The following is a 71,270-nucleotide window of genomic DNA, read 5'->3' on the forward strand; positions in this document are numbered from 1 at the left end:
ATACGATTTTTTAAAAGACTATCAAAACCAGCAGAAGCAGAAGAATGGAAAAGTGCAGGCGCACGGGTTGAAGTTCAAAAAGATACAGCAGGTGAAAAGAGGTTTTGGTCAAAATCTGCAAACTTTACCTATGTTGACCCCCTGACCCAGAAACCCCATTTCTGGGCATGGGAACAGTATGTAAAGTCAGTCATGGTCGTCCTGTTTGAAACACCAAAAGATGAAAAACGATCCACGTTGGACACTGGTGGAATAAGGCGTGGGGCGTCCACGCCGTGGACACCGGGCCGCTGCCGACAGCGCGGACGGCTTGCTAGGCATGAGAATGGGAAGGTCTGCGAGACACGTTAAACAGAGAGAAAGCGTACAGAGGTACATCCCGCGCCCTGAACACTGTGACCTTCACGTACGTTTGCACTTATGTTTACCTGCATAGAGAGACAGGGTATGAGTACCCTGGATCTTAACTAAAACAGCCTCCTAACTCAGTGGACGAGGCTGGACGGTGGAGGGAATGGCCAGGCACAGAGGCAAAGAGAACTTCCCGATATTTACGTTTAAGTAAATCTGTTTGCAAACAATAGGGACATCCCTATTTTAAAATCACAAGGTTTGGGACACCTGGGTGGCTCAGTTGGTTAAGCAGCTGCCTTCGGCTCAGGTCATGATCCCAGCGTCCTGGGATCGAGTCCCACATCGGGCTCCTTGCTCGGCACACATCATCCATCCCCCTATCCTCCTCACACAACCATATACCCCCCACCCATCACCTACCCTATCGTGCATCCATCAGTCACCCATTCATCTACCCGCCCATCCACCAATACTGCCTTCCCTTCGCTGCCTTCCCTTCACTCCACCTGCCCTTTCTTTTTCTTCCTTTCCCTTTCCTCCCCCTTTCTTCTATCTAAGCACCCAAACCACTATCTATTTATATATCTAATTAGCCAACAAGCCTCCCCTGAGCCAGACACTGTGCTGGGTATTACAAATACAGAAACACATCGGATCATGGATCCTAGAGGAGCACCCAGTTCACTGGAAAGACACTGAGATTTAACTGATTGCCAATACACTGCCATCACGTTCCAGGTATAAAGGGAGTCCAAGGGTCAGACATTTGCTAAGAGGATGGAGGACTGAGATTACGAAGATGAAGGGGTAGCTAGTGCACCAGAAAGACTAGGATCGGGCATTCCAGATGGGAGAACAGGAGAGACTCAGGCACAGCGTATCAGGGAGGAAGCCAACCCATGACATTTCCGGAGTTTAAACCCAGGACTGCTTTCAAAACTGTTACAAGTTTTGGCTTTGTTTTATAATGCATGCTTAGGCCTAGGGGTGAGTAAATGTAGACAAGCTGTCAGGGAAGTCAGGCAGTGTGGCTGGTCAAAAGAGCCAGGTGTTTCCTCTTTGAAAGCCTCTGGCCCTGGCGGCACACCCCCCAGGCAGAGGGCAGCCCCAAGGGCCATCTGAGGGCAGAGTCAGACCGCCACCTAGTGTTCACAATGATACATACACGACCGCCCAGGCACGCTGTTCTAATTCAGACTCCCCTGTTAGTGTTTCTGTGCCTCATCATTCTCAAAGATAAAATAAACCATCGAGGTACAAGATCTCTAAGAGCCGTTGTCGGCTCTGAAGCTTGATCCCAGGCCAGGGCACCCAGATGTGTGGAAGAGAGTACACCTCTGCTTAGACCTCCTCCTGGAAACTGTCCTGCAGGCGCCACATGCTTCTGCAACCACACCGCTCACGCGAGGAGCCCGGCTCTCCCGCCTGCGGACTACGTCCGTCCGTCTGAACGTAATGTCGATGGTGGGTTACGGGATGTGAAATCAGGTCAGGCTTTGTTAAAATCACGTGCACACCAATACCTCAGAAGAGATGAAAACGCCAGCAAGGGGCTATTTCGAGGGCGTCCGTGCAATCCCTGCCACTGGGAGCACACGGTCAGTCCCAAAGAAGCCAGGGACTCCTCGCAGCCACTAACATACCAAAATCCTTGACCAAACGCTCCCATTCTTGGGCAATAACACGCCTTCGTTTTCACCCTCTCTTGCCTCTTACTCTGCCTGCGTTTCGTAAGCAAGGACACCGATCTCGTGCCGACTGGTGACGGGAGGAGCAGATGTTGCCAGAAGGAAAGCAGCCAGAGGTAAAGAGTGACATAGGGAGCAAATGTCGCAAAACAAAAACAGCCAGTCAGTGAGTGTGTTACAAACGTGTGTCAGGCCCTGGGTCCGTCACTGCAGGAGACACGGGAGTCAGTGGGTCCAGGCTCCGAGGGCGTCACGGCAGCGCAGCACCGCTCGTGCTGGCAATCTTGGGGAGTCCACGGCCTGGCAGGGGTTCTCTGACCGCGCGCGGCCCCCGGCGTCTCCCACAGTAAATGCATCATGGATGTTCAGGAGACGAGCCAGCTGCAGGGAACCGGTAGGCTCTGAGTCACCTCCCCCGGAGAGTTCTACAAACCACACTCCAGTGCTGGGGGACAAGACGCCAAAATCAAAGATATGTGAGGTGAATGAACGGAACGTCTTTAATTCACTGATGCCGGGCATCTGCCTCCAGCCTCAGTGCCTGCCAAGCACGGGCCACATGCGGCAGAAGGTGGGTGACAGGGGTGAGGGACCCAGAGCTGTGGCCGCTCACATGGCTCTTCCCAGGTCCTCCTGCAGGGACATCATGGCGACAGCCTGAGAGAGCCACCGCGGGAGTGTTTGCACCACGCAGCGCTGCAGACTGGGGCGTCCCCCGCCCGGGAGCCAGCAGTTAAATACCAACCATGGCACTGCTGGGGTGTGCACTTGAGGCGAGGGATTCCGGGAGGTACGAGAACCGGCAGTGAGCCGAGGCTACGCCGATGCCCACCAGGGGACAGCACCCGCCTCTCTCCTGCCCGCCTTTGGTAATAGCTCCTCTTTCCTCTGCTGGTGAATATTTTTTGCTCTGAACTCCTGAGGCTCCTCTCTGTTCTCTGAAAGAACGGGTTCTGGTGCGAGGGCAGGCAGACACCAGTCGTGACAAAGGGGTGAAAACTGCCCAGACACGGATTTGAGATGCAGAAAACAGGTGCTTGGAAGCTCGGGGGGCTTCCCTGGGGAGGCTGCAGCTCCAGGCGGCGTGAGCCAGGCGCAGATGTGCTGAGGGGGCCGGAAGAGAGAGTCTCAGACAGTTTGGCTGAGCAGAGGGAACACAGGTAACCGGACGTGTGCAGGCAGGACACTGGGGCGGAGTCCGGCAGAGCCAGACCAGGGAGCGCAGGATCACCGCTCGGAAGCTGTTTGTCATGTTGAGAGACTAGGGAGCAGGTGAGTTCCAGGGGCTTTATGGGGGATGGCCCACAGGAAGGAAGACGGAGCCAGGAGACCCTTCCGGGACTCCCAGCAGGCCAGGCAGGTGGAAGGGAGGAGGATGATGGGGAGGAGAGGCTCGGACCAGAAGACAGTTCAGAAAGCAAAATCAGCAAGACGCAAAGGGATCCAAGAATGCTGCACTCAGTTTTGGCCAGAGGGGACAGATGTGCGACCTCGGTAATAAGAGAAGAACGGTGAGTTCCACTCAGATGTTCTGAGCGTGAGCTACCAGCAGGTCCCCATGTGAAGATATCTATGAGACAGTCAGTGTGTACTTGGGTCTCGAGCTCTGGGGAGGAGCCAGCAGATTTCAGGACCATCAGCACACAGATGTTCAAGCGAGGGACTGCCTCCCAGAGAGGGAGCACAGATTGTGGAAAACAACCGAATTAAGCCATCCCACCATCTGTGTGCAGAAGAGAAGGCCATCTAGAAAGCTGTCATCAGCTCAGGCCACCAGAACCAAGCACCGCAGACGTCTCTCTTTTCATCATCCTTGGGGGCGCGGGGTCTGAGGCCGAGCTGCACCCATCTGCACGTGGCTGGCCCTTTGCACCTGTCTGTGCCCTCATCTCCTCAGAAGGGCAACAGTCATGCTGGATCAGGGCCCACCCAACAGCCCCACGGTCACGTCATCACCTTTCTGAGGGACCCACTTCCAGATACAGTTACATTCGGAGGCACTGGAGCTTTGGGCTACAAGATGTGAATTCCGGGGGGGGGGGGAGCTAATTCAGCCCCTAACAAAGGAGGACCCCTGGGAGGAGTATCTGTGTATGTGTATATGTATGTGTATGTGTGCTGCCAAAGTGAGCACAGGATTATAGGAGAGTCAGGAAAAGCTGAGCATCCGGGAAGCCCCCAGGTGGGGTGGGATCGGGGGCTGATGCAGGTCTCACAGGGACGGACACAGGGACTGATGGCACCCCTCTCCAGGAGACTTGGGTCCCATGCGCTGGTTTTTGGGGCCCCCAATGGGCTGCCTGCACCCTCTAGACGGGACTCTCCTCAACTCCCTCTACTCCTATCCAGGCTCCCGAGGGCTCTGGGGCACCCACATTCCAACTCTGCACCACGAGTGCTCTGGGAACCCAGACAGCGCGGTACCTGCAAGATGGGCCATGAGGGCCACAGGGCAGACGGCCGGCCTTGGCCGTGCAAACCAATGCATTTCCAAGAGGGTTGGACAGTGGTGCTGCCTGAGGGGAAGCGGGAAAGGGAGCAAGGCCGGGAGTGGGGTTTAGGGCACACAAAGGAGACACACTGGCTGCAGGGGAGTGAGCCCGGGAGGAACTGGGGGGTCCGGGTCACCCAGGCCTCTTGTCTGAGTGACACGGAGGCTGGAGAGGCACGTCACAAAATGGGGGGCACATGGAGGAGGAGGGGATCTCAAGGGAAAATCCAAGTTCCACTCATACATGTTCTGTCGCCCACATGGGGAAAGCTAGTGGCAGCTGGGAGCCGAGGGGGCTGTGCGGTCACAGGAGGGACCGGGAGTGCACAAGGAGGGCTCCCCTGTCACCGGGGTCACAAGGGCTGGTCCCACCTCCCTATAAACAGAATAAGAAGTCATCGGTGACCCCTCCGTGATAGTCCACTCCGGTATCCTCGTTTCACCAGCACAAAGTCTATGGCCAGAAAGCAACGCAGCTGTCTCGAGATCTGCTGAAGACCGAAGGCATGGGGCACCCTGGGTTAGGACAGGAGCTCTGTGAGACATACCCTCGGGCCGGCTCCCCGCACGGGCCGTCCAGGATGGGCTGCCTGGGGCACGCTCCCGCCCTTCAGCCCGGCCCCGCAGGCGCTCGTGGGCACAGCTCCAGGCACGGGTGTGCGTACAGAGCCCAGTTATCCGCTGGCTCTCTTAAATGCCATCCTTTGGCTAAAAGGGAGCTCCCCCTTCATTGCGTGGGGGGTGGCCCTAGGGTTGGTTCCCTGCTCAGGAGCAAAGGAAGAGCCAGTGTGGAGCAGACCCTCGCCGGCGGGGTGACGGCGTCCTCAGGAGATGGATCTAGGGCGGAGGTCACGGACCTCCACCCCTGACGCCGGACGCCAACGCTGGACCCCGGGCCAGCACCAGAGACAGCGACCGTGTCTAAGTGAGGGTGTCTAAGGGACGGGCGAGGGGCAGAGGAAGCGCAGACACGTAAGCATCTCCTGCTCCCATCGAGCACTCTGCGCGGGGTGGGGGGGCGGGCAAGCTGGACGTCTCTCACACCCTGCAGCCAGAGCCTTCCAGACCTCCCTGCCTCCTGTTCGCAAGACCACTGTGTCCACACGAGACCCTGTGACACCGAATAAACGAAGTGACGTCACTCGGACAGAATGGAATTGTGCGAAACTTTTACGTGACAGACCCTTCTGCTCACGGCAGGACGCCTTGTGAGAAAACTCACGGCGGGGTTCTAGAATGTATTTGGCACGTGATATTTTTAGTCCCACAAAAATATGGGGAGCAGCCTACAAGGAACACAAGGACTCATGCTAAAATTCTCCAAAAAAATCTAAAACAATGTTATCTAACTTCGCATCTAAAATTGGGAAAGCGAAGACACAGGGACTTTGTAACGTCAACAAACGACACACAGTGATCGAACACCACCCCTAGAAATGGGGAGTCACTGCGGCGCAGTCTCCGGAGGAGGACCCGACAGCCCTGCCAGACGCCTCAGCAGCTCCGCCACGCGGGCCTTAGAGACGGTGAGTCAGGGCACTTCCGGGGCCTCTGCCCCAAGACTGGCTCTTCCAACCCCTCCCTGGGCAGCGCCACCTGCCTCAACCAGCCACACAGGGGTGGTGAGCCTGAGGGCAGATGGGGGCCAGCCTCTCATACCATCTCTGACTGCTCTGCTCCACCCCTGCTCTGTCCCCTCAGACCATCACCCCATGGTTCTACCCCCAACCCTCCCTGTTCCCTCTGCCTGTGTCCCCCCATCTGTCCCCCCTCTGCCTGTCTCCCCCCCGCCTGACTGACTGTCCCTCCTCTGCCTGACTGTCCCTCCTCTGCCTGACTGTCCCTCTTCTGCCTGTCTCCCCCTGTCTGGCTGTCCCCCCTCTGCCTGACTGTCCCTTCTCTGCCTGACTCCCCCCTCTGCCCCGTCCCCCACTCCCACAGCCAACTCCTCCTCATCACTGTGAAAATTATCCAAAGGAAACCTCATTTAAAATGGCATCGGGGGGTCAGTAGGTAGACCTCAGCTGTCCTCAGGGTCAGACCCAACAGGAACCCACATGGGGATACTACTTTAGCTACTCCTTTGCTTCCTCAGCAGGAGGAAGGACGGTTTCCTCCTCCCCACTTCCCCCAGGAGCAGCCCAACCACGGAGAGATGCTCACAACTCAGCCAGGGAGAAGCCACGACATTTGGGGCTCGCAGTTTATTCCAAAGGACTTCTGATGTTTGTAACAGCCTTCCCTACGGCTGCCTTTCTTCTATCAAAGGGACTTGCTCTCCTTTGTTCTCCAGACCTGCCTATGGTTTGGCTGTAGCTTGCTTGTCCCAAGTGGCATTCCTATGCTATTCCCCAATACACCCGTTTTTGTCAGTAGAGCCGCTGGGAATTTTACTTTTAGGGCTAGTGTCACTCAGCACTCCGCCATGGGCACCACCTCCAACGGCCCTTCCCGGCCAGGCCCTCCTAACCCATCTCCTCTCCCGCTGACTCCTGGCACCTGTTATCCCTGTCCCTGCACGGAACGCGGGTCCCGCAAGACAGGGACACATCAATCTTATCCCCTGGAGTATTTCCAGCCCCAGAAGAGGGCCCGGCATGCGGCGGGAGATGAATGCATGTTCCAAGTATGGATGAACATGAATGCATGGGCCCTGCGGAAACCCCACCGGCCGCCTAGACACTCCCAGGGAGGGACTTTTTCCATTCTCTCTGTTCCCCTTTCCTGGGACTACCTGGCTTACCCCAAGGCCACTAGAGAAAGATCTGCATTAAGGGCCATGCAAGGATTAAGCCACCCAGAGGCTCACCATCAAAGCCGTGGGTCAGGCGTGGGGAAGCCAGTCTGACCTTAAGGAGCTCTCACGTGCTAATCACGATGCATACGTACTGCCACTTCGGGCCAGGGCTACCCTGAGGGTACCCTGCAACCTAACCCTTCGGTACCCTTAGGGCTACGGTAAGCATGATCTTACACCAAGAAAGTCAGGTGGGACCCATGCTGACCAGCTCTGCTTTTCCATACAGCGTGTCTCCAAGCCCCTGGCGCACCGGGTCTCTCTCCCAGAGATCAAAGTTCCAGGTGAGTCACCTCCTACCTGTGTCCGATGCCAGATGACAGACGCCCTGGAATGGCCCAGCTTATTCCGGCAGGGTCCTTTATCGTAATGGATCAGAAGGAAATCATCCTGCGAAGACAAGAGAGAGAGAGAGAGCAGGGCTGATGGCAGGTTCCTCTTGGAACAGTGAGCGAGTCCTGCCGGGGCCGAGTTTCTTTCTTTAGTTCCAAAGCAAGTGCGAGTCTGAGAGGGAGTGGGTGGCCGAAGAACACGCACCCGTGGTGCTGGGCGGCCCGGTAGGATCTCGGTGCTCCATGGTCCCGGGAGCATCCCTGGAGGGACGCGGCTGTGGGCACTAGAGGGAGCCCTGCCCCAGATTTCGGCCTCCTGCCTTTGCAGACACATAATCTCTGGGATGTGGGGCTTATGAACAAGTAGGTCACAGGCTCCTGCTACCCCAGGAGCGGCTCGGGGGCCCTGGCTGTGTTTGATTCCACTGGAGCACGTCGGCCTTCACATCTTCCTGCCGCCTGCCCGCCCGCCCGCCCGCAGGATTACCCCTGGATTAGAGGATTCCCTTGATCTCTGGCTCGTCCTCCTCCATTACCGTGGGGCTTGTCACCTGCGAAGTGCCTCTTCCTTTCAGCTCAGACCACGAAAGCGGACTCATTACTTAGCAACAACTGGGTCGGCAACCATCTGCCACCTACGGGCCCTCCGATGGTCTGAAGTGAGTTCTGACTCACCGAGACATCCTGTTCCTGCTGCTCCCCACGCCCCCGGGGCTCTCTCCTCCCATCCAACCTCCAGTCGTCCTCAGGCTCTAGGAGTTGGGCCCCCCCAACTGAGGACAAGCTTGAACTATGTGCCCGCCTCCGTGCGTGGCACCCCAACCCTGAGCAAGACCCGCTGAGCCTGCGGGAACGGGTTTTCTACCCAAACCCTCTGCTCCCCGCCCTCCGAACAGGAAGTACCATTTTCTCTCCCTTTAAACAAAGACACAGCTCCATAAACGGTACCCAGGAGGGGCTGACGGCTGTTTACTCACTCAACCAACGGTGTAAACAGACAGCCTCATCCTGAGAAAGGAATAAATAAGCGAACAGGCCCAGTGTTACTGAGGGCGGGGAAGTCACTCTTCCGAGAGTCCTGGGCTGCCGCGCATACAGCCTGGGGTCTGGCCCTTAAAATCAGCCTGGCTTGAACCAGACTGAGGGACCACGTTCAGCGAACCTGGCTCCCCTCTGGAGAACGGCGCCGGCCTGGAGTCTGTGGACCATCCAGGGCCTCCTCCTGGTGCCAGGCTGCACCGTGTGCATCACAGAGCACTAGTCTCTCTGGGGTCGCAGCGGAAGCCTTTGTAGGATGCTGGAAGGCCCAGCCTGCCACCACCTGCCTCCCTGCCCTTCCCTGAGTCCTTTCGACGGTGGGAGGAAGCCCGGGGATAAAGGAAGAGGAAGCCTCTTCCAGCCCGAGCTTCATTGTCTCTAAAACAATTTTTGACATCTGTCCACTGTGAACCTCGCTTCCTTGAATTTCTAATTAAGATTTTATTTATTTATTTATCTATCTATCTAGAGAGCATGTAAGTCAGGGGGAGGGGCAGACGGAGGGGGAGGCTCTCCCAACAGATGCCCCGCTAAGCGCAGAGCCCGACAGTTGAGCTCTACCCTGAGATCATGGCCTTGAGCAGAAGCCAAGAGTCAGTCGCTTAACTGAGCCTAACTGAGCCGCCCAGGTGCCCCTCCTTGAATTCTCAGTTCTGTTTTCCCTTCTGCTGACATCATCATACACGGAGATTAGTTCATTCTCCGTGCCTGGGTCTTGTGTTCCCAGACTGCCTATCACAAAGTTTCGCACTGTAGGCGAACAGATAGCTTCTGAGTTCATTTTCTGAAACAAACCCGAAATGTGTCCGGGCAACCCCAGCTCCTCCTGATCAGGGGCGCTGCTGCTCCGAGTCCCAGGGGCTGAACGGAAGCACGTTCAAATGGTACCTTCCACTCTAAGATGCTTTTTACAAAATATACATGATTTTCTTGTGACTTGAAGTTTATTGGCAAAGGCCTTGGGCAGAACAGCCCCCGGGCCCTGCCAGGAATCCGGCTGTATTTCTGCACGGGACTCTTTGTCTTGACTACTGTTCAGGGAGGTCCCATTAAGCCCCTGGCTGGAAACGGGAACAATGGAACACAGCAGAAAGCTGCCATCACAGAGATATTCAAAGATAAAAATAAATCCCCTCGGGCCTTTTGTGTCAAACTCTGGCCGCTGCTGCTCTAACCCCAAACTGTGGTATTTTTCAGAGACTGAAAGATGAAAGAGTGGATGCGGGTTCGTTCCTCACTCCTCCGGTGCCTTTGGGAAAGGCTGTTAAATCTTCCTGGGTTCCCCTGGGGAAAGGAAATACCTCCCACTCTCACAGAAAGAACGCACGGATCAAATACAATGGGTGTGTAGAGCCAATCGCACAGGGTGGGCACTGAACAATTACCCTAACAAAGATGATCTATGTACTCTCCGAAAAAACAAGAAAGAAAGAAAGTGCGAGTGTCCCTTGCTGGGAGGGCATCCCAGAGGGGATGCGGGGGAGCACTACGGGCGAACCCTTGAGGACCCGGCACAGGCTGGGGAACGAGGCACATGCTGGAAGGAAGCAGCCGCACAGGATCTAGACCCCCCGCGGAGTGGACACGAGCAAGCGAAAGACAAGTGACACGCGTTCCTGTGTTAGAAGCCTGGCCGGCCTCCAGCCAGGCGATCGCACTTGTCTTAAATCACGGTGATGGCCCTCGGTGAACCGCTCCACAGCAGACTCCCTTCCCCTGATAATCTGCGTTCTAAGGCCCCAGGGTCATTTCTCAGCAGCTCTTTGTTTACAAACAGGAAGTGCTTGGCCTTGAGGATGGATGACTTTCACAGTGGAAAAGGGCAAGGCGGCGCCTGAGTCTTTAGTTCAGGCAGAGTCGGGACGGCAGGGCTTCAGAACTCAGACAGACAGACAGACAGGGTGCTTCTCCAGGGACCAGAGCAGGGTCGACAGCCTTGTGTTCCGTGAAGACTGCTCCCGTTCCTGTAGCTTCATCAAAGCAGGGCAGTGATCACGCCCGGAGGTACACCTTCTGCTTCTGCCAGCCTGGGTCCAAGACTTCCCCCCAAAAACTCTTCAAGGAGACTGGGTAACACAGAGTAAAATGGACACTTCCCTTCCACTCCCCTTTAGGAAAAGTCATAAGGAGTGGCACACCGCAGACCAGACACTAGATGATACATCCTAATTTAAAAATCAGTTTTCCCCCTAAAATTGGAACATGGGACAATACAAAACTATATATAGAGAGAAAGACCATACACACACACACACACACACACACACACACACACACACACACATATATTATCTCATATATATACTGTATACATATGTAGTACACAGATCCGAAAACTTCGAGGCCCTAAGGACTTTGGAGTGCTTGAGACAGGCTTCTAGACGTCTCTTCCCACCACACAAGGTCACAGAACACACTTGCTTGGATCTAAGATAAAGAAGATTAATCTTGCCAAACTGATTTCTTAAACTTGACCTTGGATAAGATAATGAAGCCTCCAGGATAGCAAAAGGGTATTATCTTCCCAAGATTTGTTGAGCTACACACAGTTCTACTGTCCCTTTAGTAATTTATAGTTAATAAAGGAAAAACAGACTTCTCAAAACAAACAAACTCAAAAGAAGCGATCTAGCTAACACCTTTAAAGGTGGCCTTTATGTTACAGACCTGTTACCTTCTTTAAGATTCCATCTCAAACAGGCATTTACTTTCTTCCTGATAATCTGTAGACACATCCTGAAGACAACAGGCTAAGTTTCAAAGTTACTCCACTCCACCCACCATTAGGGACCCTTCTTCCTTCACCTTGGGAGCCCTGAGATAGTGGCCCCTTCTTGTCCCTCAGGAGCTAAGCTGACTGCTCTGATGTGGGCCCCAGGAGGGACACTTCCCCTGAAAAATGCTTTGATGTCACAGAGGGACGGAAGCAGGGGCAGGCTGTGGACAAATTCCTAAAAAGGTGAAGCAGGCATCTGTGGCAACCCTCCTTTATTTCAGTTATATCTTAATGGCTTAATACTATTTTTGGAAGAGCTGGACAGAGTTGTCCTGCTGTATAGGACAGACATATATAAATACATAGGACACATGACTTGATGTGCTTTGACAGTCACTAAGCACAGTCATTTTAACAGATGACTATATCTGCTACTTAACTGTGGTTTTAAAAACCTATGTACAGGGGCACCTGGGTGGTGCAGTGGTTAAGCGTCTGACTCTAGGTTTTGCCTCAGGTCATGATCTCAGGGTTGTGAGATGGAGCCTGGTGCCAGGTTCACATGGAGCATGGAGCCTGCTTAAGATTCTTTCTCCCTCTCCCCCTGCCCCTCCCCACTGCATGCATTCTCTCTTTTTACACTAAATAAGTAAGTCTTAAAAACAAAAACAAAAACCTAGGTACAAATAAACTCTTGTAAAACTAAAGTCAGAATGTCATCACTTTGGCAAAATGCCCATTTTCCTAATAGGGGTGAGGAAGGAGAATATGGAACTGAAAAGAAGTGTTCTTTGCATCTGGCCTTGAAACTCCAGAAAAAACAAAACAAAACAAAACAAAACAGGTGCTTCAAGAGGGGAGAGCCAGGCACTCCCAGCAGGAAGTGCAGAGATACTGGGGTACAGAGTGTTTTGGAAGCACTCAGCACAGGGCATACTTGCAAGGAGGTGGCCATATGAGGCTGGGAACTTCCATTCTGCCAGATGGCTCAGAGTGTGTGTTTTTCTGTTGTGAAGGTGACAGAAGGTCAGCAAAGTAACTGTGCCCCCACCACCCCATTTCCCTGTCCCCTGCCTCTGTTTATCCTTCCTAGTGCACTGACAGTCCCTGCTGTGCTCCCTGCTGTGCACTACACATTTGCATCCCCCCAAACTCCTAAGTTGAAGCCAAGTCCCCCCTGTCCCATGTGATGCTATCTAAAGTGGGATCTTTGGGAGGTGATTAGGCTCAAATGAGGTAATGAGATGGGCAGACGCCCCATGATGTGATTAGTGCCCCTGTACAATGAGGGCGAGACACCCACCTCTCTCTCTGCCACATGAGGACATAGTGAGAAAGTGTCCATCTGTAAACCAAGAGAAAGCTTCTCTTGTCTCTCTTGGCACTGGGTCAGATGCCAAGAACCGAATCTGCTCGGATCCTAATCTTGGGCTACCCAACTCTGGAGCATGAGCAATAAATGTCTTGTTTCAGCTCCCAGTCTCTGGCGTTCTGTGACAGCAGGTGGAGCCAAGACTGTCCCCACAGACCAAACCTGAGGCCTGAAGACCCCATCCACCTGGGCTGAATCCCAAGCCCGAGCTGACCTTCTGTTTCCCAGAACTCCTCCTACCACTGCACTGATGAATCCATATTTTCATAAGCACAGAGAAACATCCGATGATGTTACTTCTGTTTCCCAGACGCATTCCCGAAGCTCTTTAGGAAATGGCTGGTGGTTCTCCCCTCCCAGGCAGAAGCTCAAAGTCAAGCTCACGGCTGTACTCACGTCCAGAGACTCGAGGCAGTACCAGCAGAAGGCGTGTTTGCAGTTCTTACACATCATCTGGGCGCACCCCTCGTCCCGCTCGATGTAGACCTTGCACTTGGGACAGCGTTTGATGGGTGCGTCGTCCTCCTCCAGTTTGAAAGCAGAGCTGCGGGGGGAGAGTCCATCAGTGGGAGGCTCAGCAGGGCTGGGTGGGGTGAGAGGGTACGGTCAGGATCGGCGAGGCTGCAACCATTAGTGCAGCTATAGGGGGCCAAGGCCGCTTGTTATTAAATGTTATAAAATGAAACTAAGACTCCGTAAAACATTCACCAAAAAACCATGTGGATCAGCTAGTTGGATTTAAAAGCAATATCAGTATGTACTTAGGTTTAGATATGTGTAGACAAAAGAAATTATGGCAGAGGTTTCTAAAGAAGGTGTCCGTGTCATGGGATGATGGTCAAATTTTGTCTTTATTCATATATTTGTCTAATTTCCAAAGGATCGATGAGAATTTTTATGTACTTTGCTGTTATCAGGAAAAAAATAATAAATGTTAAAAATCCGTGCTCATTGATGAGTTAGATCTACTGGGCCTGTCTTTACAGAGTCACTTTCCTGAGAAGTCTGGTGAGGTCCACAGTGGTTGGCGTGACAGGCTATAAGCCCGGGGTCACGGCTGGCGTGACACAGACTGGCTGTAACAGCCGCACCGGGCCTCGGGCCTCTCAGTGTGGGCACGCTGGAACAACACATGTGACAGGAACACACTGTCACATCGAGCATGGGTGAACTTGGCCATAAACGACATCCAACCTTCTATGTTGCTAATAAAGAGAGGACAGAGACATTTTGGTGTGACCCCAGAAGAATGTTCATCCCATGCCATTAAATTTAAAGAGAAAGCTAAAAAAATGTGCATGGAAACGTCGGGAAGAAAAAGTGGTCAGCCGCTACAAATGGTTACCACCGACTATGAGAACGCATTTGTTGTATTATTTGAACTCACTGCATCAGTCCAACATCCGCAGGAGAAAAACAATCTCCCACTGGAGTGAGCAGCCTTCTAGACCCTGATGCATTCTGGAGCATACGCTCACGGAGAGGAGCAGATTCTGGCATTTGGAGTACATTCTGGAGGAAGGACCTTCCACAAGCCTCATAGTAAACATAACGATTAAAATCGTTTGCCTATAGTATGAGCTATCGGATAATTAGGAGGGGCTCCTCCTCAGTGAGGCGTGGGATCCCGCTGAATGTGGTTCTGTGCTGGTCACTAGCAGGTGGTGACCAGTGGGGACATCCCCGAAGGCGGCAGCGTGTCCTCACTGTGAGGAGCACGGTGTCTAGAGACAGGTCCTGACCATGTGGCTCGGGTACCAGCAGCGTGAGTGTGCCCGTCCCCTGCTCCAAGCGAGGCTATCGGCATCCACCTCGGGGTGCAGCGAGGCCGGAAAGGGTTTCTGTGCACGTGGTACACACACCCAGAGCCCGGCGGGCCGGCAGTAAGCACTCAGTAAGCAGCAGCTGTTATTCTAGTCCCCCTGAAAGGTAACAGTCTCTCCTGCTCTGATTCTTGTCCAGTGTGAAGACAAAACACACAGCAACCAGGCTGCACAGGACGGGACTCGAACTGAGCCAGGGCGGTCACACTCAAGGGCCTCCCGCGGGCCCAGGGAACACAGTCAGCTCTGCGCAAACACGAGCTGTGCCCTCTGGATTGCTGTACTGTGCCCAACAGTCACGGCCACCAAACCCAGGGACTGAGGCTGCCCATCGGGTTAGATAGCACTGCTTCGGTCTGAAAGCCAGTTGAGACCTTAAAGTAATGGAACTAATTTCCTCATGTGATTCATAAGCTCATTTGGAAGGAAATTCCATGAACGGGGACAATGTTATCAGTGGAGAATGAAGACTATGTCTCAGGGAGACTTTTAAATGGGAACAGTTGAAATATGTAAGCTCTGGTGTGGCGCGGCATGCCTAGAAATTCACATGGAATGGACGATGGTTTCCAAACACCTCCAGGCACCTGAATTACATTTCAAATTATTATTAATAACAACCGTTACTATTATAAACTCAAATTTATGAAAATAGATGGGCATCTTCAACCGCTTCCTCACCATCTGCCCAGGGCAGACACACCGCAGTCATCAGAGCTGGCCAGGTGCTGGACGGGAACATGGGCTGAGGGAAGAAAGAACATAACGCAATGCTACTGCATGGAAAAGGAGGAAGCGGTTCATTCCAGCATCCGAGTACCGGCCGGATGCCAAGATCTGGGGTGACAAAGTCCCAGCAAGCCCAGGCCGTGAGGTGGGGAGCTCAGCTTAGTGGGGGAATCAGCTACACACGCAGGTGAGCTCCAGCAGAATGTGCCTGGCAGTCTGATCAATACAGTATCTGGTGGGGGCACATAGGTGGGGTCAGCAGCCCTGCCCCGGGAATGGGGTAGCTTGACGAAGGAGGCATGTGAGCCCATCTTCGCCCGTGGCAAGGGGTCTCCAGGGAAAGAGGGGGGTGGGGGCACGCAGGCACAGGTACAAACGTGCAGACCCGGGAGAGGAAGGAGGGGCCGAGAGGTTCTCCATGCAGGTGAAGCTGCAGGCAGTGGGGGCACGGCAGCAGATGGGAGAGGAAAACAGGGAGCGGCTGGTGACCACACCTTTGGATGGCCAGTGGGAGTCCCTCGATCAAGAACACAGCCTCAACAGGCACAGGGCCAACACCATATTGGGGAACCATCTGTGCTCCAGACTTTATAGGACATCAATTGCTGAATATTACCAACTGCTTAGGACTCATCCGACTTAATTTCAAGATACATACACTGATGCTGCAGTGTCTCCCCGGGCTTCGGCCTCAGGGTCTGACCAGGGGACGAAAGGGGGGAGATGCAGTCTGTTTCCCCACCCCCCCCATCTTCCCACCGGCCCACTCTGCTAGGGAAGTGCAGCCCCTTGTTCCCCGACACCTGGAAATCTATTTTTGGTGATCCCTCTGGTATCTGCAACCACTGACCACCTACCCTTGTCGCTGTGCCCCCGTCTCAGATCACCTTCCACACGGTGGGGTCTTGGACAACTTTAGGTACCATAGGACTTCAAACTCCTCACGGTAATAAACTGTCCATACGTCTGTCCTTCCAGACAGGCTGCGTGTGTCTGCTTCCTGGGCAGACAGTGCCAGCTTACAGCGCCACTGCTTTGCACGATGCCTGACACATCATCAGTTCTCAAAAATAATCAACCTACCCGCCCACCCACCCAGGTTTATTAAACGAGGCTCAAGAGGAAGAGACTGATCCAGAAGGAGTCATGTCTTCTGGAGCCCCATTCAAGGAGATGTGGCTTCCTTCTCTCCCTTCTCCCCAGCCCTCTGCCACTCTCCCTCAGCCCTCTCCCACTGTAACTGGGCAGAGGGTACCTGGTCTCTCCGGGAAGGAAGGTGATCGGCATGGTCTCCGGGCAGCCTTGGCCAGGGTGCCAGCTGGCTTTGCAGGCAGAGCAGAATTCCATGGCACAGGCTTTGCACTGCACCAGCTGTGGGCTCTGCAGGCCCATGTCCTGGAGCTGGCACACAGCCTGGCAGGTGGACGCTGGGCACCAAGTCCGACAGGGGTCCAGGAGCACTTCTGGCACAGGGAGACAAAAACGGGCAAGTCAACATTGCACACGGAGGCTCTCGGGGGTGTTTGGACTGAGGGATCACAGCAGCGTGTGGCTTCACATTTTTAATAGGGAGGGAATGTCCAGACCCTGCGGTCTTCCTATGTCCTTCATGACCCGGTGCCTGTCTGGCTCTTGGTCCGCCCCTTGGTCCGCCCCTCCAGACGCTTCCCACTTCCAACCCCTCCCAAAACACACCCGGAGGCCTTTAGTAATGCTGCTGCCCGTGGCTCCTGGGAAGCACCCCCCCACCCACACACACACACCAATGGTTGGTCTGGGTTCTCTCTGAGTGCCCACAGACCACGGTCCACTTCCTGGTCCACCTCCCCAGGATGCAACTTCCCAAAGTCAGGCCTGCATCTTTGGTTTTGCGGCCTCACAGCCTGGCCCAGTGCAAGGTGTGCAGCGGGTCCTTGGACAACATTTGGTAAGGAGCACAGAAAGAAAGGAGGGAAAGAACATGGCCGAATTCTTCTCATCAAAGGGCTCATTTGCCTAAGGCTGTCCCTTCTCCCAAATTTAAATCTAAGCCATGAACTACTGTGTGAAATGGCCAGGTTGCCTCTCCAACTGGAGACCAAGATGTTAAGAAGCCCCATTACAGTGACAGATTTTATTCTGAAAAGCAGGAGACCCTCCTGTTTCCACTCCCGATCCGGCCTGAGCTACCCTTCCTCGCGAACCTGGGTAATTGTTCCATTCACAGCCTGTAGGGGTAACGCCGAATCCTCAGGGAGGGGCAGCGGCAGCAAGGACCTGACAGGAAACCACACAGAACGCTGAGGCTCTGCCAAAAACCTATCACAGGCCGGAGGGCTATTTTCAAAGGCCTTCAAGTAGGCCACTGGTTTCTAAGCTTTCCAGCCACGGCTCTGGGGAAGTAACTGGAGACCACTGGGTTCTGCAGGGAAACTTGGAAGGCGATGAAAGGACTTGGGAGCTTCCTGGCCGTGTGACTGACTGACCGCCAGGGGTGGGTTAAGTTCACCTGCATCGCGGACAGGACGTGCACACACTGGGACCTACAGCCTCCTGGGGGCTGGACGGGGCTGGAGGTGCGCCCAGACTTCACCTACACGGGCTGCCACAGGACACGCGTAGGTGTGTCATGTTCCCCGATTAAACGAGAAGCCGGATTCAGCCCTCTAGGAGTAAGCTGTGTCAGGTACAACCCTGAAAACGGTATTCTATTCCAGGAATGAGCAAACATTCTCTGCAAAGGAGCAGACAGTGAGTGTATTTTAGTCTTTGAGAGTCGTGTGGTCTGTCTCCAATGACTCCACTCCGCTACTGTAGCCAAAAGCAGCCATGCTGATTCGCAAATAGCTGTTCCAATAAAACTTTATTTACAACATCAGGCTGTGGGCCGGGCCACTCTGGGCCACTGGTCACGGCTGGCCCACTCCCGCTCTAACCTAACTCCTCCCCTGACCTGTTATTTGGAAGGGAGAATTAATTAATGGCAGGAAGCTATCCAGTTGGTAGGTCTAGGGAGGATATAGTAGAACCTGCTAATATAAAGGGACTCTGGAATCCAGGAAAATGTGCTACTTTTTAGCTGAGCTTCATTACAGTAATGTAAACTCTTCATGAGGTTCCTAATGGTGAGTGAATGAGGAGGATTAGCTCTTGCCATCAGCTGCTTTTCTAGAAATGTCTGTGGCCATGAGATCGGGGTGGGGGGTGGCTCTGTGGGGCAACGTAGTGGTCACCTCTGAGGCATATGTGTGGGGAGCTCCCCTGAGCTGAGGGGACAGGAAGAAGGAGGAGGGAGAGTAGCCCCCCATGGAGGTCCCCACCCCGGGGAATGAAGGCGAGGCAGGTGACCCCTCCCCTCCCCGACCCTCCTCTCCCCAGTCTCATTGAGCTCCTCTTGACGGTCCCCACATGGCTCCCTATCTTTGGTGCTAGTGAGTAGTCTGGCGGGGGCAGCTCCATCCCAGCTAGATTCTGGGGCCCCCTATGAGCACAGCACCTGCAGAAGGGCAACGCAGGTCACTTAGCACACGAACCACCCCAGGGCACATGGGGAGAGCGCGTGCGCCTGCTCTGCTCTCTTCCCACTGGGACCCTGTGGTTAGTGCTGGTCCGTCTGGGAGTGTCAGTGAGCCTGCTGCCCTCCCACAGACCCTGCGGGTTCCCTCGGCTCTCGGCCCCGCCTCTGCTGCGAGGGGTCCGGAGGCATCAGGGCGGGCTGCAGGCCCTCACACACCTCGTGGCCGTGCCCAACCTCCCAGTTACTCTCCTCGCACAGCAAATGCAGCTACGAGGCTGCCTCATCATCAGAGACTCAATTATACAATGGAGCAGAGGCCAAGGAGACCTAGTGAAGGTTTCCATGGTAATGGCTTCAGTTGTGTGACTTTGTCCTCATGGAGCTGTGACAGGAACTGCCTGTTTCTGGGGAAAGATTCCCTATCGGAGAGGTAAAGGGCAAAGAGTCTGTCCCAGCCTGCCGAAGGCAAACACCCTTCCTGTGCTTCCAGGACCCCTCAAACCCTGCAAATACGGCCCCGGGACTCTTCTCATGGGGGGGCACCAACACTCCCATCACCGTGCCGAGTTCTGCCAGCCGGTGCACAAGACAGGAATCGATCAGGAAGAAAATCCACACTGGGAAGAAAGCTCTTCTTTTGGGGAAGCATGTCAGAACTGACATCTAAGGCTATGGATCGCATATATAACTAACAGTATACATGAGGCACACTGTATCTCTGATACATCGTATCTAATGTTTTACACACACATGTCTGTGTACAGCACAGGCTTGTTTCAAGCAAGGCCAGTCGCCTATTTTCTTGCATAGCAGAAGAAAATATTCTCAGCTCCCACCTCCCAAAGACACACTAACCCTAGATAAAGGAAGCAGATCCCCAGTAGCTCTGCTTATAAAAAAGCCCAAGACTTTTTTAAAAAGGTGCTTTTCTTTTTAAACATGTGTTCTTGGGGAAGCATGCAAGGAGAGTCAGAGTTCTGGCTTTCTCCACACGCCTGTCCAGGCTCGTGCTCCAGCCACACCCCTGCAGCAGCACATCCCATCCCGTGGGGAGTCCTTGGCCCCGGTCAGGTCTGCCTACTGATGGATCAGCTCAGCAAGTGGGCTCATCTGTCTGGGCTTTACTCTGGCGGAAAGCACCAACGCCACACAGGACAAGACCTGACTTGGGCATTCATCGGACCTGTTGTCCCAAGGATAAAGAATCCAGGAGGTCACAGATACGCCCCTGGATGGCAAGGACTTCAGGAGCGAGGAACGGGGAGAGAAACACCTGCCTTCTGACTCAGTGGCTTAGCCAGGAGCACGGGTGTAGTGCAGTGGGGCGTGCAAGGGGGGCAGCCATCGCGCAGCAGCGGCCCCCATCGGCCTCTGGAGTCTCCCACATGGTCAAGTGGGCAGTCAGAAAGAAAAACAAGCCCACAGTCTCCTTGGCAAAGATCCCAACTGGAGGAGTGGGGGAGGAGATGAAAATCAAGCTTGCTATGCCTGAAACGAACATAACATTGTGTCAGCTGTACTTCCACTTTAATGAAAGATCAAGGCTGGTATGTGAGAGGAGACGTTCTAAGACAAAACAGAGACAATGCTTACAACTTAGACTGATTAGGAACTAGGTGCTGTCAGAGCACCAGGGAGCTGGGTCCTCCTCCTGGGCGTCCTCCCGGAATGCATTTCAAAACGACAGATGAGGCCGGAAACTCCCCTTCTGATCATATCTCAAAACTTGTTCGCCGTACTAGCTAGTTCGCTGTACTAGCTAGAAGCAATTGCGTCACGTGAGCTCCAACATTTTAACATTTCACTCAGACAGGTCTTTGGTCACAGTAAGTCTGAGTTCATTGTGTGTTTTCACGTAATGCTAGCAAAATGTTCTCAAGTAATATAGCCTTGAGAGATTTTGTTAACATAAGTCAACTTGGCTTCCTTTTTATGCAAGATTAAAAAAAAAATCCTTGGCTTATCCAAAGCACTTGAAATTACAAAGTATTTGAAAGTACAATGTTGAAATTATTAGGTAGGAACGTTTATACAGCTGCATTTTTACATGAAATTCAAGGTCAGAGAAAGTTAATTTTCTTAAAACCCAAAGAACTACCAATTTCTGTCAAGATTCTCTCTGGAAAATATTTTCAGACAAGACTGAAAGTTTCAGAAATCCAAATTAATCAATTGTATAGCTCCACACGCTGACTTCTATATCGCATGGTGTTACATTTATTTTTTTTATTTTTTTTTTTACATTTAAACTATAAACCCAAACAAAATGATATATGCCATTTAAATAAACAAGCTCTTGAAAACAATTTCAATGCCATCAGAATCCTGTTTGATTAAAAAAAAAATTAACTTGGCCTCCCACTGCTTTTTTTTAATTTTTTCCCCAGAAATAAGCCCTAAGAGGAAATGCAACTACCTTTAACATTTCTTAAGGAAAGAAAGACCTCTCCACATTTGGCTAAACTAGCAATCTCTTGATCCTTTCCTCTGCTCTATTCTGCTTTCTTCCCATCTTGAGTGTTTTCCTGTGAACACGCAGCCCAGGACTGCCTCTCAGTAATGAGCATCTGATGCAGACGAGGCTCTCTCTATACCAGAGCAGGAAGAGGGGAGAGCACCCTTGAACGATTATAGTCTGAGCTGAAAAGGTCAGAGTTTGGATGCACGGTAAAATCGTATAAGAAGCATCATCTAAACATGTCTGTTACTCTGCTCCTTTTCCGGTGAGCCCAAGGTCCAGGACACATATGAGAATGAAGCCAAACGGAAGGCACAGACTCTTTAAAACATCATTTTATGACCTTGGCACACTTCAGAGAGCCAAGCCAAAGGCCAGTCCTGGACATCCAACACATTTCAATGCTTGGCAAGGCCACCGTGTAAATGATGTCATCTCTGCTCTGCACGTGCCACACAGTGCTCCTGGGAAACCCTGAGGTCTGTGGCAGGCCTGGCTCCTGCCAAGTGGGTGTGCAGGACACAGATCTGGTCCACGCTCCACCCTACGACCCATGAGAGCTGGAAGTCTGGGCAGGTCAGTTAGCCTCTGCAGGGGCCATGTTTACAGAAGGGGGCAAGCTGGCAGGGCCATCAGAATACTTACGGAGACAAGGGACTTGGGCCTGGCGCCCGCCTTTCCAGACCGGCCCCAGGGCAAAGGGACAGACTACACTGTCTGTCAAGATGCCAACTGCCACATTTCCACCTATGCGTGGCCTCCCAATGTCCTTCTGTGCCTTTGGAGCTTTTAAATTCTGCAGCGTCTAAGAATTTAGTCCCGGTACTCTTAGCCCTAACCTGGCTGAGGAATAATCATGCCCCATGAAGGTCAGATCTCTTTAAACCACCCCCTGCACCCAAATCTCCCTAACGAGGTGTTTTAGGATTCCTTCTCATTACCATGCGGAACCCCAACAAAGACTCTCCACCTGGGAGCTCTGCAGAGAACTCAAAACGACGCAGACATTTCAGGAATCTAACTTTCGTGGACACTTTCCTTCCAGTATGGCCAAACCAGGCGCAAGGCTATCCACCAGACGCGCCGCCCCCGACGCCCCCGCTCTCCGCCCAGGAACCACGACCCCTACCACGCCGGGCACCTACCTCTTTCAAACTGTAGCTTTTTGTATCTTTGCATAATTTCGGCGGCAACCATGCACTCAATCTAAGAAGAGAAAGGACACAAACAAGACCTTTAGTGGCTGTGGGCTGGAACAGAGCCCGGTCAGCCTGCGCACGGCCCACGACCCCCGTGCAGCAGGGCACCCGGCCCACGTGCAAAACCCGTCTGCTCGGGTGCTCGTGCCTCGTCCTCCTGCAGGCGGCCCTGTTTAGGGCAGGCGGCATCAGGGCAGCTGATTGCGGTTTCTAGTCCTTCTTTGATCAAGAGCTCCACGTACTGTTTCAGGCACTGAAAAGAAAAAGAACAGAGAAGCGTCTTTCAACACCTTGACCTCCTTCAGGGCGAAGACCCACTGACGCGTAACCCGGCGCGCTGTCCCGACGCGGCTCCCTGTCTTCACCGTGCGGCCCACAGCGACCGCCAAATTAGAGGTTTTGATCACCGGACAAACATTTACAGGGTGCCCCCCCATTCCAGGCAGAACAAAGGCAGCAGGTGGGATCCACACACACAACCTTGGCCAACACCACATCGGCGCGTCTCACGGTTTGAGGAGAAACGGAGAGGAAGGTCGGGGCCAGACCTCAGGCACTGCACCCAGTTCTTCCTACTCCATTGTTTCCTGCACTCCTTAGATCATTCTTACAAGAAGGGGAGGATGGTTTCACCTTTCGGGTGTGAACACTGAGTCCCCACAGAAGGGGCCTGTTAGCGGACCCCGACAGCAAGGGCAGAGAGCCCTGCGTCAAGCCCGGCCTGGCTCGACTTGGAAATGCCCCAGCACCCCCCACCATGACCTGTACATGGATGCCGACCTGAACCCCCGAGCCCCACTTCCCCAGCAGTCACTGACTCCCACCGCACCCACTGAAGGACTGCTGAAAGTCTCAGCCAGACAGAAAAAGGGGGAGACACCGCAGAGTTCTATCGAGGAGGAGGAAGCCGTACACAGTGCCCATGTGCTCCCGCCCTGTCTACGAGCCTGGGAAACCCTCGCTCCCCGGAAGAGCACAGTTAGAAGAAAGACGCGGCCTCCCCGGGTAGGCTCGCCACTGAAAGCAGCAAGAGAGACTGAAAGGTTCACAGGAGAACTGGAAGAGCACCGACACGGGCCGCCACATGACGAGGAACCAGCGCCAACCATCTCAACAGCGTCCCCACGTCAACTTCAGTCGCAGCCCTAGTCCAATATTTGGGGTTCATGACGCCAACACCACTGTCACAGTAACACGATTAAGTTATCATGATCCGGAGCACCTGGGTGGCTCAGTTAAGTGTCTGCCTTTGGCTCGGGCCATGATCTTGGGGTCCTGGGCTCAAGCCCCATGTCGGGCTCCCTGCCCAGTGGGGAGCCTGCTTCTCCCTCTCCCTGTGCTGCTCCCCCTGTCTGCGCTCTCTCATGCTCTCTCTCAAATAAATAAATAAAATCTATTAAAAAAAAACAGTGTATGTATGTACAATAATTTGATCTAAATGGGTAAGTTTCACCCTTCTGGCACATCAGAAAGTTTCACCACCGGAGACACAAAGCAGCCGTGTTGGCAATCCTCAGAAAGAGCCGTTTCCCCCAGAATGCAAGGCTTCGTGCATCAGCAGCAAAACGGGTGCCCAGAGCCCAGCCCAAGGTCAGTTTGCACTCCTCAGCCCTGCCCGGGCTGCCCGTGAGTGCAGAGGCTTCATGAACTTCCATAATGCCCAGAGCTCTGACATCTCTCCAGGGCGATGGTTATGGAGAGCTCCCAGAGGCCCGGGTTTGTGGTCTTAGAGGTACGCCATCAAAACCCACACCAGGAGGAGGCCAGGCAGCAGAGGAGGGGGCTTTCCCACAGAGCTGCAGGCAGGCCTGGCCCCCACCCCCCACTCTGGCTGTGAGCGCCACAGCAGCTGTCTCAGGGAGACAGCCACGCTATGGAGTGGTGGCCTGCGACCCTTGTGACTATGCTGTGTTTCCAGTCGGGAGCGACCTGGAGTGTATCAGGGATGGCTAGGTGACTGTGAGGCGGGAGGAAGACCACAGGCTTTGGAGCTAGACAGACTTCATGGAACTGCTGTAGGCAGAGGCCACAGAAGGGCTCCCTAATGAGTTCAGGCCACAGCTCCCTCGACCATAAAACAGGGATGGCCAACTTGCTGGGCTTCTGCGATTGTAAGAAAGAACGTAAAAGCACCCAGCACAACTTCCATGACCATAGCGACTGTTGGTGCCTCTAGTGTGTCTGTCTGCATGGTAGGATTCCTAGAGTCAGACGCATAAAAATCTACAGGAACCTTAGCCACAAGATAATGATTTTACTTTTTCTCATCCGTTTGCCTATCTGGGATCTCTGGAGAATGGTCCAATGCCCTCAACTCTCCCGGAGCCGTCCACCACAGCACGCTCTGGGCTCCCCGAGAAGCACACCACCTAATGCCTGTGGGAAACTGCACGAGGGCATCTCAACGCCCCCGAACATCACTGCTCAGAACGGGCCTGCAGCCCAACAGTGAGCACGTCACATCCGGCTGGACCGCTGAGAGCCTCTGCGCAGAGCGACTGCGTTCTGGGAGTGCCCGTGTGTTTACTCTGTAAGAAGACGTGCGGATCCAAGCGCCTGGCAGGCCCTCCCTGGAACACCAGTCCAGTCTCCTTCCAGATGTGAAGCGGTCATGACTGCAAGCCCGGTTTTTCCATCTAATCGCAAGAAGAGGTCTCAAAAGGAGGGCGAAAGAATGGGCCAAGGAACTTCTCTCAGAATAGAGACACAGTGCAAAAGCGGCAGATGGGTTTCCTGCTGTGGCACTCTCAGGGATCCAATGGCCTCCCTGTGGCCTCAGGGCTCCCAGCTTGCAGAGGAGAAAACAAAGACTCAGGGAAGTGACGAATGGACCCAAGGACACACTCCACAAATGCTGGAGCTGGGGCTCACTTGTGCATGACTCCAAAAGGGGGGGGTGTTTTCTGTTTTTGTTTTTAATTTCTGTCTTCTTCCTCAATGAAGAACTCTTTCATGGGCAATCACTTAGTATGAACTTCCAGCTCCCTCTTACTTTTTTTTTTTTAGTAGGACATAGAATTATAGGTACTTTTTTTTTTTTTTTTTTTTTTTTTTTGAGTAGGTTCCACACCCAGCATGGGGCCCAATGCAGGGCTTGATCTCACGCCCTGAGATCAAGACTGGAGCTGAAATCGAGTCAGACCGTTAACTGACTGAGCCACTCAGGCACCCCTTTTGTATGTACTTTAAGCTGGAGAAGTCCGAGTCACCCTACAATGCATCTGTACATGTCCCCGATGCTCGGAGGCTATGACACCAAGCCCCCCCACCGCCACTGCAGGGAAAGACGCTCCTGCAGGTCGGGATGGTGCCGTGTTCCTAACACCCTAATGGGGAGTAGGGCCCCCCAGGGGGTGGTCAGGAAGGCTTCCCAGAGGGGACACACTGGCCAGAGGGACAAGGACATTCCAGGAAAGGGGGCATCTGCTGCACAAAGGGCAGAAGGAAGGAGCGGGAGCGTCAAGAGCCACAGAATGTTCCAGGCATTTCATTTTCCGTTTTGTCTTCCAACTCTTGGAACCCAGTTCCAAGAGGAGACAGCACTGCAGATTTGCTTCAGTTTCCTGCCAAGGAGAAGTGGGCCACAGAGACCCAGCGGCCTTGCCTGAGCTACAACAAGTCTCTACGCTGTTTTCTCACTGGAAGGTCTGCGGGCTGCTGCAGACCCAGAGAGCAGGAGAAAACTGCTCAGAAACTGTGCTTCAAGGAGCCGGAGTAGCTTACAATCCTCAGGGATCCACTCCTTATGAACAGGCAAGACAAGAGATTGCAGTGGGATCCCAGCGGTGGGACCCCAGTGGTGGGACCCCAGTGGTGGGACCCCAGCGGACACCATCTGAAGAACAGGGGCCTGGGAAGCACAGACCTGGGTCTGACTCCCAGCCTACTCAGCTCCCAGCTGTGCACGAGGGACCACACCTCCCGGGGCCCCATTCCACGCGCTGTGGGAGGAGAGAAGCCCACCACCACCACGCCTGTTCCAACCGCAAGGCCAACCCAAGGTGGCCACGGTCACACGCTCGGGCAGGCACTGTGCGCCTTCCGTAGGTGTCAGCACGGCAGCCCCTATGGCTATGGCTGCTCTGAATATTAGTGCACGGTGGGCCCTGCACGAAGGTCAGGACCCAGGGAATGCACACCCCTCTGCAGGCTTGTGATTACAGATGCCCAGTAAGGACGGGGAGCCCCAGACCTGGCGTGAAACACTCTCTTTGAAGAGCACCAAGTTGGAAGTCCACAGGTGTGAGTCTGTCGCCCGTTTGGGGTTTCTAGATTGGTTCAGCAGGCAGGACCTGCTCCTGAGAGAGGGCATGCTGGAACCGTACCAGAGGCGGCAACTCTTGGGGGGGCTTCCTTCAGCACAATCAAAGCAAAGAGAGAGACAAGCCTGCTATGGGCTACGTGAAGCCAGGGCTGGATGGGGGCGTGCTCGTTCAAGGAAGGCAGAGCACAGAGTGCCCATTCCCACGTCAGGCCCACACGAAGCACATTGACCCCAGGAGAAGGGCTGGCTTGACCACAGGTGTGCCCAACATTGCAGCTGGTACCGGAGAGGCAGGAGGGGGCTCGGGCCACATGCAGCAGCGGGGGGCTTCGCGTGGGAGGTGGTGGGGACTCCTCCCAGTATGGCTGGAGTGGATTTACCCCAGCAGAGACTGCATTCAAGAACTCAGCCTCAGCCGGGTGGGATAAACCTGAGTATGGCAAGGAGACCAGGTAAGCGGCTCAGGCCAACTGTCCCCATCAGGGCAGTGTGCCGCCCCGGCTTCGGGAAGTAACAGTGATGGCAGCTCATCGGGGGAACTGGACACATCCCACCACCTGGCCTGGAGCCAGCAGGGACTGGAAAAATCAACCATCAAAACGAGGCATCCCCCGCGGAGTCCTGCGGGGGTCCCTGGCCCCGCTGACTGAGCACAGGAGGACTGTTCCGAGAACCCGGCTGCGGCCAATAACGGGCAGGCTCTGATGAGGCGGGACGAGTGCGGGGCGCAGGGTGAGGCTGAGGGAGATCGGGAGGCGACGGTTAGGACAGTCTGAAGAGGACTCAGTCCCGCTCTGACAACCTGGGGGCTTTTCTGGGGACTCCGAGGCCTTGGCACCACTGCTCTACGTGGAATGGAGAGTCTGGAGTTGAAGCTGGTCTGCTCCTGCACAGAGACCAGGGAATCCTGGACTCCCTTCTCCTGGGGCAGGGGCTGTACTCGCGGCTGGGGCAGGGGTGGGAGGAGATCCCGGAGAGAGTGTGAACCCCTCCTCTGAAGGGGGCACAAGCCCCTCCCTGGGGCGGGGGAAACACAGCCTCCTCTGTGGGTTGCGGGGGGAGGAAGCAAGCACAGCCCCCCACCCCACCACACCTGTAAGCAGCAAATGCGGACAAGGCTTGCAATCAGCTGATGTGAAAAACCAAAGTCACAGAGCAGCAAAGATGAGTCTTGACGCAAACCTCACCTTCACTGCAAAGACCTCCCAGTGGAAGGCAAGTCAGAGGTATTGTGTTAGAGGCAGAAACACGGAGAAGCTGTCATGACACACACTCAACAAATACCGATTTGCTCTGCACCTAAAGTCTAGGAGCCAACACTATGGAAGGCAGAGAAGTCTCGGGGGGACTCGTGCTGATGGAAGAGTCAGTGCACTTCTGTGTGCGGCTCTGAGGGGTCTCTGTGTGTGTGCAGACAGAAGGGGACACAGATATGTGACTCTGAGGCCCAAGCGGGGGACAACATGAGTCCACACACAGCTGCTCAGAATCGGGACACCTGAGGGTTCCTTCCATAGAGGGAAGCTCCACTCACTTCCCCTCAGTGCCCTAGGCTGTTTCGACTGTGCACAAAGCTGAGGACTCTTCCAGCAAACGGAGAAACCCACGGTGTGCTTGCTCTTTACCTCGTGGATAAGAAGGGGCAGGGCACTGCTAAGGATCTCCATCGGGGGACCTTGCCCACGACGGGGCAGGGGTCCAGGGCCCTAACTGCAAGAGACTTGGATGGGTCTCCTGTGTGAGAACAGGGAGGGGGGCTTTGGGATGGAGGGTCAGGTGCACATAACAGGGAGAGAGAAAGACCCCGCGTGCCCTTCCTCGGTTGGAAGGTGCCAAGACCCAGGGGTGTATGGAGGATGGTCACTGCCCCTGACCTGGAGTGGCCCACAAACGACTCCAGGGCAGCCCCCAGGCCTGTGTGTAGCTTCCCAGCAGAACAGATGCCAGGAGTCAGAGTTTTCTTAGGGGCCGCTAGTAGACAAGCTTCGGATCAGGACACAAGTGCCAAGTGAGGGAGGCAACCAGAGAGCATTCTGGAGCGAGGCGTTTCATCTCTCTGAGCTGCTGCGTCTCTTCATGAGATGGGGGACTTCTGCCCACTTCACAGGATTTTATGACAAGTGAGATGAATGTGGTATGTCACCAGCAATTAACAAACGTTATTCCCCCTCCTTTTCTACCCACAAGGCAGAGTTTGAGGGAACCTAGAAGCCAGGGATAAAGACAAAAATCACTGTGGCGTGCCTGTGAGCAGTGTGGGCAGAGAATCCGAGGGTCTGGGTGATGGCTCGAGACCATGCAGATCAGGGAGCAGGTCTGCACAGGGACACAGAAAGGCCTTGCTGAGCTACGTGTCCATGTAGCTGCCATCTTGGCAGTGGGAAGCCCTAAGCCGCTGGTCCATTCTCAGCTCCGGACCGCAAGGTATACCTTTCCCCATCGTGAGACCCAAGACTAGGACGAGGCCCTCTACAGCACTGGGCCCCAGCCCAGAGAGCAGAAGCTGGGGAGCTGTGCCCCCCAGAGGCCTAGGGCGCTCAGAGCCCCCAGGAGCCAACGTGCAGGACAGATGACAGGACAGGTGCCCAAACTCTACACCGGCAGAGAGACCTGTTTTAACCACTTGACACAGTTACAATCTCCCCTGCAGACTTGCATCTGAATGGACCCTGAGCTGAAGGACAGACACTTTGAACACCACCCCCAGCATTCCCTCTTACCATGTGGTGAGCCCCAGTTGGCTTCCTCTTAACCTGAAGACACTAGGATTTCTTAGACACATCTCAGATTAGAGGGAGAGGGGGAGGGAGAGCAGTTGCAATCGTGAAAGTAAGAAAAGTAAGAGTAGCATCTTCCTCACGCAACACAAGCTGTTGAGAACTCAAGCACCGACCACTCCAGTGACAGACATTTTTTTGAGTGTCACTGTGTGCCAAGGTTTAGGGAACGATGAAACAAAACAAAATCCCGCTCCTCTAGGGGATATCGGTAAGGAGACGTCACGACAACACAGTGGGACAGAAGGAACCAGATACAGTAAGAGGAGCTGGAAGTGTCCAGTAGTTCGGAGCAGTTGCGTGTAGGAACTGAGGACGGGGGAGGGAATAAGGAACAGGAGCTTTGAGTCTGGATAAAGGCAGGGACCCAATTACATGGTGGCATTTCCACCCCAAAGGGCCCAAACTACAGAGGGTCATCTGAGCTAGCTATTGGAGAAAGTGCGAATGGATAGAGCCACCGTGGACACACAAGCAGAAGTGGGACTGTCATGGTATAGGGGGCTGAATTGGGAGGGTTTTGATAGGAAAGGTTTCCACTGGGTTCTAAAGTGGCCCCTCTGAGCCAGCCTTGGGTGGTCAACTTCCCTGCCAGGCCAGAGCCACACAGGGAGCAGTAAGCTTAGGGGCTGGACTGTGGGTACATTTTCCAGTGAAAATATATGGCACCGTCCACCTCAGGAGCCACGGCGTGGCCATCATGGAAAGAGCAGTTGACTATAAACCTTAAGTCTCAGCTTCCCCCACCGTTAACTACTGGGAGACCCAACATACAGAGGAGGCCTCAGAGGCCGTCGAGGTCAGAAACAGCACCTGCATTTCAAGGCAGAGATGCCTGACCTCCCCATCCCGGTTTCCCCTTGGGCCCCTCCCTCCTTGAGGTCAAAATCCTTCAGAACCTAACAATAATCCTCCAGTGATTAGTTTATTAGAGGGCTTCCTTCTTTCCAGACAATTTTCTCTCTTTTCTCTTTCCCACCTTCTCCTGTCTGTCCCCCAGGAAAGGGGCAGTTACGACTCCTCTGGCCGCGGCCCGTGGTGGTGGGCCAGGGTGACCTGAGGCCCCCACACAGGGAAGAAATGGGGCGCAGGCACCTCCCCCACTCTCAGTCTGTCAACACACAGGTGCTTCCTCTGTTCTTGCTGCAGAAACAAGTGCGACTGTTTTTTCGACATTTTCATGTTTAATACCCGGTTGTGAGAAAAAAAAAAAAAATCTCCAGTGTCCTGCTATCTCTTAGAACTGCAGACGCCCCTCTTTGTGGGGACAGTGCTATCTATCTCCCCCCCCCTTCAAAGTCGGCCCCCTTACATTAAGCACTTGATGTGAATTAGAGTTGCTTACTGGTTTTTACTACAATTTTCTAGGAACAGAAAACCAAAACAACAACAATGAAAGGAGGAAAGGTGGGGGAGGGGAAGAGCAGGTGACTGAGACCAGCAAGCTCGCCCAAGGGCACAGGACAGATAGGACTGACTCCACCCCTGGAGACCAAAGAAGACTTTCCCTCAGGCAAGAGGGAGGCAACCTACATAAAGGAAATCTTTACTCTGTCCAGACTGCTTCCCCCCAGCTCTTCCTCTAGAAATGAAACCGAGTCCCATACCCGCTGCTCATTGACTGGAGGTCCCCATCTTTGCCTCTCCCGCTCCCCTCTCCCTCCCATCCTTTCCCATCTCAGGAAAATGTCAAAAGCAATTTCCTGCCCTCCAAGCTGAAGTGACTTTCCTGAGGCTTTAAGGAGCTGCATTTCTCGCAGATCAACACTGAGGCAGACTCCCTGTGGTGTGGTCTAGTGAACTTTTAGTGACGAGCAATGGTGAGTCCTGGGTGGACAAGGTGTTTAAGGGGTACGGAATCCTGTCCCCCAGAAAGGCAGCGTCAGAAGATGGAGACGTGACGGTCTGCAAAGCTCCATCTCCCTATCTCTGAAAGAGACATGCCATCAAACGTGCCCACGTCCCAGAGACATCAGGAGACACGAAGTCAGGTCTATGCAACAAGGGCAGGGAGGGAGAACACGGCTCCTGCAAAAGGGTAGGGAAGGCTGTCTGGTGACAGATTTTAACCTAGACATTTGAAAAATACACCGGCAGGCCACCCAGATGGTCCATTTATAACACGGTTAAATTCAGAAGCAACTTTTTGGGGTTTTTTATAGTTGGAAGAAAACATTCTTTTTTTTTTTTTCTTTTTTCTTTTCTGGACTTTCTTCTTTTTTATTCCTTGAATGGGAGGAGAAATCAAGTAGAATTCAAGAAGATGAACTGAAAATAAACCCCAAATCCTCATTTTCCCTTTCTGAGGGGTGACAGGCTGGGTATGAGTGAGGCCTGAGGGAGAGGGGTCCCTGGGTCCCTGTGGTCATTAAGAGCAGATCATTGGGCCCCAAATAATGCTGGCTAAGGCACACGGAAATTTAAATGCGATTTCAGCATCCTCTGTAGCTTGACACAGAGCAAGCTGACATGAATAGCCAGGTGTCCTCTGTGCGCACTCACTAGCTTAGCACCTTGAGTTATAATCTCAAGGATGCAATCATTAAATTAAACTTAAAATGAGGTATGGTAAAGCTCTTTCTTTCTGGAAAGGAAAGCACACGTCATGATCAGCTTTCCTCAGTTGCATTTCCAGCTTCTACAACTCTGTTTAACCACTAACTTTTGCATCGCGAGCTCCTGGGATGGAAATCTACTGGGGTGCCTGACGGGTTCCAAGGCAAAGTCTTCCAGGAACTGCATGAGAGACTCTGTCCCTGGCAAAGGTGGGGTCCAAGGTCACGAAAAACGAACACAAAAGCTTCCTCCTGGAAGTGTTTTTAACCACAGTTTTCTCCCCAAAGGGACCAACCAGAGTGCAGAAGATGCACTGGCACTGGGCGATGGTCGTCATCTGCTCCACTGGATACTCCCCGAGACACAGCTTGCACGACACCAGCGGGTCGAGGGCCAGGTCCCACGTGGGCCGGTACCGCGCCGTGGTCATGGCAGAGCAGTCTGAAATGAGAGAAGTGCGGGCCGTCAGACCCCCTTGTGTGAACTCACTGGCAGAACCGAGGCAGGGATCCCTTCCGGCTGCAGCGAGATCCCCGGGAAGGGGCCCACGGTTCTAGACAACGCATCTGGGCCCTCTGGGTTGTAAGCAGGGGTTCCTGACTTGGGTCTGTGGGGGAACCCCTTTCCCACACAGCTGGTATGATCCTGTCGACCCTCAAAATGGCAAATGACCCATCCCATCCCTCCATCCCTCCATCCGTCCCTCCTTCCTCTGGGCATTGAGTAAGTCCTCTCCCACCGACCAAGCACCTGGCCCAGGAGACCAAGACCTTCGCAAGCGTGGAGAGGAAGCTTCTGCTGAAACAGTCTGGTACAATGAAGCTGCTCTCCAGGCTCTGTGTTGAACCATCCCGGGGGAGCAGTGGGTGAAGCCCCCTCCTCACGCTCAGGGCCCTCCGAGCGGAAGGCACCTTTCCTCACGGGCTTCCAGCCACGCTGCCAGGTGTCATCTCACCCTCGAGAGTCAGCTCGACACCGCCGCCTCCTTACACACACGCAGGTTTCCTAACATGTGAGCTTGAGGCGGGCAAGGGCCTTAGAGCAGACTTGCTCACGTGCGTGGGCCAGGTACACCTCACAGTGCCTGGTGTCTAGCAGACTCTCCCTACACATGAATAAAAGCCCCCTTCCCTTCCCCATCCTCCCCAAACCCTCCCTAACCTGCCCACAGCCTGCCTCCTGACAGCATGGATGTTTCTGTTCATATTTATCACACTGATTTCCACCACTTGCTGCTTGGGGAAGGCAGGGCAGGTGTGGTTGCTGGTTGGTAGCTTTGCACCCGATCCACAGTGGCCTCTCTGCACCTGCTGGTTGAGTGAACGGACACATCCTTGCCTCTAGGCAGGCGCATTCTCACCCTGAACTCCTGGAGCCTGACTGAAGCCAGTGAGGGCCAGTGTGCACCTGCAATCAGTAAGCATGTTCCTTGCGCCTCAAACTCAGAACGGAGTCAGGTTTGCTAAAATCTCAGACACGGTCCAGGGCCATATGAATGCTGAGAGGGACCCCCAGCTCTGAGGGTCCAAACAGACTTAGACAATGGGTGCCCTTCTCTGTCCCACTTTTGAACTGGGGGACAAAGAGCAAAAGATAGCAAGAGACACCTGCCTTCCCTGCTAGTTGGCAAGGCCATGGCATCGGGATTTGTCTTGTCCAGTTTTCCACTTACAGCAAAGGCAGGTGTACATTACAACAAAGATATAACACAGGAAGAAAAAATACAAATCAAAACGCCAACCAACGACCGGAAGGGACACAAAATGATTCTAGCATCTTAGAAAGATTCAGAGACGTAGGAGACACAATTTCCCGCCTTCGGGTCTTCAGATTCAATTCGGGAACTCTCTCTGCCACATAAAAAGCTAACTGATAATATAAGGCAGGATGTGGTCGATGTGAGAAATCAGCGCTCCAGGTATGTGGTAAAGATGCAAGGAAGTCTGGGTAGAATCGTTAAAATAGCTTCATGAGGAGGATGAAGTTTGAGTTTGGAAGGGAGGTGCCATTTCACACAGGTCAAAGAGAGCAGCTATCAAAACGGAAGAGAAGATACGCTAACATCTTTCCCTGGACAGAGACTGGCAGCCCCACAGTAAGAAGAAAAGGAGCTCTCTGCTCTGAGACAAAGAGGACACCCAGAACCAGTACGGGCAGCTCTGTGCCCATCACTGGCCTTGGTGCACTCGTGTGTGTGATGGGGCTGATGAGCCCGTCCCCTGGGGATGCTGTGAGGACCTGGCATATACAGGAAGTGCTCAGGAAAGACCAGGGAAGACCCCTACTCCCCCTCCCGAGAGGTCTCATTCAGCCATCCTTTTATGGATCTGTGAGAAAGACTCGGAGGTATCAGACATTTCCATCATCTGTACAAGTTATCTTTAGGGATAAGGAGCTGTCATGAGAACTTCTGAAAATGTATTTATATCCCTTTCTCAGGTTCTGTCAGTTGTAGCTCACTAGGTATCACTAAGCCAGTGTTCGGGCAGGACTCAGCTCTGTGGACTCTATGCTGGGCGTCCAGATGGGGGAGAAGCTATGGCACAATCTTGAATGCAGTCTGAGGAGATAAGACACAGTGACAAAGAACACAGGGACATCAGTGGTGTGAACTAACAGATAAACAGGGGAGAGCCTGACCTTCAAGAGCTAAGCAGATGAGGGCAGCTACTAAAGGCTGGCAGGAATCCGTGTGGGGAGAAAGGACAGAGATCAGCATTCAGGGCAGGAAAGGGACAGTGCCCATGAGGATCCGGACTCCTCCCAAGACTGCTAACAACCAGGAACACCTTAATCTAATCTAACAACTTCTTGTTGTTAGAAAAGAACTCTTTGACACAAATTCAAATAACTTTTGGATTGGTTGGTGCCTTCAACGTAATTTAAGCAAGTTGTCCTTTGACCAGCCGCCCATGGGGCCAGTACTCACAATCTGAGGTCACTCAGCTATCTGGGGGTGCAGAGGGAAACAGATGTGCACTCCCCTAAGTTCATTTTAATTTGGAACATTCCTCCATACCTTGAATCTATCCATACTAGTATTATTATTATTAATTATTATTATAACACTTTATTATTACTTTAGATGTCCACAAGCATTTTCTAGATCCTGGGCTCACGAGTCAAGGTTTTTGTTTTGTTTTGTTTTGTTTTTCCTTCATATTCCTCTGTATCTTTTTTTGTTTGACTCCCTAAGGATTTTGTTTTTAAAGTAACATTGCTTAAACTCACTCTCCAGAGTGAGGATTAGGTTTTGACTATGAATGTTAGCTGGCCGTATAAGGGATCAAAACCTATATAAGAGGCATGGCAGGCCTGGGCCAAAGGCTGCTGACTGGCTTGTCCCTCCCAGAGAGCACAGGGTAGGTGGCTGTGAGCTATGGCCCAGGCTCAGATTCCGGAGGGCACTGTAGCAGCAGTCTCAGGGGAAAGAGCTCCCCCCTTTGGAAGGGAGCAGACCTGGGTTCAAACACTTATTCTGCCACTTGGTCACTAACTTTGGAGAAACTTCACAACTTCTAGGAAATTTAGTGTTTTGACTTCTTAAAACTAAACACCAAAACCTCCCTTGCTTGTTGTGAAGAGTGAAAAGAAATATATTTAAGATTCCTGGGTCTTTTTACCTGTCTGGTAGGTGGAAGTCACTATTGTATGTCAGGTTCAAGACCCTGGACATGAACCCATGTGGGCTAATGGGAGAGACAAGCTGCTGAGCAGAGAAACTGTAGGATAAATTCAGTCTTTCAGGAAGTCCCCTGTGCTGGTGGAAATCTTTGGAAGAAACAAACCAAAATGAAAATGTCCTGCCTTTTTTTTTCCCTGAAAGATTTATTTATTTTAGAAAGAGAGAGAAAGAGAGAGAGAGAGTGAGAGCACACACACCTGAGGGGCAGAGGGAGAAGGAGAGAGATCTCAAGCAGACTCCATGCTGAGCGCAGAGCCTGAGGCAGGGTTCAATCTCACGATCTGAGATCAGCACCTGAGCCGAAACCAAGAGTCAGTCGCCTAACCAACTGAGCCCCCCAGGCACCCCTGAAGCCTCCTGCTTTATGGTCTGCTGTCAGTGCGGTCCAAATTCGGACCACACTCCAGGATGCGGCAGAACAGCAGACATCTAGGGACAAGCCTTCCTACAGTCCTCACAGCCCCGACCGCACATCCTGGGCAGACTGTGCATCACGGGAGCACTCGCCTGCCCCAGAAACCACCTCTGCCTCTACACTAGACCACCTGTCCTCTCCTGGCTGTTCGCTCCCAGACGTTCCTTGCTCTCCCCAGCCTCTGGGTTTGGCTCTGTTTCCTGTTTACAGCATCTCTGAAGACATGACCCTTTGCACAACTGCGGCCTTGACCCCTCACTTCCTTTCTTCCTGAACCACAATTTCCACTTGACCTCGAGACAGTGCGGCTGCCTGCTGCCCTGGGCACATGTCAACCATGGCCCCTCACTTCCCTCTCTGAGAACTACTCTCGAAGCAGGTCAAATTCCGACTTCCTGGCACCGTGTCAGTATTCTTTCCCCTCGAGATTAGAGACTCTCTGAGTGCCCCAAATCAGGATTTAAATGTAGATAACAATGGAACATATTTTCGAAAAAAAGAAAAAAAAGAAAAGATACTGTTTAAGCCCTTCATGGGCCACCCCTGCATACAGGATGGGCCGAATATGATTTTACAAACACTGAACAGCTGCAAAGCTGAAATAGGAATTTGCTAAGAAAATCACAATGCACAATAAAAGAAAAAAACAGTCTTTGTTTTCCTAATGGGAAGGTCAAGTCACATGAAGCCAACTATTTTAAGAACATCTGGTCAATTATGAGTATTACTCAATGTAAGGAATTCAAACTGTTTCTGAGGGAAGCGACTTGTTACTCGCTGCTGGGTCGTGCAGAGCTGCACGTGGTGTAAGACGCGTGGTCTGAGGAGGACGGAGGCTGGAAGGGAAGGCAGGCTGCATGTTAACCCCAGCCCACCCCGGGCATGGGCCGGAGCCATCCCACCCTTGCGCTCTGGTCTGTGCTCGTCTGTGGGTCCCTATCCTCCCAACTTCACCCCTGCAAAGATGGCCAAGGAAGGCAGGGTGTCTGTTGGCCACTCACTGACCACCTGTCCCTCCCCTAAGGACGCTAACAAACTCGCCTAAGCTGGCTGAGTCTCACCCATTTCCTCCCATCCACACGCCTTCCCTGCCCCATCACATGTCTGCATCCTCTGAGCCCTCCATGCATACCATCAGCCCCTGGTGTTATGAGGTCTCCCTCAGTTCTCTCAACCCTCTCAGCTGTCCCCCCTTTCCTGGAGTCTCTGCTGCCTGCGGTCAATTGATTCTGAACACCTGCTCCCCAAAACATCAGCCCTGGCACTGCCAGAGAACTTGGTAGTATGCGACTCCTTGGGCCCTGACCCAGACCTACAAAATCACAAACTCGTGGGGGCAGGGGTGGGGCGGGGGGAGCAGGGAGAGACCCAGCAATCTATGTCCCCACGAGCCTCCCAGGGATTCTCATCCACAGGGAGGTCCGAGAGCAGCTGGTCTGTGCCACTCCGCCTCCCGCACCCCCCACCCAGGTCCACATGGGCTGAAGCTCCAGGAAGTTATCATCCCTCAAACACCACAGCACAGCACCCGTGTCTGCCAGGCACCAGGCTAGACTCTGCATACTGACTTTCATCTATTCTCTCTCTCTCTGGGTGAGCGTGGCTCTCCAGGTCTGCTGCATGGGTCAGCTTATCTCACCAACTTGCGAATATATTATCCAAGGCTGCGTGCTGTTTTCTCTCCTCTCACCAGTGCCAGTCACAGGCAGATCTTCCTATTATATGTATGTTGTATCTACATGTATGTGTATATAAACACACGCACACATCTTGAGTGCTTCATGGGCATCATGCATTTTGCTAATCACTTCCATGCATCATTTCATTTATCTGCACGATAACTTTGAGATTTTAAAAGTTGCTGTCATTCCAATTTTACAAATGAGGCAGTCAAGGCACAGAGATCGGGTAACCTGGGTTACCCAGGGTGGGGTAACAGACAGCCACCAACCAGCACACGATCAGTGTGTGCAAGACACGAAGGCCCAGGCATTGAACGACTCTGCTCAAGCTCGTTTTGATCTCCTTCTGGGAGACAGGAGAACAGGGCCTTCTCGGTCTGCAAAGATACAAGAGAAAGGAATTTCAGTTCTGCCTCTGAGCTTCCCAGGCCTTATTCATTTTGGCGATGGTGGTGGAAAGCTGCGGCCTCGTAATTTGGGGCTGTCATGGTAGCAGAAACATGAGAATGGTAGCTGAGTAGAAAGTTAACTGTAGAGACGCCGACTTATCCAAGCACACAGTTTCCTGATCCTTCAGGAAGACACGCGGATGTTACCCCCTCCGGAGGAGAGGACCACAGCTCAAGGGCAGACATTCACGATTTCCAGCCAACTGGGCTGCCAGGAATTTACACAAGTGACCTGAAAACTGCAGTCCCGGGAAAACCTGCACACGCATGTATAGAGAAGTTTCATGCACAAATGCCAAAACTTGGAAGCACCCAAGAAGACGTCCTTCAGTGAGTGAATGAAATACACCAGTTTCTTTAGCTGGTGGGATGCCCAGACAATAAACTGTTATTCAGAGCTAAACAGAAATGAGTCCGGAAGCCATGAAAAGACACAGGGGATACGTAAATGCATATTCCTGAGGGAAAGAAACTGATCTGAAGAGTCTGCGTACAGTGTGATTCAGACTACAGGACATTCGGGAACATGTGGAATTAGGGAGACCCGTGATCGTGTGTGGGGGGGGAGATAGAGAGCCGAGCTACAGAGGATGTTTTAGGACAGTGAAACTATTCAGAACGATACTGCAATGGTGAATACGTGTCTTCGTACCTTTATGGAAACCCACATGATATGCAACAGCAGGCGTGAGCCCTACTGTCCCTGGACAGAACTGTGTCCTCCTCCCCAAATTCCAAAGTTGTAGCCCTAACCCTCCATGTGACTCTCCATCTTTAGGAGGTCCTTAAGGTTGCATGAGGTCATACAGGGCAGGGCTTACAGGGAGGACTGTTTGGGTCTCTCCCTTCTGCACTGTCTCTCATCGGCCTGTGAGGACACAGGGAAAAGGCAGCCATCTGTGAGCCAGACAGGGGCTCTCTCCAGAACCTGCCCACGTGGGCACCTGATCTCAGACTTCCAGCTCCGAACTGTGGGAAAGAGAGTCCTGCTGTTTAAGCACTCCGCCCCCTCCCTCAGTCTGCGGTGTTTTTTGATGGCAACCTGAGCTGACAGGGTACATGACGGTCTTCGGGTGATTCTCATGTGTCCATACATGTTCATCCTTGGAACAGATGCCCTTCCTGGGGCGGGATGTCAACAGTGAAGGTGAAGGACGTTGTGCACGTGTGGGAACTCTGTATTTTGCCATCAATCTTGCTATGAGCTTGAAACTCTGAGGAAAAAGCTCTTCTTCTTTTTCTTTTTCTTTTTTTTTTAAAGGCTACATCCTGTATGGTTCTAATTATACGACATACTGGAATTGGCAAACTGCAGATCAGCAATCACAGGGGACAGGGAGGAGAAGGAGGATGGCTGAAGAGGTGGGAGCAGGGGGTGTTTTAGGGCAGGGGGGGGATATGCCGCATAAAGCCGCAGTGATATATTCATGTCACGGTGCGTTTACCAAAACCCATGAAAACTGAAACTTCACAGCACAGAGAATGAGCCTGGATGCATGCGTATTTAAAAACAAAAAACAAAAAACTTTAGGAAGCCAGGCCATCCTGAGACAGGGGAGAGAGAATCTAACTCTACCACAAACACACAAAACGACCTCACTGCAGGGGCGGGGCCAGTGCTGAGCCGAGTAAGTGTGGGCAAGAGTAGAGTCTGGAAGAACGCAGGCACACGCAACCGTCTACAGGCCCCGAGCCCCAGCGGATAGAGCCGTCGCCCCGGGAGGGTGGGTCAGCGGTGCTGAGACGACCATCCGTGTTCACTGGAATCAACAAATAAGCTGGCGGACGGCGGCGGGCAGGAGCCAGGTTTCTCACTGTTGGGAGTGGAAGGTCCCAGACGAGCCAGGGGAGGTGGCCCCCATGACCCACGTGGTCCCGGATCAGAGCGGGAGTCAACAGCGGGGACTCACAACACGCCTCATGCCGGTGCAGAGGGCTGCCAACAGGACCACTTATGGACCCGTGCGGCGGGCTCCCAGGCACACAGCTGTCCCCGCGCTCCGTCGGCTGATGGGGCCCAGACGCAGGTCACACATACAGGCAAGGACACCCCCGCCTGCAGCAAGCACACTGCGTGCCCAGATCTGGGCTCCTAAGGGCACACTCCAACCAAACCAATGAGGGTACGAAGGCAGACTGAAGGACCTGCGCGGGAAATGTTCCCGCTGATTCTGGAACGTCCTGTAATGCCACAAAGCAAGAAGTCCTCAAGCGGGGCAGCCGGCCACAGTGCTGGGGTATGTCACAGCAACACAGGAGCCAAACACACCGGCCCCCAGGGCCTGACACAAAGTGTATGGATTACAACACAAAATAGAAAGTAAATGTCCATAAGCTTACACTGACATAAATACGTGGTTGAATGAATGAATGGATAAATAAATGAGAGAAAAAAGACACTTCTCTCATGCAGAAAATAACCCAAGAAGTTTTGGTTGCTTCCCCACCAGGAGCAGGAGCCTAACTCCAACTCCAAGTGTGGCTGTGCAGGGTGACTTCCTCCGGAGAGGACACGGTGGACGTGGAGTGGGGAGTCACTATGCGGTGGAGAAAGTGGCCACGCACCCGAGCCAGGCGACCCAGCAGCCTCAGCTGTGGTGAGTCACAGCGACCGCATGAACCCCCTTGAGTGTACGAGACAGACACAGCACCTGTGTCTCCGTGGTCTTCTTCCCCAAACCCACAAGCCAGCATCAGACAAACCCCCACAACCTTCAGGGTCTTCCGAAGCAAGGCAAGTCGGAGAAACTGTCAGAGGCGCGGGAAGCCGGAGGAGGCAGGAGAAAGGAATGCCCTGAGCGTCCTGGATGGCACGGGCTTCGGGATGGAGGAAGGACACTGGGTGAAAAGTATGGGTGTGGGAATGAGGTGTGGACTTCAATTGCTCACGTTCCAGGCCAGGTCACAAGCTGTGACAAGTGCAGCAGCCCCTGCGGACGTCACTAGTCAGGGGAGCGGGTGCGGGCGAGCTCCCAGTCCTTCCCGTCTGCGTCAATTTCCTAAACCGAAATCCAAATCTGCTAACTGAATCTAATCTAAGTCTGTACATCTAAATCTGAAATGCATGAAAATAAAACTCTTATTAGCAAAAAAAAAAAAAAAAAAACAAAAAAACCAAAAACAAACAAACAAACAAAAACAAACACCGACTTAACTTTTCCACTTAAACCCAAATAAGCCTACTGAAATGCAGATTCCACTGGAAAGAGTAACATTTTCAAGCCATTGTTTTCCCAAATGGCCTTATCAAGTGTGACCCTGAAAACCTGAGAAATACATTTATTTTCATAAATGTCACCTGAGAAATACTGCGCGAAGTCTAGTTGGAGGGTTTGTTGCTTATTTTTAACCATCAGACTGTGTGGTTTTCACCCTTCTGGGCAGCCTAGTGACGCTGCAAGAAGGGTCCGCGTCCGAGCGGGCCGGACCGCACTCACTCACTCAGGCGACCACAGATCAGCAGTGTTCAGGAGGCGGGGGACAGGGAGCTGCTCTCGGTTCTTTATCCCAAGCAGGCTTCCCGCCCTGCCCTCGGAGTCTGCAGGGGAGCGGGGAAGGGCACAGAGGAGGAGCCATGGAGCAGAGAGGGCCACCGCCTGTCCCTGTTGCCACCGTGCACAGCCCCCCTTCTTAACGGATTCACGCGAGAAGCTGCCATGGACTTGCTATGTGCACCTTGGGTGGGCTTGGTGAGGGAGGAGAGGGCTCCGCCCTTTGGAGCAGCCACAGCTGGACACTGAGGGCCCATGTCATGGGAGACATTTCCTGCCCCGAAAATGCCACCCCACATCCGTCCCGTCACAGCACGCGGAACAAAATACAGGATTTGAGCAGAGGCTGCTGCTCTGATGCCTTCTGTAGTGAGGCCCCTGGGAAGCCCACGCAGACATGACAGATTCCTGTGGAAAACCCCCCAGAGACCTTTCCAGTGACGTTGGGGGCTGGGACCTTGAGACTCTTGCTCCCTGGCTGGGCGGATCTGCAGACCTGCAACCTGCTTCCAGAAGGTGCGACTCCAGTGGGCAGCTTGGCTTGGGACACGGTCGGCTTTCGCGGCAGGGCCCTCACTCTCACTGCTCAGGGGGATAAAATACTTTGCAGGCAAGCTGCAAATGAGCTGGTAGCTTCCACGGCACAGCCAGCTTCCCACGGACGGCCCAGACAAGCCTGTGCCCTGATCTCCATCCAGGAACGAAATGCAGAGGAGACACGAAGGACCTACTGCTTCAGCTCCAATTTGCAAATGTTACACTGTGGCTACCAGCAAGGGACACTTTAAAAGTCAAACACAGAACACCATTACTTAGGCTGGAGGAGGTCTCTGGATTATTTGTCCTCTTTTGTAAAATTTCTATTTTTTTACTTATTTAACAGAAAGAGAGTGAGAAAGCACAAGCAAGAGGGGTGCCAGAGGGAGAGGGAGAAGCAGGCTCCTTGCTGAGCAGAGATCCCGATGCGGGGCTCGATTCCAGGACCCCAGGATCATGACTGAGCCGAAGGCAGACCTCACCGACTGAGCCACCCAGGCATCCCTGACTGTCTGTCCTCTCATAGAGGATTTCCTTACTCTGAGCCATTTAGGGATTTGCTAAGAAGGCACACAAACCCCCACAGCCCAACCCACTTCCTTCTACCCGAGGATGAACTCCCTAATGCATTCTTGCCAAACCCCGCCAGTGATACCGTCATTATGTCCCATCTGATTTTTCCAGATGTGGATACAGAGAAATGAGCTGCAGAATATACAGATGTCCATGATGAAGCCTGAACTGATCCTAACCACACTCTGACCCTAAGCGATCCTAACCGCCCTCGGGCAGACAAAGGGCAGTGTGTGGGCAGTTGGAGGCTGGTCCACGCCGTCCCCGGCTGTCTCCCTGTCCCTGTAAGTCACCGCTGGTTGGGAGCACGTGTCTGGCCAGCTCACGGGGGTGGCAGGTCCGACACAGTGTTGCTTCCTTTGAGGCAGTGGCAGAAGCCTTGTTGCTAGGATGATAAGCCTGGGAAATTCCTGTACTTGGGGCTTGGCCAATCCTTTCAGTTCATGCATTAAGACATAATGGAATAAGGAGCAAACAATGGGGTGGGAGCAGGCCTCTGGGAAGAGTCAAGAAACCAGCTGTTGCTCACTGACCATGCGACCCTCACGGCCTGTCACCAGCCCTCCATGGCTCCATGGCCCCTGCCTCGCCCCCACTTTGGCCGCGAGAGCTGGCCCCCAGGGTTCCTGAGGTCCACGAGCCCCTGCTGCTCCGACACAGTGGAGCAGGGTAGCTTGGCTCCCATGAGAGGCCTCTCCCCTGCGCTGCTGCCCCAGCAGCAAAGGTCTTCCCAGAGGTGGGCAACTGGTCTCAAGGAAGACAGCAGCTCCTGGACGCAGCCCTGCTACTACGGGTCTGTCTCTGAGCCCATGCTGTGCCTGCGCCCCTGAGTCCTGTTCTGTCCATCAGACCCTGTAAACACTCGGCACCCGCCCGTCCTACCAACAAGTCCACCTCGGGAGGTCCTCCCCCTCCCACTCCCGCACCGGCACACCCTGACCCTTTCACTGGCGTCAGTGAGTTAGCCAGCGTTGGTAGGTTCCCACAATTCCGAAGCACTGTTCTAGACACGGGATCGCGAGAGCCAGACGCGCCACGCTGAGCACCGTTGGATAACGAGAACCTTCTTCCCTCCCTGGCTGAAGCACCTTCCCCGGGAGGTCTCAGCCTGAAGGAAAAGGGATCAAATGAAAGGCAGAAAATGACAAGGAATCTGTTCAAAGAACCTTCAGGGAAGGTGAGAGGAATCCCCTCTCATGATGCTGCGGTTTTCACCTATTTGATCTACTCCGCCAGAAAACTGAGTAAAATCTGCGCCTTTCAGAGACGTTCTACTGTACCGATGTTCCAAGTCCGGTTACGTCTGGAGTGTGCCTTTGCCTTCCTTCTGTCCAGGAGCTGGATGGGGAGGGTGATGGGGGGCCGGGGACACTGGAAACACAGGACAAGGCCGGCACTGGCACTCCTGGCAGCCAGAGGAGGCGAGGGGCTTGGGGCAGGGAAGCAGGTGCAGACCGGCAGGAAGACACCGGGGCGCACTCGTGTGTCTCAAATAAGCAAGCGGCCTAAATGGTCCGGCCCGAGGTCCTGTGGTGCACGGGCAGGCCCGGACCAAGAACGCTCCAGAGGTCAGCCACACACAGAGTGCACACCTGGGCACGGCACGTGCTGTTCACGGAAAGAAAGAAACCCCAAATGGAGTCACGGGTCCCCAGCAGCCTCTCCTAGGAACGTGAGCTCTTAAAGCCCTTCTGAAAGTTCCTGATCTGCAGGATAAAACCTACTGTCGGGGCAGCTGGGTGGCTCTGTTGGCTAAGCCTCTGCCTTCGGCTCAGGTCGTGATCCCAGGTCCTAGGATCACGTCCCATGTCGGGCTCCTTGCTCAGCAGGGAATCTGCTTCTCCCTCTCCCCGCCGCTCACCCTGCTTATGCTCTCTCTCTGTCAAATAACTAAATAAAATCTTAAAAAACAAAGCAGAACAGCCCTGCTCTTCTTTATTCCCTGAAAAGAAGACGGCCCGGCCTGAAACAAGCCCTTCTTTCTCCCGCTGCTGCTGGCTTCTCGCCCACCGTCCCTCCCGCAAACACCCTCTCCTACGGCGCCCGCCAGAACTGCTGCACCTTGCTGGATGGGACGCTGCCCGGCTCAGGGACTGCTCAGTGAAGCCAGCGAGGTCTTCAAGTTTACTTGGTTGGATTTCATTTTTTAGCACGTGTACACACACACACACTGGAATTTCTGAAATGCAGGCCGATGTTGCTGGGGTGGAGAAAATGTTGCTCAGCTCACACAGGCTGCCACAGAGGGTGGGGACCCCCACCCACCCCATCACTAACTGAAGGGGACCCCAGAGTGCCAGGCTCCAGCACGGCTCCAGTCACCAGGAAGGTCAGCCCTGAGCAGAGGGACAGAAGGTCCCGCCCTCTGGGAGCTTATACTCCATGGGGATTGGCCATAGCAACCCAAGTCAGAGGTCGGGACCCGTTGGGCAGGACATGGTGACAAGCAGGGCCGATGACAAGTGCTCACATTCTGGACACTCTGAAGGAAAAGCTGCTGGGACGGCTGATAGTCGGGTGTGGGTGTGAGCAAGGGCAGTCAGGGGTCCCGGGCTCTGGCCCAGCAGATAGGACAGAAGCCAGGGAAGGAGCTGGTCTGGGTGGTCTGAGTTTCTCCAGCACCTGCCCACTGGCTGTGGGAACATCAGTGAGACCCTCTGAGCCGACCCTCTCCTCCCCCATGAGGCAGACAGTATTCTGGGAGTGGCTGGGCCAGGCAGAGCTCCCCAGAGCCTTTACTGAGCCGGGTTTGTGGACCAAGGGCCAGGCCCTCTCCTCCGATGGCCTTCAAACTCAGAATACATTATTTTTACACTTTTAAAGATCATAAAACCACCAAATCACAAGCCAACAAAGAAATGTAGGCCACCAAAACCTAAAATACTCACTCTCTGGCTCTCCCCAGAAAAGTCTGCTGACCCTCGCCCTATTGATGGGCATCTCAGCTCCACACATGGGGCCAACCCAGGCTTCCTGAACAAGGCTCACAAAGACCCTGACAGCCTCCCCAAGAGTTGGTTCCAGGTCACGGCCACAGCAAGGACTGGAGCAGCCAGAGTCCTGAAAACGCCAGGTGCGTGAGCCCGAGCGCTCGTCTGTACACTGAGACGTCTGACTCCCCAGTACGGGACATGAGGGGGACTCGCGACAGACGAGTGCAGCTTGTGAAGGACACGTCTCTGCTTCCCTGCGTTGGTGTCCCAGCTCACTGAGACCCTCAGGCTCCCAGGATGTGTTCCGGAAAGAGTTCAGCACAGGCCAGAGGGCCCAACCCACACCCTTGAGCCAGGGGACACTTCTCATGGGAAAGCCCACAGGAGGCTCTAAAGGCCCCACTGCTCTTGGGAGCATGGCGAGGAGCTCTCACTGGGCCCCCACGCAAGCCCTGCAGCCCACGTGGGAGTTGAGCCACATTCAGGCTCCACGTCTCTAGATCTGGAAGGCGTACCGTGTGCCATTGCCGATCCCGGCAGGGCACCAACGGGCGAGTCCCACCTGAAGAACAGGACTGGTTCTCCCTGACCTGGAACTCACCGTACCCGTGACAGATCCTTCCTATGATATCTCCACATGGATCTCTAACTTTGGGTATCATCAGAGCCCACTGTTAACGACTAATAAATTGTGACCCGCTGTGCACGGGGCTGGGCAGAATCCACGGCATTCTGGTCCATGGACCTCAACTATCTTTCCAGTGTCATAACCATCTGAGAACCGCCGCTCAAGGGCTCTCTTGTTAGAAAACAAGCAGGACAAGCCTTAGGAATAGTATGTCACCCCAGCGCCATGACGATTGGGACAACCACGCTACTAACCTTTATGTTTTCCAAAACACAACGGCACACGGCTCATTACAGCCTCCTCTTCCTCAACCCTCCGATCCCCCACATGAAACTGCCCACACCCCAGCCGCCCACACCCATCACTCCCTGTCACCTTCCCCTCTCTGGCCCCCACGGCCATGTTCTGACGTGTGCAATGAGCACATCTTGATTTCTTTGCTCTCTTCCCCCTCAAGAATGCAAGCTCCACGAGGAGGTCAGTATTACCATTCGACAACTGAAAAAAACCCACTCAAAGGAAAAATCTGCCATACGTGATTTTGTTCTCTCCCTTACTGCCTAGTTAACTAGGTAGGAAAAGACCTGTCTCCATGGGGCAATGTGGGTTTCCCTGGGGTGGGGAGCAATTCCCTTCCCCAAGAGCCAAGGAGACAAGCCGGTGGGTCTCGCTCTCCTTGCACAGACAGAATAGAGGCGGTTCCCCCAGAACTATATTCTGATCGGAATAGCATCTCTTGCGCTCTTAGGAGAAGCGGCCTTGATTTCTGGCTTCTCTGCCCCACCTCTGTTCTGCACTCCATCAACCAACACTGCAGGGGCAGGAAGTCGGCTCAATTATCTTCACTTAACACATTAAGAAGCAGGGCTGGGGAAGATCAGTGATTTGCCCGAAGTCCCACAGTAACAAGTAGCCACTCCAGGATACTTCTCCTGCCGTGGGAAACCCACATTCCCTTCCTGTACCACAAGCCCGGGCTGCACCAGGTCCCAGCGGTCACCCCACTGCCCTGCCTGCTAGAGCCTGGGAGGGCTCCTCCCCCCACCAGGTCACCCCCTCCACAACACAGAGGGGCTCACCCGGCTGTTCTAGCTTCTAGAAAACGGAAGAGGCTGCCCTCTGAGGGCATGTACTGCTGGTGCTTTAAGTTTTCCCACCTGAGAAGAATATTTTTCATCACAGAAAACCTTCTGGTTGTTCCATTTGCATCTTGCTTAATGATGCTAACAATATGACTATTTAGCAAGCTACAGTGCAGGAGCAAACCCAGCACTCCATTTCCCTAATGAGAAGATGGGTCACTCCCACATGAAGGCTCTTCTGTCTTGCCCAAAGTCAATGCCAAAGACTGTAATGCTAATATCTGGAGGGGAAAAATCTCTCCTCTTACTGAGCCTCCCAAGCTCTCCATGAAGAAGGCTGGCCCTCGGTTTGTCCTCACACAGGATCACCAGGAGGTTTGGAAGCACCCGCCCACCGCAGCTCCGTCCCACCAAGTCAGAGACTAGTCCCAACAGTCCTTGCACATCCAGACCCCAGCCACCACTCTAGAACTCACATTCGGGCAGGGCCTCCCCGTCTCCCCCAGTCCTGGCCCTGGGTGGGGAGACCCTAAGTGCTGATGAGCTCACAGGATGGACACGGAGCCACCAAGTCATGACAGAGAGAAGTGACGGGGGCGGTGCTGGAAACCCCTTCCCGCCCCACCTGTTCCCAATGCCTCGCCCGCCTCCACGCTGCAGCCGCCGGCCAGGCAATGCTGAGAGCTGTACCAGATGTTAAAAACAAATGGCAGAACTTACTCAAAATTAGCTCTGACATGGTGGCGTGGGTCGGTGGGGCACAGGCAGACCTTTCACTCCAAGAGAAGAAAAGCCCCGGACGACCAGGGTCGGTGCTCTACCCGCAGCCCACTGTCTCCTGAGCCTGTAGCTTTGTTCACAGCCCACCCCCGGGGGACCGAGCATAATCAAATAAACTGACGCAACCTTTCCTGAAGGGAGACGGAGACACGAACTTCTGATTATTCCCAGGAAAACACCAGCCACAAGCTGGGAGCGGGCTTCCAAGGGGAAGCATTCCTGCTGGGAATGCCCAGAATAACACAAGTCTCTGAACCATATTCACTTCCAGTGCAGCGTGACAGCCTGGGTCTTTCCTCCCAGGACCCGGGCGTGGAGCCCTCGGCCGCGGAGATCAGATGTTGGCTTCGGGGAAGGACGGCACTGCTGCAGCGATAATGGGTCTAATGGGACCAGTTTCTCTTACGGACGTAAAACTCTGGTCACTTGAGAATCATTAGTATAGTCTGACAGCACCAAAAATAACAGAACCCACTCTGTCCAACCACTGTTTTCCTCACTCACAAGTTAGCACCAGGCTCAGACATATCCACAGCCGTGCACGGATTTCCTGGTGTTCCAGACGGAAGCAGGTCCAAGTTCTGCAGGGTTGAGTAAGGTCGAGTCTCCCCTCCTCTCTTGGCCGGCTCACCCCACCCCCCGCCCCCGTGCCCCCTGCAGGAACAAAGGGATGGACTGCAGTGCTTTCTCAGGGTCCCTGCCAGCTGGGCACCTGGCACTACCATGACCACAGCCAGTTTCTCCCCCTAGAAACTGAGGGTCTTCTCAAGAGCCTCCCCACACACACGTCCTCACAACTCTCCAGGCTCCCCTCTCCTCCCCGGCACTCCTCACCGTCTCGTTTACCTTACTTACCGTGTGGACTCTGTCCCCACTCCAGAATGTGCTGTCCCTGACGTAGCAGTCTCCATGTGGTCCGCTCAACCCTCTGTCCAGAGACCCCACAGCAGCACTCCCACGGCAGACCCACACCACGAGAGGAGGTCGGCACACTCACACGCCGGACAACGCCTGGCCAGGGGGCACGTGGGGACAGGGTGCTAAAAGGACCGCCCCATCTATTACCTGAGGAGCTCCCTAGTGATGGGGAGAATCCTACGCCTGTGGAGCACCGACTGCCTGATACAATGTTTAACATCACACCTGGTTCTATGTGCTCTACGCGGAAAGTCAATATTTGCTGAGTGGATGGCTCAGTAACTACTAGCAATTAAGGGTGATTTTCTCTACAGTGAAATAAAAAAACACTCATTTTGGCCCAATAAATTTATGTGGAAATTGCCCAAAGGACCATGGTGTGAACATGCAGAAAATCTGCCAAGCTTCTCTTCCTGGGAACCAGGGCGCTGGCTCCTGGCCCCAGCTCTGCCCTCAGCCAGCTCCGTGACCTTGGCAAATCTCAAGTGCTTAGAACCCCGATGTATGCACGTAGAAAATGATAGGGTTCATTTTCCACCTGTAAAAGATCAACTGCACATTTCCTAAATTACAATAACTTGGTTAGAGTTAAAGAGACACCAATCAATTTGCATTATTACAAATGCAACAAGAGGCCTTTTGGACAAGGAACAGGCAATATTCACTGACGTCCTTAACAGTGTTGAAATCCTTTGATCAGGAAGCCCCGTGTCTAGGAATTCATCCACAGAATTAAAAACATCAGGGGCACGAAAATGCTCATTACAGTATTTGCCGTAACGTGGTTAAACTTAAAGAGCAAGGATACGATTTTTTAAAAGACTATCAAAACCAGCAGAAGCAGAAGAATGGAAAAGTGCAGGCGCACGGGTTGAAGTTCAAAAAGATACAGCAGGTGAAAAGAGGTTTTGGTCAAAATCTGCAAACTTTACCTATGTTGACCCCCTGACCCAGAAACCCCATTTCTGGGCATGGGAACAGTATGTAAAGTCAGTCATGGTCGTCCTGTTTGAAACACCAAAAGATGAAAAACGATCCACGTTGGACACTGGTGGAATAAGGCGTGGGGCGTCCACGCCGTGGACACCGGGCCGCTGCCGACAGCGCGGACGGCTTGCTAGGCATGAGAATGGGAAGGTCTGCGAGACACGTTAAACAGAGAGAAAGCGTACAGAGGTACATCCCGCGCCCTGAACACTGTGACCTTCACGTACGTTTGCACTTATGTTTACCTGCATAGAGAGACAGGGTATGAGTACCCTGGATCTTAACTAAAACAGCCTCCTAACTCAGTGGACGAGGCTGGACGGTGGAGGGAATGGCCAGGCACAGAGGCAAAGAGAACTTCCCGATATTTACGTTTAAGTAAATCTGTTTGCAAACAATAGGGACATCCCTATTTTAAAATCACAAGGTTTGGGACACCTGGGTGGCTCAGTTGGTTAAGCAGCTGCCTTCGGCTCAGGTCATGATCCCAGCGTCCTGGGATCGAGTCCCACATCGGGCTCCTTGCTCGGCAGGGAGCCTGCTTCTCCCTCTGCCTCTGCCTGCCTCTCTGTCTGCCTGTGCTCGCTCACTCTCTCTCCCTCTGTCTCTGACAAATAAATAAATAAAATCTTTAAAAAAAAAAAATCACAAGGTTTTGGGGGCGCCTGGGGGTCTCAGTTGTTAAGCGTCTGCCTTCGGCGAGGGTCATGATCCCAGAGTCCTGGGATCGGGCTCCCCACTCAGCAGGAAGCCGGCTTCTCCCTCTGCCACTCCCCTATTTGTGTTCCCTCTTTTACTCTCTCTCTTTGCCAAATAAATAAAATCTTAAAATAAAATAAAATCACAATGTTTTGGGCTTCCTTCAGCAGCACATATATTAAGATTATGATGTTCTAATAAATTGAATTTGAATGTTATACTCATGGTGGTTCTGGATAAAGAAAGGGTCTCCCTCCTGGTCTTTAGGCAGTGAAGGGATAGTGCCTTTTCACTCGGCATACCTGCCTGCCTACCTAGAGTTACGAAACATACATCACTATTACATAAATTGAGAGAAAAGTTCCCAATGATATTTAATAGCATTTTTCTCCTCTGGGCTGGCTTAGAGTTCCAAAAATGTCAGTGCATCTCTGCTCTTCTACATGTCTCTTTCGAATTCAAGATCTGACATTTAATTTATCGTCAACGGGTTCAACATCCTTCAACGGGCCGAGACTTTGGACGAGCCCCTGTCAGCTCGAGGAGAAAGGTGTTCACAGGGCCAGGCTTTGGGGGACAGTTTTTGGTTTCCCCACAAGGGGGAAAAAAAAAGAAAAGGAAAAAAGTGACATTAATTCAAATAAGAATTTTAAAAAAATAATAATAAGAGCTACTGTTTATTGAGAACTCCTGGGCCACCTGCTCTTGTCATGCATCTGGCAGAGGGGCCCAGGCACAGGGAGGCCGGCCACGGAGACCAGTCCAGGCCCGCTCTCCTACCCACAGGGCTCTCTCGCCTGAAACGAAACTAGACGGTGTGAAGCCACAGGTGTCACGAGGCGGTGACACCACTGGCCACGTGTGGAACCGTGCTTCAAACCCATGCAAACAACACCCGTGGAGAATGGTGTGCGTGAGCTTCCGCCTCCCCTTCTGCAGGGTAGGACCTGAGAGGGAGCCGGTGACCGAGCCGTCCGTGATCCACGGGGGAGGAGGACCACCAGCCACAGCCCAAGAAACCGTGGGACCAGTCCTGACTCCTACGTCCTTCCTCCAGCCGCGGAACAGCCTGCTACCCCAAAGCCCAGGAAAGGGGCGGCACATCGGTCAGCAAATTTTATCCACACAGGGTCAGACGGTAAGTATGTTGGGTTTTGAGGGCCACACGGCCTCCGTAGCAACGACCGGACTCTGCTGTTGGAGCCCCGAGGTAGCCAGGCACGGCTACCGCTCCCGAGGGGCCTGGCGCCGGCGTGCACGTGTGATCTGGCAGACCGCACGCGGCTGGCGAAGGTCCTGCCGGCCCAGCCCCTCCCCTTCTCCACACGGTTCACTCAGCCCTAAAATTTCATTTCCACTCCAAAATGCCTGCACCTGCTGGGCAGATATGTCCCAACCTCATCCTCGGCCCCCACACCGCCCTCGTGGCCTCCCAGGACTCGGTCCCCATCGGCATCGAGAAAGAACATTCCATCTTAGCCACGCGCCCTCGCGCTTTTTGCCTGAAGAAGTTCTGGGCCTTCCCACACACGGCCCTCGCTGGCACCGTTTCAGCCACACAGACACCCACCCCTCTCCTTCTCCACGAGCGAATCTGCGTCCCTCCCTCACGAGCCTGCTGGTGGCATCACCCAAGACCCCCACAGACAAGCAAGAGGAGCCCGTGTGAATCTCAGGGGCCCGTGTCCGAGGCACCTCCCCCACAAGTTAACCTCCACAGCAAGTGGACGAGAGTCTCGGGGTCGAAGCAAGGCCACTTGGCCTCACGCTCCTGACTCTTTGTAGCTTTTGTTCTGCGGGTTTGAGGACAACATGGAAGCCTTCCTATGCCCACATCCTCACAGAGGCCTAGGACGTGCCACAGGATGAACCCAGCCAGCCCACGGTTAAACAGGGAATGTAATTCTGAGGAAAGATCCTCAGTCTCTTTTATGCACGGAGTATGAGACACCATGTGAGCCTCACACAAGCAACGTCCTTCATGGAAGGTGTATGTGGTCTCTGGGATCAGAGGCCACTGGGTTTGGATCCCACTCAGCTGCCACGTTACCATGTCAGCCATGCTGCTATGGCAAGTCCTGCAAGGCTCATGGTTCCTGGGGTGCCAGATTGAACACGACACACATACCACTTCACTTAACCTTCTCGCTGGCTGTGAAGTGCACACTCGTATCCCCATTTTACAGATAAGAAGACTGAGATGTTCAAGTCCCACAAAGTTTCCCCTATTAAATATCGGAGCCCAGTGTCACCAAGGTAATGCAGATCTCACAGCTCCAGCCATAACTCATGGCGTTGTGGGCACTGCTGGAGGCAGGGTCTTCCTGCCTCTGATCATTCAACATGTGCCTTTGGGATTTTTCTGCCCCCGTTGGTAGAAGATGGGCACGGTCTGGCTAAGGTGAGCTGGAGAACTGATCTCACTACCTCTGTCCTGCCTGATCACCTGCCTTACAATGGCAAGTGTCTATAAAACGTTTCCTCTGGAAGTTCCAGCCAGGACACAGCCCAGGGATGGGACCCCTGACCTTGGCCTGTACAGGAGCATGTACAGGTTGGACACATCCCAGAGACACAGCTGGTGCCTTGTCAGCCACGGTCACGAGAACATCTGTAGCAAGCCACCAGTCTCTCAGTCAGGGGTGTTCATAAGCTAGAGGGGCCAGGAACCAGGGGACCTAGAAAGGGAAAGGGGTGCCAACAGGAGTCTAACCCTACTTTTCCACTCCAAAAAGTCACTATTAGTCCATAGAAGAAACCACCTGGGGCTGCTTCTGCTCAGCCCAACCCACTCGAAAAATTCTTCTAAAGGTAAAAATAAGTTGCAGGCATACAAGGATGCGCAGTTTAAGAAGACGAGTGCGGGTGAACGCCAGAGGTTATATAATATCCCGGCTGTAGATTGGGGGAAAGTTCTCTCCCCAAGGTTGACAAACGAGCAAAGGGGCACAGCAGCATTTCAGACTGTCACTCAATCGCCCACAACACTGCCACGCAAATGAGCGAGCTTGTGCCCACAAACCCTGCCTGGGATAAGGAGGTGGGGAGGCGGAGGAGGAGGGGGACCAGTTAAAATTAGAGTCTGCTCAGGGGGGTGCCATTGCTCAGGCTTCCAGGGAAGAGGGTGGGAGCTGCTGGCTCCAACCTGGCAAGCTGGTTGGCTTTTACGTGTACAAGGCAGTGGGCATAGGGTGGGGGAGGAGCCATCCCTGCCAGGACCGCATTCATGAACCAGGCTGCCATCCCCCCACCCTTTTGCAAACCAGTGAGAAGAGATCAGAAGGAAAACCACATTCAGTTCAAAAGCAGCAAAGCAGGAAGCTAGAAATAGCTCTTCTGTACTCTCTTCATTTGCAGTAGGAAAGCATTCAAGGCCTCACTTCAAAGGTGGAGGTCCAGGTGTGGGTCAGACAATCGGGAGTTGAATCCATGCCAAAAATACAGTAAAAGAGCAAGGGAGAGCCTTGGGAATCCTATTGTCCACACTCTTGTTCTCTACATCACTCAGAGATAAGTGACTTCCTCTGCCGAGGACCCAAGCGGCAGAATCAAACTAGGAGACAGGACTCCTGATGCCCAGATCATCAGTGTTGCCGGGCCACCCCACTGAGATTCCAGGGCTGCCTACACTTCCTCTACAGATTGACTGGCGGCCCATTCCTTGCGAGCTGTTCCACAGGGCTGAAATACTGGGCAGAAGGCAGGAAGTCGGCCAGAGCGAAGGGTCAGGGAAAACACACCATCACCCTAAAACTACCTTGTCCTCAGCCAGACCCCATCTAAGAACCCCGTTTGTTTTTCAGTCATAACCATCCCATCCCAAAAGCTGCTGTGTTGTTTATTTTGCAGCATTCTGCATCTTTCTGGTACCTGTGCCTAATGAGATCAGGATTATCCCGTAGGGCAAACGGGCCGCTCATCGGGGCCCTCCCCACTCCGTGCAAGTCTCACGGTGCCCAAGGAATCAGGCTGGCTTGAGAAACCAGACAACTGAAGGCCACACCTCACAGCCTCTTAGACATCGAGGGAACGGAGAGAACACCCATCTGCACAGCCCTCCCAAAGGTCCCAAGTAACTTCCAGGCTGGGGCCAGCCTCAAGCCAGCTGGAGTTTCTGGAACAAGGACAGCACAGCGGGGTGGCAGGAAGCCAGCAGACAATACAGCGAAGGAAAATGAAATGGTGATCAGTGCTTCTGGCTTTCTACAGCCGTCTGATACTCCACAAGGTGTATGCTCACCCTCCTTCGTAATCAAACAGGTAAGAAAATGCAATGGAAAAAGACACGTTTAGGAAAATCAGATGGAGCCAGGAGTGATTTCAGTGCACAAAAATCCACATCCTTGAGGTTTGCTTTCTTTAAGAAACATGTTTGTGCCCTCAGTTTTATGCAGGCCATGGCTTTGGGGGCATAAATGTAGCTCAAAACTTCCAGTGAGGATGAGGGCCTGGCAGGAAGCACCAGGCCACTGAGAGGTCACTGCAGGAAAGTCGTACATAAAGAAGGCTCACGTCACCCACATTCCAGGCCTGGACACCGAGTGCTGATCCCAGGGGCACCACATCACCTGGGTCACACAGGCCTGCAGCCCCTGCTCTCCAGGGGAACCTGGGCAAGTCACTGAATCAAGCCAGGCCTCAGTTTCCACATCTACAAAAGGAGGGTGACTCCTGTCATTTGCGAGTTCTGCCAGAACCAAGGACGGCAGACTGGGCGGCGCACACGATTTACTGTGGGTAGTTGTGGGGGCTGAAGACTGAGATCAGGTGTTCCAGGGCTGGCTTCTTCGGGGGCTCCAAGGACAATCTGTTCCAGGCCTCTCTCTCCCCTGGCTCACAGGTGGCTGTCTTCCTCCTGTGTCTCTTCCCACTGTCTTCCCTTCTGATGTGTCTGTCTCCAAATTTCCCCTTTTTAGGAGGACACCTGTGGTGCTGGTGCACAGCCCACCCCAGTGTCTTCGTTTCTACCAGATTCTTTCTAGAAAGACCTTGTCTCCACATAACAGCACATTCCAAGGTCCTGGGGACAGGATTCAGCATGGGAATCTGAGGGCACACAGCCCACAGCGGTGCTCACAGCCGTCATGAGGACCAGACACATGAACAGACATGACACACTGCTATGGGGCCTGAACTGCCTCAGTGCTCTGCCAGGAAGGACAGCTGCTGTGGTCCTGATGACTGGTGCTCCATCACAGATGACGGTCTGTCACCAAGGCCACAGCCATGGACCAGGAGGCAGGAGAGACCCGAGATGCCTGAGGCCATGGCCACTGTGTCCCTGAACCTGAGACCTCATCTGACCGACACGCTCCGCCAACCTTCTGCTGTCACTGCCAGGGAATGGGACGGCTCTCGGAGGACGTGGCATGACAGTCACTGCCCGTTCCTATGTTTGAGGAGAGTGCTTCTCTGAGGTGTTGGCAGCGGCCCCACCGGGTCCGAAAGTGCATCCTTTGTCCTGATGAAGAGTTACTTTGTTTCTCCCTAGAGAAACTGGCTCAACTGATTTGTAATCAACAAATTGATTACAAATGCTACATTGTATGGCTGGAGAAAAGGACCAAGTTATCAAGGTGGGTTTGTCTGCTGTGAGGAGACCAGGCTGGCCCTGAGGAGTGGAGGGGGTCCTCTGCCCCCTGAGTCCTGCTGGGAAGCCCAGGGCCTCATTCCCGCTGGGGCCAGAGGCCACACTGTAATTACTGGACAGTGTGCCATGTTCCCAGAATAAACCCTTGGTTTGCCCTGGCCGAGGATATGACTAGCAATTGGCTAAGTTGGATAGTGCCAACCAGAAGTTTGTTCTGACATTAATTCTGACCTGCCTGCTTTCTGTGCCCTAAACATTCACTGTCCTCCTCCTTCAACCAAAATAAAGTACAAATGTCTTCTGCCAACATATTTTAACTCGTGAGTCATCCCAGAGGATATTCTCATTCTGTATTTTCTACTGCAAATAAGGAAAGCCAGAAGGTTCTAGAATGCATCTGCAGAGCGGCTGCCAGAGAAGACACTTGACGAAGGGACCCAGGCAAGGATGGGCAGGCTGGCTCCCACCGCGGTCACCATCAGCCTGGGCCCTGCGGTCTTAGCCTCACACCATCCCAACCGATGGCACAGCGCCTTCCCCACAAGTCCCCTCTGTTCCACGTCACAGCTGCAGGGCCCCTGGGGAACAGCGTGGTAGAGCAGGAGGGGCCCACATTTAAAAGCAGCTAACAACAAGTCCCAGAGAATGCAGGCTCCTTTCAAGAGGAAACCGTTTCCCCTACAGATAGATGTCCGCGTCTCATTGCATGCAGTGACCCGTTTCTGGAAACCATCCGTGTTCCTTGAAATGCTAATAAGAGGCGCCCCCAAAATACAGATTCCAAAAGCAAACAGATTCGTGCTTTGAGTTTAAAAGTATGTTCATGTCCTTCAACTGATCTGATTCTCCCAGCAAGCTCCCGGGTTTTTCCCCATTTCCACACATAGGGAAATGGAAATCTATGGGAGAAATGCACCTCGCTTCCCCCAGAAGCAGACCCTGAGACACTGACCGAGTCAAGTAGCTTATTTAGGAAGAGGTGCCAGGAGCACGGCCGTCGCTGCGGGGAGCTGAGGTAGGCTGGGAAAGGTGAACGGTAAGGATCTGTTCGCCAGCAATGGACAGGGCGGTGAATGGAAGCTCTCCCCTCTGGGGAAGGTGGGGGGCTTCTGTCACTCCCTGCTCATTGTCACCCCATCCTAGAGGCAAGGGAAGCAGCTCTCCGTGGGCAGAGGCTGCTCCAAGCGGGGCTGGTGTGCTCGTCTCCACACCTGCAGCCCCCACAGGGGCAGGTCAAGGGGGTTCCTGACACTAAGTCCTCAGGCAAGGAGATGCAGGTGTCCACAGCCAGGCCAGGTGGCACTGGGGGGCAGGGCTAGGGTCCTTGCAGGCCCTGGGTCTCCTGTCCTTCCCCCAGCTGGGCGTGCGTGAGCCCTGTGCTTCTGGGAAGCTCTCCTGTGGACCGTGACCAGGAGCCCGGCCCTTCTGTGGAGGAGGAATTCCGTGTTCCACGTACGGAGCCTGGTCTGCGGTCATCTGCCAGGCACAGTAGACTCTGACTAGAGGAGGAACAACTCAATGGTGCAGAGATGGGTTAGAATGTGTTCTGCTCCACGTGTGAACTGCTAAGACCCTCTGGTCCTGGAGCGAACAACGGAACACTGGGGAGTCCCAGGAGGGGTGGGGACTGGGGGCATGCGCTAGGACACGGGGATGGAGGGGCCCCCAAAATGCCCTGCGGATGGCTATAAACTCATGACCCCATTAGCAGAAACCAGGCAGGAACCCAAGGGTCGATTTGGGGAAAGGTGTCTATGTAGTGTAGACACACACCCATGCAAGAACAGAGGGCTCCCAGGGGGCAGTGTCCAGGAGGTGGAATCCCAGGGCTGGCGGCGGGGAAGTCGGCCCTGTGCCTGCTGGGGATCAGGGCCCCTAGAGAACCCCAGCACTCGCCCACCCGTGGGCTCCCTCTGCATCCTGCGCACACAACGCCCCCCACGGTTCTTATTCCACTGAAGGAACGAGCTTCCTCAGACCAAGTGACCAGCTCCCCGAGACTATTTACTGTGCTGTGGGATGCCGGCGGAGGAGGCCCTCCCGCAGAGGGCATCGAGCGACGACGGACCTCTACCTTAGAATGTTCTTTTTTTTAACAGGCTGCTAGGGATATTTTGGGGACTGGGGATTTCAACAGTGGCAATTTGTCCTTCTCCCAAAACAAACCTCAAAGCACAGGCTTGCAGGTTCTGGGAAGCCGCTCCTGCCGACCAGAGACGGCCCCGTCTGCATCTCTGCTGTTTTGCATTCTGCTCCCTGGAAGGACAACATCCCCCACGTGGGGGGTAAGCCCAACGCTGAAATCTTCCAGAAATGCCCTGGCCAACGTGTCATGGTGACGCTCACAGGGCCGACCAAAGCACCTCTTTTCTTACTAAATACAGGACTTCAGAAACAAGGCAAACACAGGGCCTCACAACGATTGTTTGCTGAGTGATGCCTTCTCTTGGACTGAATGTGTGATTGTGGTGTTTGGAGTGTGTTTTCCTCTCTTTCTTGTTTCTTTCTTTCTTTTTATTTTTTTCTTTATTAAATTACACTAAATGTTTAACTCTCTCAAGACTAGAATGGACATCCTGTTTTGAGATGGGAAATGTTATAGGAAAACCCCAGGGAACCTGTACTGGCTGTAAAAATAGGCATTTCCTTTTACTATTAGAAAATTAATTACCAAAAATTAAAAAAATAAATGTCGTGCTTCTTTCACTGTTTACCCGGAAAGGACAGGGAAATGGCTTCATCTATGGAGCCCTAAAGACACGGCCCTGTAATGTTCCCCAGAACCCGGGGCACGGGCCACCCGCCCTGCACCTCCTGTGAAGTCACACCCACATGCACCTGCTGTCGACATGAGATGTTCACACCCATGTCCAAGGGTGTAAGAGGATACCCAACCCCTCATAATGGTCCCCAAAACACATCAAACCCTAAACATGCAGACCTTTCTGTAACTGGGTAATTGCAAGAAAACGCGTTCCCTGCGAGAGGGGGCCCGGGGCTGCCAACCCGCTGACCCAGCCCTCCCCCCAGACCCCATGAGCGCAGCTCTGCACACACACCACTGAGCAGCTCAGCCTCCCGCCACGGCCACCAACACACCCCCTTGCAGCCACCAACGATGGGCCCCATCTCCCCTCCCGGCCACGTCACAAACCACCCAGGGCAAAGTGTTTTATGCATCCTGTGATGCCCCATCCCGGCAGTGCCCGGCCCACGGAGCTGAGGGAAGCTCTCGTCTACGCACCCCTCCAAGGACGCATCCCACAGAAGTACTCAGAGGACTCCTCCCGACGCAGTGATCTGGCATCTGCACCCACACTCCCCACACCCTCCTCCATCTCAAACCACAGGACGGGGACTCCACGGAAGGAGAATTCGACAGAGGGCGATGTGCTCTCTGGCTGTCGGTTTTGTTGTCTGTTCCTTTACTAAAATCTCTGCTCCACCTGCAACGGTTTCCTCTTGTCGGGGCCCCTCCATCAGCCCTTCTACAGCGCTGCCTCCAAGCTGGTTGTGGGGGCCAGTCGGTGAGGGAGGAGGCCACAAAACTCGACAACCAGTCCCCAGCGCAGCTCCCAGAGGGATGGTTCTCCCGTGCAAACCCCTACCATGTGCACACCGCATGCCCCGCGTCTTCCTCTCGCGTGCGGCTGTCTGGGGAGAGAAACTATATAAAATTCATCTTAAAAACCCCGATTCTTCATCCAGCGATGGCACGTAAAAGACATCTAACCCAGAAACCCTGGCTTTAATCTCCAGATGTGTCCTGAACCAGCAAGAAGGCCCCCCTCTTTGACAGAAAGGAAGGACAGAAGGGAGGGAAGGAAGTTACCCTCCCGGGTCTGTCCGAGCCCCTCCTCTGGCCATGTTCTCTCCTTCTGTCCTTCTGGGTGGAGGCCCCCAGGGGGACGGCATCGATGCGGATTCAGTTACACAGATTTGTCTGAGCAGGGAATGAAGCAAGACAAAGGGGCTTCGCAGAGGAGAACAAGAGCCAAGCGGCAGCTCAGCCCATGGCGAGGCGCGTCGGGCGCTGGGGGTCCCGGGCCTCCCAGCTGCGCGGCACCGAGGCCTCAGTGGGGACAAGGGAGCACGCAGAACCCATCCGACCGGGCGGGCTACGTGTTAACTCTGGGGCCCCAACAACAGACTGGGCAGAAGTTCTCTCACCCCTAAAATGGACGGACACGTGTCCACCTGAAGGCTCCTTGCCTAGCCCGTGACAGCGAACATCTGCCTCACCAGGTCAGGCCTGCGTTCTGAAGTAGAGAACATTCCTTCCCCCGGGGAGCTCTCGATGGCACCCTGCCCCCTCCTCTCCAGACCCCAGTGTGTCTCTGTGGAAGGAGCAGTTCAGAAAGCAGTGTCCTCACATGTCCAAACCCAGACACAGGATCTCAGGAGTCGAACTCCTTCCCCTGGACATGGGAACCAGAGTCCAGTTTCCATACAACTTGTCCCCCCCAGTCCTCAGCTCCCGTGCGCAGGACAGTCCTCTTACTCATCCACCTTTTAAAATCACCAGTATGCTGGGGCTCCTGGATGGTCGGTCAAGCTTCCAACTCTTGATCTCAGCTCAGGTCACAATGTCGGGGTTGTGAGATGGAGCCCCATGTCAGGCTTGGTGCTGAGCATGGAGCCTGCTTAGGATTCTCTCTCTCTCCCTCCCCCTCTGCCCATCTCCACTCTCTCTCTCCCTCCCTAAAGAAAATAATAAAATGAAATCAAAATCATAACACTCATGTGGTCTCTCTTTCATGGCCAACCCTACCACAGTTCAAAGACCCCCAAAAGTTTGGCACCAGCCTCATGATGGCACAAACTAGAGGAAGAGCATGGGGTTGTCCAGTCATGAACTGAAGACATCCTCTGTGTGGGAACCTGGGCTGGGTGCCGGCTAAGGACACCCCACCTCAGGAAGCTTACACACAGCTGATGAAATAACTCACATGCATAATTAACCACATAATTGACTGATTGCCCGGTATGACCTATTTAAGTCTACCTATCCCATTGATGTAGCTGTCGCCACAGCCCAAAGGGATATATACGTGGTACCCTGAGTTTACAGATGAGGACACTGAGCCAGAAGGTTAGAGCTCACACAAAATGTGACACGTGTTTACAGTAAGTGACGGGGAGTTTCCAAATGCCAACAGACATGACCAGTCCCACGTCCACCCTGCCTCCAGGGACAGCAGCTCCAGGAGGAGGCAGCATGTCCAGGCGGCCTCGCCAGGAATGCTTCATGGAAGAGGGCCCTCTGGGATCAGGGGGATGTCACTACATGAGAGCAAAGCAATGCCAGGCAGAACCACAGACGAGACACAGGCCCAGCCACGCTGTGGAAGTGAAGGCGTGGCCTGACAGAGCCACCCACGGCACGACAGGCCTCGCCAGGGTTCCCGTTTACTGAAATAAATGCTAATGGCCTCCTTGCTGAGCACATCTCATCTCTCCAAACGCATGAAGATCTCTTTCAAGGCCGGATCTACGTCTCTCTTTGGATCCCCAAAAGCTGTACTCACAGAGCCCTGAACAATGTCGGTGATTAACACAGAACTTAATGAACAGTTAGCATCCTGAGATAGACAATGCACTTTTACAGGAGTCCAATCTCAAAAATAAAATGCCTCCAACCCACAGAAAAGAATTCGTTCTTTCCCGGTCGGATCTGGGCTGCATACATCATTTTAACACCTGAGTACAGCTAGAGGAAGAGCGTATAATCTGAATATAGATCAAATACCTACAGAGCAACCAGCCTTTCTGTGATGGGACAAGGGGCAGCAAGAAACCCATGAACCGACTTAACATTCGATGTAGGAAAAGAAAGGCATTTATTCCTTCTCTTCCACCCGCGGAAGCCTCCCAGGTCTCCGCGTGCCATTCTCGCACGGGCGCCACGCTCATCTCCACTGTATGGTTCCAAATTTTTAGTACATGTGCATTATCAAATGATGTTTTAAAAGAGAAAATACAGCAAAAGGCATAAAGAAGAAAAATGATAAGTCCACAAGCCAAGAAAGACAGCAAGGGGACCGGGTTTACTTCAAACACCAAAGCACCACACACACACACACACACACACACACACACACACACCCCTTCAGCTGGCATTACGCTGACCAATGACCTCCCACCATCCCTTTGCTGCCAAGTTCAAAACAACACGCAAGCCAGTTCTTTCTTCTGCAGAAGGAAGTGCACAAACCACTCGTGGACGTGTTTCTGGGAGCGGGGCCGGGACCCTGTGACATTCGCCGGGCACACATGGGGACCCACGCGGGCACAGACATCACAGGCGTGACCGCGTCCTCTGTGGACGAGGAGACTTGGAGGCACGGAGAAGAAATAAACGAGGAGAACAAGCACATGGCTCTTCTAACCCCCATCGGCCTGTCTGCACGCCAGCACTCTCACGTACACCCAGCAGGAGTCACGACTGCTTTACCGTCACTTCATAGACTGGGTCAAGTTCCTTTAGCTGCGTGCATCCGTCCGCACCTTCTCCAACACAAGCCAGCCGCTCTCATCGCCCTGAGGAAGTAGCGTCTGGGATCCTGGCCACCCTCCCCCCATGCCACTGTTCTAAGAAAACAAAAGCAGAGGTTCCCTTCCTGGCGTGCCTTCCATGCACCGAAGCAAACCTTCGCTAGGTCGCATTTTCAAAAGTAAGAACGTAAGCCGGACTCGAAGTGCTGCTCTGGAAACTTCTGAGAGGCACAGCTGGGCTTTCAAGGTGTCCTTCCAAAGGTACAGACGTCCGCGCTGCACCTCCCAGCCCACCCCAGGGGAGAAACAGAAGGAAATAAAATCAAAGGGTTTCAATGACCAAAAAATACCAAAACACTGCACAGTTTACATTCCTCCTCCCGTGTTTCCATGTCATTTTCCATCGGCCAGACACTACAGGCAACGTGTGCATTTGTAACTGATTCTCAGAATCCTGGGGAGCGAAGTCTGGGGTGGGGTGCTTAGCAAACAAAGGGTCAGAGCAAGGAAATAACAGAGCGGACCGCGTAGGCCCCACGTGAGAGCAGGCACCGAGGTCGGAGACCTATGTCGTGCCAGACAAGCCACGAGTGGTCCCAGGGGCCCGGGCACCCCACCAGCTGCTCCAGCCGCCTACACTTCCCTGGGACGCAAGCGACCAAATGGACCCCGGGGTCTCCGTGTTCTCAACCATCAAACTCCTTCACAGAAGTTCTCCGTCCCCGTCCCACCTCCCAGTCCCTCTGCTTCTTTCTACCTTTGCCCCTTGCCCTGAAAGTCGCGAGCTCATCGCAGAGCTGAAGGGGACAGAGCTTGGAAACTTCTTCCCAAAGGACAGACACCAGCGCTCCCTAACGTTTAATATAAAGTGTCGCGTCTTAGCTGCGAGTGCTTCTGCCGAGAGGTCAGTGGGGGGACTGCCTGTCCCTCGCCACTGTGTGTGCAGACAGAAGTCGCCCTTCTGAGCACACAGGCAAAGGCCACGACCCCCGAGGGGATGCAGGCCGGGCTCGGCTCCCGCACGGCCTCGAGTCCACTGGGCTCCAGCACGTGTGAACTAGTGTACATGGAGACTAAGCAGAGCTCATACCATGCTGCCCGTGACCCCTGGCTTGCGGCTGGAGGCCAGGGGCAGCACAGACCCAGGCCCCGCAGCGCCAGCAGGTGCCAGCCTTGAGCAGGAAGGCCCGCTGCACCACGCGGCCTCAGGGGGCAGATAACAGGGTTCTGGGTCCTCTACCCTAGTTCACACCACACGCCCTAGGGGGTTTGGAAACAAGAGGAAGAGAATGTTCTGCTGCCCAACAGGAGCGTTCTGTGAGCGTGCGGCCTGCGCGAGTGCTCAGGCCCCGCGGGTCTGAAACGCCCGGACGGCAACCCCACAGCCAAGCACAGCCTGGCCCTCGGGTGACGCCGCCTCCCCAGCCATGCGCACGAGGCAGGTAAGGAGCACACAGCACGCGTGTCTCTGACTTCAGTGTCCTCGGGCACATGCTGCGGCAACGGAGAACCACTATCAGTGACCCTGTGCCAGGCCCTGCCCTGCACGTCCCCCTGCCCACATTCCCAAGAACCACTGCCCTACTGGGAAGGATCCTCTGGGAAGTCAATTATGGTCACAGGGTCGCTCCCAGAATAGTGGACAATAAGGCTGTGGCCTGGCACAGAAGATCCACATCAAAGTGCCACGAACGTGCCCCTATGATTCAGGAAAGGGTCAGCTGTGTGGCGGCTGAAGGCATGGGTCATGGCTGCCTTCTGCCACTTCCCAGAGCACCTGCTGCTCCAATAGCCACGGGCTTCTGAGGGGGTGTCACACGGGTCACTCTCTCCAGATGTACAACTCTCTCCAGTACACACAACTGGACGTTTGGACCTGGAACTTTCTCTTTAACAGGCTGCTCTAGTAAAACTTTTCTTTCCTTCCAAACCAGGTGATAGCTAGAGGGGTGTGGAAAAAGCAAGGAGGGCTTGTCCTCTCTTCTGTCTGTTTGTCTGGGCTGTCTCTGTCGCAGATGTTAGCAAGCCAGCGGGCTTTGTCGTGAAACAGCCCTTTGACTCTCTGGACCTCTGGCCAGCCTTGCGAGGGGAGCAGCAGGTCGGAGCAGTGAGGACGCAAAGGGAAGGCTGGGGCGAGGCTCAGCGGGACCAGTTCCAGCACCCCACGGGAGGCGCACGTGACCACCTTCCATCTGTCACCTCACAGAACGTGACAGGAGCCCTGCGGTGGTCCATACGTTCCCTCCATCCTAACCACCCACTGCAGTCTGTTAAGGCCTCACGGGGCTCATCCTGGATCAGGGGGCCTCAGCAGCAGCCTCCGCACCCTGAGAGCCCAGTACCAGGCTGCTAAAACCCAGACACACTGGGACCGGGCCGAACGGGGTGGGGTGGGGGGCCGAGACGCCCACAGCACCGACAAGGGATTGTCGGGTTCAGAGACTGAGGAAGGGGTACAGCACACAGGACATGTCTTCTACTTCAGGCCTTTGCAGGGCTGGTTCTCCGATTATACCCTTAGGGGTGCTCTAGGGTCTCAGAAGATGCCCAGACCAGAAGCCCCACACAGTCTCAGTATTTAGAGACATGACAGTGTTACTCGCAAAGCTACCTGGAAGAGCACGTGGTCGACAGCACAGGAGCACCACCCCTGTGGACTCCAGGGCACCCTGTGCATCAGGCATGTGGGGCCAGGACCACGCGTGCCGCGGCGGGCAAACCAGCCCGCGCCCCCGCCGGCAGTCACAGCATCGCAGTCACAAGGGGACACAAATGGGGCTTGCGTCTCGGGTGCTTCTTCACTCAGCAACACTCCCATGTACGTCTGCCCTCCAGAGGCTCTCTCAAAGCCCAGCAGATGCAAGGCCTTCCTCGCTGAGCTCACAGCGCAGACGCCGTCGAGCAGATCCGTGACCGCCGCACCCAGGCACAGGGTAGGGCCAGGGGCATGGGGGGCTGCCACAGAAGCAAACTCAAGGACAGAGAAGGGGCTTTCGCACCAGACTCATCCCAGCACAAGCTTCCTGCAGGCGCCTGACGGAGGGGAGGGAGGAAGCAGTGAAAAGCCCTCCCTGCACTCCAGCCTGGCAGTCACGGGCCTGAGAGTATGAGACGGCAGCCAGGCCAGGCGCAGAGTCTGAACTGGGCCGCCGAGGCCCCGGGAGCCACGGATGGAGTTCTGCACAGAGTGTCTCATGTTTGTCATTTTAGACCCATCACTCCAGAGCCTGAGGGCGGAGAAACCAGCAATGATGTGGAAACGACCTCCGAGACTTCTGTAGCACGGGGACGCTATCCGATAGTAAGCAAGGGAGTGGAAGACACATGACCGAGCCTTCCAGAAGTCACATGCTGAGTGGGGCTGCACACCGGCCCCAGATGCCCCGAGATCCGAACACAGCAGCTCCGGGGACCTCCCTGGAGACAGCGGAGAAACGGAGCGCGCGTCTGTGTGAGACCCAGCAGCCCTGGACTCCAGAGTCAACGGTACGCCGGGCTCCGGAGCTCTCGGACACTCCGTCCCCTCCCGACCGCAAGCGTCGTGCCGCCACCTGTCTGGGTGGTCATGGACAGTGAGACACTGCGTGCACGGGGTGGGGAGAACACCGGAGGCGCTCGGACGACAGCGGGGAGGCGGGAGGCTCTGAACACCTCCGACCACGGCTCGGCCGCCCAACGCTGTGCCAGGTACACGCGCGCGCCACACACGGGCACATGGGGGACACGGGGACAGTTACGGAAGGTGTTGTCCTCAGGGACTTTACAGAAAAATAAACAGCTCTGCCTGCGTGTCTTACCTCAGGAAAACAAAAACTCGCAATCAGCCAGCAGGCAGCCGAGACTCGGTGGTACCAGACACAGTTCTCCAGGAATCGGAGCCCCTTCGTGTATTCTCTGGGCTCTCCTCCATCCATGAACCGTAACAAGGCTTGCAGGGACCACCTCACTGTCCATGGCCTTGGAGCACCCACCGCCTTGTGGTATTTTTACAGCTACTTTCGGAGCAAGGAGCTGCAGGGATCGCGTACTCGGAATTTAACCGGTATTTAGTGTGCCCATTATAGCTGCAAACACAGCCTGTTCCTGCGTGCGGTTGGAGGGGTGGCCGGGAAGGAGCCCTGGAAAGTCACAGCACGGAAATAGCATGTGGCCTGTCTGCTTGAAAGAACCAGTCCTTCTGTGGCCAGCAGTGAGAAGACAAGTGAGAGCCTGAAGCAGACAGAAGACAGGGACGAGAGGAGTCCCCGCTACGGGACACTCCACAGGCTGCTCGCCGAGCTGGCGGTCTCCCTGGGAAGCCCACGGCAGGCCCAGGGCTAGGGTTGAGGAGATGCGGCACGTCTGGCTGGAAACCTGGGGTTCCCCAAGCAAAAGGGCAGGACAGACAGGAGCTTGCGTTGAAGAAGTCATTCACGGTGGAAATGTGACCTCAAGTCCTGGTTGGCTCCACAGGGAGCAGCCACACTAGCTGGTTGTAGGAACGAGCTGGTGGTGGCAGAGCCCAGAAGGAGCCATGTAGACATGAACTCTGCTCCGGCCACCAGCCGAGCCGTGACCCCCTTGGAGCCCCGGGTTTCTCTTCTGTTGAGAGGGAGGGGTTAAAGGCACAGGAGTGTTGGTGGGCTCTGCAGCTCCCCAGCTCGACCAGAGGACAGGGTAGGAAGACTTAGCTAGTGCAGGGTCAGGTGCCCCAAATTTGTTCCAGTCTGAGTCGGCTCTGACTTTTATTCCATTTATTTTTAAGACATTGGCCTACCGTGAGACTTATTTGAAGAAAGGGCCACCGCACCACCACCTCCCCAAAATAATTTTGGAAACTGCTATAGCATGGAGCTCCATGACTTCCTTTGAGCTGAAGGTTCTACGAGGTTACATCCAGACACACGGGTATTGCCATACAGGGAAACATTCAGGAGGAAAGGCCCATCTGATCGCCCCTCACAGGGTCTGGCACAGTGCCACAGACCTAATAAACACATTGGAGAATGAAACCCTGGTGGGTCCCAGAAGTTCAAGTCCCTCAGAAAAACATGGGACAAAGAGGTTTCTTTTTAAAAAATCTATATATACTATCGGCCTTTTCTTTTGTGCCTGGTCATGGTGTGAGCCCCTTATATACATGTTGATACGCTATAGAAAATAAAAGTAAAATGAAATTACAGAACTAAAAACTCTACAATACCTTGCTGAAAATAACTAGTTTTGACAATGTCCTGTCCTTTCTTTATGTTTATGGATGGATATTAATGGAGGAAGGAGCTTCTCTACTTGCATACAGGTTGGACCTGGATCATTCACTCAGTCCAAACTGACCGACGAACAGGTCTTCACAGTAATACTCGCACACTCTCCACTGACAGTCTGCACGGAGGCACCAGCACCTTCCTGACTGAAGGGTTAGCACCCTCCGGGATACTCCCAATACAGAAATGGGTCTAGGACTCAGGAGACCACACCTTTAGCAGCAACAAAGATGTAATGACCTGAAAACAAAAAGGGAGACAGCTACTCCTCTCAGTAGGATGAATTATATCCTATAAAGTTCCCTCACACTGGAAAATAACAAAAGACCAGTTAAAATATTGAACCAAGAAAAAGCACACATAGCTTATAAATTTGAGTCAACCACAGTGTTCTACAGCTTTGCATATTTTAAAAACCAAGGAGTTACAATATTTGTCTTAGACTTTATGTATATTATATGGTAAAATTTCAGCAGCGTCCACTAGGAGAAAAGGAATAGAATGTATAACTGTCCAATTATAAAAGGAAAAAATTACAATAAGATTACAAAGAAATGAACATGCATTTTAAAAAAAAAGGAAGAGGGGTACCTGGGTGGCTCAGTGGGTTAAGCCTCTGCCTTCAGTTCAGGTCATGATCCCAGGGTCCTGGGATGGAGGCCCGCATCAGGCTCTCTGCGCAGCGGGGAGCCTGCTTCCTCCCCTTTCTCTCTGCCTGCCTCTCTGCCTACTTGTGATCTCTCTCTTTCTGTCAAATAAATAAATAAATAAAATATTTAAAAAAATAAATAAAAATAAACAAATAAATAAAAGGAAGAAAGAAAATAGTATAAAATAACTTGGGAGATAAAATCCAAATATATTAAAGATCATAAGAAATAGATGGGTTATGAAATTGATAGCCAAAAGGAAAAAAAAAATGATACAACTGAGCCGTAACGAGAGAGGCAGATGCAGAAAACCTTAAGAAATTGGAAAGATTGGAAGTCAAAGGGCAGAAAAAAGTGATCCAGGGAAGTGCTAACCAAAAGAAAAGCTATCAGAAAAATTAGCATTTAAGCCAAAAAGCATACCTAGAAAAAAGAAAGCAACTACGTAACAACAAAAGGTCCACTTCATTATGGTGCTATACAAATTCTATATTTGTATACATTGAACAGCTTCAAAACATAAAAAGAGAAATTGATAGAGTCACTGAAAAAATGGCAACTACACCATCAGAGGGGAACTTCATTAGATATTACATAATACAACAAACATACAAAATTTGTAAAAATATGGGAGATATAAAAAGCACTATCAATGTAAATTTAATAAATATGTAAACCTCATAATCAACAAAGTGAGAATTCACAAACTTCTCGAAACTATACAGAACTTACAAAACCTGAGACCACACAGGGGCATAAAAAAAAAATGACCCAGCACATTTCAAATCATGGTGTCACACGGACCAGGCATTCTGCACTCAGTGCAGTCAAGACAGACGCCAATGATGTACAGAGTCCCCAGCTGTGAGAACCGTAAAAGACTTCATAACTCACGGGTGCAGAAGAAAGTACAGAACAATGATAAGAATATTATTTAACCAAAGTTGAGATGCCATTAAAGCAGTAGTGCGAGGCAAACTGATTATCTTAATGCCTCTATTAGAAAAGAAGCCTGAACGGGATTGAGTTGTCTGAGGCTTAAGAAGTTAGGAAAGCAACTACAGAATAAACACTGAGTAGAAGGGAAGACCCACTACAGATAAAAATGAAAATAAAACACAAATAAATCTAAAGAGAATCAACAAAGCCAAAAGAATTTTTCTTTGAAAATAATAATAAAACGTACACTCTTTGGCAAGTTGGTCAAGAAAAAAAAGAGAAGAAACTATGTATGTAATGAAACCTAAATAGCAGAGACTTAAAATTAAATGAGTAATTTTGCACTGATTTTAACTTGAAAAAGGGAATATTAAATAGACTCCTAGAAAAATATAATTTAAGAAAACTGTCTCAAAAAGAAAGGAGTTCAGAGAGCCTGGATGGCTCAGTCGGATATGCCTCTGCCTTCAGCTCAGGTCATGATCCTGGGGTCCTTGGATTTGGTCCCTGCATCAGGCTCCTTGCTCAGCAGGGAATCTGCTTCTCCCCTCCCCACAACCCTCTGCTTGGTGCTTGTGCTCTCTCTCCCTTTCACTCTCTCTCTCACAAAAATAAATAAATAAAATCTTTAAAAAAAATGAAAGGACTTCAAATAATGTTATAAGCCTTGAAAAAAAATTGAGCAGATAGAAATCTCCCAACAAGGGAAGCGCCAGGTCTTGTTTTCAGTTGAGTGCAACCGAAATTTCAAGAGCAGATAATTCAAATCATACACAACATCTTGCAAGGAATAGATACAAAAAAAAAAAAAAAAACTCTTTCACAATCAGACAAAAGCAGTTAGAGTAAGCAAAAATATAGGCAGACTCACTCATGAGTAAAGAAAAAAAAATTAAACAAAGTAAGACCAAAGAGAATCCAGATGTGTATCAGAATTGTATTTAGGGGAGAAAAGCCATAAAGTTGAACGAGCTGGATTTACCTTAGGAGTACGAGAGACTTTGCCATTGGAATAACACCTGTAATACAGCACAGAGGAAAATAGTGGAAACTACATGGTCATCCTAACACATGCAGAACAGCCTTTGTTAAAACTCAATATGCATTTATGATTAAGAACATAAAACACAACTCTGCGAAACAGAAGCATACGGGAACTTCCTTAACCTAATAAGAAACATTTAAAAAAAAAGCAACAATAACATCATTCTTAATTAATGTAGAACATTCCTTTAAAAAAAAATCAGGAACAAGGAAAAGACATCTTCTATTATATCAATGCAACATTGTATTAAGGGGCCATACTCAGACAGGAAAACAAGAAAAGAGGAGAATTGAAAAGGAATAAATAATATTTAGTCACACATGACTTTCTATATATGAAGATCTACGGACAAAATATTA

General features: G+C 53.1%; 1 protein-coding gene across 1 annotated transcript; it reads right to left on the reverse strand.

Annotated features, from left to right (window-relative positions):
• Positions 1–2,267: 2,267 nt before the first annotated feature.
• Positions 2,268–32,535, reverse strand: LOC111154073 (E3 ubiquitin-protein ligase RNF144A-like). The gene is made up of 7 exons (XM_022513426.1): positions 32,386–32,535; positions 22,642–22,746; positions 22,440–22,500; positions 16,596–16,803; positions 13,185–13,332; positions 7,631–7,720; positions 2,268–2,423 (listed from the first exon to the last, which is right to left on the reverse strand). The coding sequence occupies exons 1-7, from the start codon at positions 32,518–32,520 to the stop codon at positions 2,268–2,270; spliced, it is 903 nt and encodes a 300-aa protein (XP_022369134.1). The 5' UTR covers positions 32,521–32,535.
• Positions 32,536–71,270: the final 38,735 nt, after the last annotated feature.

This window comes from Enhydra lutris, unplaced genomic scaffold (genome assembly GCF_002288905.1).
Source record: "Enhydra lutris kenyoni isolate GAN:26980312 unplaced genomic scaffold, ASM228890v2 scaffoldscaffold35, whole genome shotgun sequence".
Taxonomy (NCBI): domain Eukaryota; kingdom Metazoa; phylum Chordata; class Mammalia; order Carnivora; family Mustelidae; genus Enhydra; species Enhydra lutris.

What these genes read in the sequence shown, in the direction of transcription:
- LOC111154073 (XM_022513426.1), bottom strand. Translation starts at nt 32,520, where the DNA reads ATGACCACGGCGCGGTACCGGCCCACGTGGGACCTGGCCCTCGACCCG. An exon ending in TTCCTTCCCGGAGAGACCAG is followed by an intron (nt 13,333 to 16,595) that starts GTACCCTCTGCC and finishes CTCCCCCCGCAG; the next exon opens with CTCTGCTTTCAAACTGGAGG. An exon ending in TCATCTGGCATCGGACACAG is followed by an intron (nt 2,424 to 7,630) that starts GTAGGAGGTGAC and finishes GGTTCCCTGCAG; the next exon opens with CTGGCTCGTCTCCTGAACAT.